This window comes from Mixophyes fleayi, chromosome 12 (genome assembly GCF_038048845.1).
Source record: "Mixophyes fleayi isolate aMixFle1 chromosome 12, aMixFle1.hap1, whole genome shotgun sequence".
In the NCBI taxonomy this organism is placed as follows: domain Eukaryota; kingdom Metazoa; phylum Chordata; class Amphibia; order Anura; family Limnodynastidae; genus Mixophyes; species Mixophyes fleayi.
The window spans coordinates 7,237,044-7,297,991 of NC_134413.1; the positions used below are offsets into that span (position 1 = coordinate 7,237,044).

A 60,948-nucleotide genomic window follows, 5' to 3' on the forward strand; every position below is an offset into this window, starting at 1 on the left:
ATTAACCACTCTGTAAGTGGTAGAGAGGGGACTATATCAGCAATCATGGACTCACTGTAGTGCACGCATCACTCTGAAAGCACCAGCTTTGCCAATTACAGATTTTATTGTCTATGGCAAATCCAACAACTGACCCTAGGACACTGCAGAACCCAACTGCGGAGTCTGGTCTCTGGCTGGAGGTCATAGTAGGGCTGGGAGAGCTGTATTAGACCATGCATAATACTGACTAAGGTCTCTATGGTAGACATATGCTGGGTATGATGACCATCCAAAGACAATGTCTTAGTATGTAAGTATGTACTTTCAACCCTGAAAAAATATTTTTAAACTGTCAATGTATTTTATTTTGTAGCTGGCAGTGAACAAAACCCCATAACTATTATAATTGCATCCATCTGGGTCTTGCACTATGGAAGACATTCCTAAATGAGCTCAAACAAAACAATATAATGTTATGACAATGTTCATCACTGTTTTGATACTTTTAATATATAAGTTAAAGCAAAAAATGAAGATATTAAAGAACAATGCAAGAGGTTCCAGAGAGCACAGTATTCCTTATAACACATAAGTGTTTTTTGTTTAGTTTATTTTTTTTACAAAGAAATTAAATATTTGGGTATTTTATTACCATTGTATTAAATTATATTTTTCAGGATATGGTGGATGCAGATCAGGCACAAATCGACAGATATTATACGAGCGGCACCGCCGCGGACGCTTATTTGACAGCGCCGCGGCTGCTGTATAGGACAGTGGCCACTTAGTTAGCGCAGGGGGGGTTTCTAGAGACTCAGAAACCCCCCCTGCGTGCGCCACTGAATACAGTAAACAAATAACACTACAACACTAAACACAGCTACTGGGGTGCAAGGGGTATATTAAGCACAAACTGAAACCTGAAACCATTGGTGTTGATGCAACCAACAGATAGAGAGCCACTTAAAGAGGTGCAGAGACAATGGAGGATATTGACTATACATTATTTTTACATTAGCTCATTAGCTAGTAGGGGTTACATCATCTCTTTTTAAATCACATTACAGAGACAGGCATACACATAATATATATATATATACATATATATATATATATATACATACACACCTGTCTAGTGTCCTATGGCAGCTGACTGAATGTAGCACTTCTTGTCTGATCATATAATAGTACAATTCCGGCAGCAAGGCTCTTTGTCCTTTAATAAATATGCTCCATAGTTATCATGCTTAGTAGGATGTGGACTATATAAACAAATACTGCCTGCTCAGAACTTGTTATCGGAACAGTCCAGAGGCTGTATTAGTGTTAGGAACTCCCAAGCCAGTACAGTGAAACTCGGGACTACTCTGAAGGCCCGGTGTTCGCTGGAGCCCCTAGTGGTGGGGACAGACTTGGCTGCGGGCCGACCGAGGGTCAAGTAACGTATACTGACTTAAAGGAGCACCCAGGAGTGGAATAGATTGGCGGACTGTAGTGAAGAACGAATCCGAGGTCAAAGGTCACTAGCACAGGTACAAAATCCAGGGACAAGCGAAGGGTCAGACACACAGGCAAAGAAGCAAAATCCGGAGTCCAGGCAAAAAGGTCAGGGTCAGAAGCGATGGTTCAAAGGTCCAGGAACAAGCAAAGGTCAAAACACGGGTAGTCAATCCAAGGTAGCAATAACCAACAGATAGTACAAGCAGGCAGCAGAACTGAGGACAGAACGCTATAACCGGCAGTGAGGCTGCAGACCTCACTGCCTTAAATACTAGTAGCGGCCAATCAGAGCCTAGCTCTGAAATCACATGGGCAGGCTCAAACCTACCACATAAATCAGCCCACAGGCTTGTGGGCGCTTCTGCGCATGCGCCCGGCTGTTCCCGGCTGCCGGGATGCAGCGCCCCTGTAGTTAGTGTCCGACCGTTGCCCTGGCAACGGTCGGGTAAAGGCAGGAAGTGACGTCCCGGTCGCCATAGCGACGACCGGGACGCCTACAGGAACCAGGTGAGAGTCGCGGCGGTGCCCGCGGCCGCCGCGACTGCTAACAATTAGCAATAGTAAACTAGCTGAGGAGGTGACATAAGCCAGCAAAAAACTTCCCAAATGCGTAAGGTATTGTTAGGGCAGGTAATATATACAGGTAAGTAGGGAACAATTTAAACAGAAACACAGAAATGAAAACAGACTTAAGGAGAAAAAAAGAATGATTAAGAAAAGCAGTAACTATAGTTCAGTGCCGAAAAATGTGAAATCATGCACTTCAGTCTAAAAAATCCAAAGGCAGAACATAGTATTACTGGCACAAAAATGGCAACTATTGAGGAGGAAATGGGTCTAGGAGTTACTATTTCAGTTGACTTAAAGACTGGCAATGCAATGTTGAGCACCGGTCAGTTTAAAGGTAGCATAGGAAGAGGAATTAGTAGCAGTAGCTCTGTGTTCCACTCTGGAGGACATAAATCAGTTAGAGAATATACGAAGAAGGACTACATCATAAAACTTATCATGAAAGACTAATAATCCTGATCATGCATAGCTTGAAGCAAAAGGCATTAGGTTTTGGGAAAATCATATGAAGAAGTACTTTACTGAAAGGGAGTAAAGTATAGTACAGTACAGTACGGGAATTAAAACATGCGTGGGTAGACACACGGCTCAGGAACAAAGACGGTCTGAGGTTTTTAGGTATAAAAATGAGCTGACTAAATGGTCTCTGTGGCTTTTATCTGCTGTCAAATTCTGTGTTCCTATAATATTAACAGGAATTTACTATTCATTATTTACAAGGATTTACATGAGCTTGTGTATTATTATAATAATATTACGCTGAAGTTGGATCCCCCTTTGTAGTTTTTGGGCAGTAATCTGTAGTTGGAAGGGATATGAAACATGGATGCATTATGAGTCAGTGTTTTGAAATTGTCCAGCGTGGGATGGTTGTATAACCCTCGTCTTAACAGTTATAGGAAAACCAAGCAATTCGTTTCCTTGGCGTGTAAACTCTTGGACCGATATCTGTTATCAATCGAGGATCTGCAGCTTTATTCAAATTAGGAACACACTGAAGTATTAATTTAGTCTGACACCGGCATGAAAATGTCAAGGACATGACAGTACAGCTATATGACATTTCGGAGGCGTCTGGTATGCGGCCAAGGCAAGCAATGGCTGATTATAGCGTTGATAAAGTCTTTCGCCAACAAATTTACTCGACTAAACATTTTTGATGCCACTAATAAATCCTTAGTGTTTTCCTTATTAAATGACGCGCACTAAAAGCATACTTAATTAGCTTCATTACATTTAATATGTATTAATATTTGTTTTGTATTAGCTGTGCAGTGAGAGACAGATTGCAAACAATAGGTTAAAGGTCTCTTGGAACGAAAATTTGTATTGGTTTTCACAAGGCACAAAGCTGAATAACAACAAGTCAATGGATGCATGGGCGGCACGGTGGCTTAGTGGTTAGCACGTCTGCCTCACAGCACTGGGGTGATGAGTTCAATTCCCGACCATGGCCTTATCTGTGAGGAGTTTGTATGTTCTCCTCGTTTTTGGATGGGTTTCCTCCGGGTGCTCCGGTTTCCTCCCACACTCCAAAAACATACTGGTAGGTTAATTGGCTGCTAACAAAATTGACCCTAGTCTCTCTCTCTCTCTATCTGTGTCTGTGTGTGTTAGGGAATTTAGACTGTAAGCTCCAATGGGGCAGGGACTGATGTGAGTGAGTTCTCTGTACAGCGCTGCGGAATTAGTGGCGCTATATAAATAAATGATGATGATGATGATGATGATAGGTACCTGTGCATTGCACAGTCATAAAAAAGTCAAAAACAAAATGTCAGAAGGCAAAGACAGGTTCTAAGCAGAGGGAATGAACCCATACATACAGAGTGAAGGGGATGACATAGAATGTGGCGAGGGGGGTTATTAAGACTGAATGTGAGAGCGGAGGAATGATGTCGTCGGCCAGCGAAGAGTCTAAAATGGGGTGAGAGTGGGTTAGGAGAGTTTAGTAATACTATAATTTCTTAGTGCAAAACAAAGTCTGTAGACTCCCTGAAACTCAGAAGTCTCTCCAAATAAGGTTATTTTCACCACCATTGTAATTCAGATTATATAGAGTATGATTTCTGAAAAAAATTAAAAAAATTCAATTTCATATCTAGAATTCACCCTGGCTACAGCATTAATCAAGGGAGAATATAAAAAGTTACAGATGGCTGCGTTTTGGTAAAAGAGTGTCACTCACTCATCTGCTTTTATTACACTTAGATAGCAAGTAAATAGATTTAATCTAATCAAGCAGTAGACACACACGGTGGTCCACATGTTACCCATCTGCTGTCATAGTCTTTAAATCTCTACTAAAGACCCTGAGTTGAGGATTTTAAACATTCCTCTTGCCTGAAACCAGACCATGAAATCTTCTGCTATTCCTACAAAAGCTAATGCTGTATAGACACATGACGTCAGAGGGCTAAACAGACCAAGAACCAAAATGTTATTGCAGATGAAATAAAGGCCAAATCGAAGGAAACTGCTTTTTCCATAGATAGAGATGTTGCTAAGGATTTACTGTCCAATCCAAAGAAAACAGATATGTCCGAATCTTTCGGTTTGTTCAGACATTCGCGCTGGAAAACAGAAAAAAATACATGAAAACATACGCGCTTTAGATATGTACTCGTCATACATTTGTTACCCCTTTCTCCATGCTCTTTTCAGGAGTTGCTCTTTTACCAACACAATCTATTGTACTAATAGTACGTGTTGGCACATTGGCCTCCTGCAGTCTAAAATTTTAAATGTAGAGCAAAAATTTTAGAAAGCAAAGGAGGGAGCAGGAACGCTGAATTTTACTTGTTTTATTTTCCATGCTCTTTTGAAGAACTAATATGGGAAAGAATTAAAATTTTTGAATATAGCATTTTTAACGTGTTAAAAAATGTAATTTAAATTGATATATTTTTTACACATTAGTGAAAGACCAAACCTTGGCTAGTGGACTCACACATACATACAGCTGCAGAGAGTGGCCCCACAAAGCAGAAAATATTGCCACCGATAAGAGGACATGGTCATGTCATGATAAGAGAGTAGAAACGTCATGTTGGGCACTTCCTTTCTGGAAGTGTCTTCTGAAGCAACCACCCTCCCTTAAACACAACTCTGCATCAGTGGTCACCCGCTCCGAAGGACACATCTCCTAACAGGTGAACCAACTGAGACCAAGGTTCTGAATGGTGCAACCTATATTTGGACAGTTCTGAGGGCACCATTATAATGATAGATATGAAATAGATGGATAGATGGATATAATACAGGGATTTTACAGCTTACCACAAGCACCTCAGGGTCACAACCTTCCCATAGTAAAAAAAAAGCTGCTGTTTCATGTTCCGAGACTTTACTGTCCAAACATCAGTCTTCCCATTGTCACAGCTGCTACACATCTGCTTATCTGTCATGTCCTTGTTTACAAACACATCTGCAGCTGGGATACAATACAGATGTAAATGTCTCCAAATACAACCAGATGTAATGCTAAATGTTCTCATCCTCAATATTCATTTCTGGTTTAGTTTTTGTATAGCTGGCAGTAGTGGAGTGAGGACCATTCTGTATGAGCGAGTCGAGAGGGCACAATGAACCCTGTTGCCCCATTATATGAAGGACGGTTTGTAGATAATGCATTGCTTGCATGAAAGCAAATCTGTGCTGGGATAGAAAGTCAGATGTTTCTGCAGCTTTAGTTTAGGTGAGGGGGTTTCCGGATGCACCTAGAAGGTCCTTCAGTTTAGTAAGTCCCAATTTTGGCCATCTAGTAAATGGTTGTTTTGCCTCCACCGCTTGATATTCTAGATTTTCCAGGAATGTGATGAATACAAAATGTGTGTGGTGTATCTAATTACTCTCATAACTAGAGATGCTCGGGCTCGGTTTTCTGAAAACCAAGCCCACCCGGACTTCGGGGATCTGAGTAGGCTCGCAAGCCGGCTCGGTACTTTCACGCATCTCCGGATCTGAATTGAGGCAAAACGTCATTGTTGCGTTGTCGGATCTTGCGGGTTTTGGATTCCATAAGTACCTCCCACCCCAGCAGATTCAGCCCCATTGCTCACACAGAAACAGGGGTAGCAGTGTTCTTGTCACTCTCCAGTCTCCAGTGACATTGCTCAGTGCCATTGCTCACACAGAAACAGGGGTAGCAGTGTGCTTGTCACTCTCCAGTCTCCAGTGCCATTGCTAACACAGAAACAGGGGCAGCAGTATTCTTGTCACTCTCCAGTCTCCAGTGACATTGCTAAGTGCCATTACTCACACAGAAACAGGGGTAGCAGTGTTCTTGTCACTCTCCAGTCTCCAGTGACATTGCTCAGTGCCATTGCTCACACAGAAACAGGGGTAGCAGTGTGCTTGTCACTCTCCAGTCTCCAGTGCCATTGCTCACACAGAAACAGGGGTAGCAGTGTGCTTGTCACTCTCCAGTCTCCAGTGCCATTGCTCACACAGAAACAGGGGCAGCAGTGTTCTTTTCACTCTCCAGTCTCCAGTGACATTGCTCAGTGCCATTACTCATACAGAAACAGGGGCAGCAGTGTTCTTGTCACTTAACAAAAATTGACTGAAAATGACTGGAAATTTATGTTATTGAGGTTAATAATAATGTAGAAACAAATAGACCAGCCAAATTATGTGATTTTAGAAAAAAAAAATAGGGATTTTATAAAGAAAAAAATAGGGATCCAAAACCAAAACATGAAGTTAATCCAGATCCAAACCAAAACAAAAACCAAAACACGGGGGTCAGTGAACATCTCTACTTATAACCAATGTCCAAAGTCTACATGTTGAGTCCATTATCAATGTTATAGTCTTTGAGTTTATTGAGTGATGCTTGTAATGTATGATTGAGGGATAGCCAAAAGTCGAAGTTTGTGTCCATACATGTTCTTTTGGGTCTAATCCAGTCTACCGCAAACCAAAGTTGGCAAGCTATATATAATATTTAGGGTTTGGCAGGATAACTTCTCCTCTTTGATCCAATTACTGCAAAATAATTATACGAATTATAGCTTTTTTTTCTTGTTCCATATGAAATCTGTGATGTGTTTGTGACGTCTTTTTGTAGATAAGTCCCTCGTAACAGGATGGAGATCATTTGCACGACAAATAACATTTCAGGAAAGCTAGATATTATGACCAATAAATGATGAATCTTATCTATAATTAAAGCTCTCCTGAGTGTTTGTGTTTTATCACACAGCTGCATACCTGGCTAGCAATACACAAAACACAAATACAGGTTCAGTATACAACAAAGGGTTTAATAGGAATTAAATTTAAATTTAAGGAAATCAATTTTCCAGTTTCTCTGATTTCTAAATTAAACAGAAATATCCCAGAAATCCAGACTGTAGGAAAAAACTGAACGTGAAATAAATTAGTAACGTCAGGATCAAAGTGTTTTGTTTTTTTGGGGGGAGAGGGGGGGATTAGGACCCATTCTCAGCAATCCTGGTACTGCATCCTTAAAATGTAATTTTGGTAATTGAGTCTAGTGTGTAATTTTGATCTCCGCAAATCTTAATTCCATTTCACTTTATTTTGGGATTGGTCTAATATTTTATTCTTCACTATTGAAAGATGATTAAACAGATTCTGAAAAACTTGTAACTTGTGTAACTCAAATTCATTCTCGGAAAAGCGATGGATTTCGGCGTGACTTGTTGCCGATTCATTAATCAGGCCGGATAAAAAGATACAAAAAAATGTGATTTGAAAGTATGTGTTTTATTAAAACAGTTTGGCTCTGGAAAAAGTAGAAAATTACAGGAGATCTTGGAAACCAAGATGCAAATGATCAGTTCATGTGGCAAACAAAGTTCATCAAAATATGGGGCTATTTATGAAAGGGCGACGAGCCCTATTGCTAGCAAACAAATTTTCAGTCCCGTTTGTAAGATTTTGAAAGCAGGCTGGTAGGGCATGCTTGGATTTGTAGTTCTACAACAGCTAGTGACCACAGGCTGCCAATCACGGTCTGCAACAGATAGCCTTAAACACATACCATTATATCATTTGAAATCAAGATCAGTATAAAGTAAGAGTCATAAAATGTCTCATTTTAGTCTTTTATTAAGTTTTATTTTTCTATAATCCCTGTGTGTAGAGTTATCCTGTCTATACTGCAGAATGTATCGCTAACACCCACCAGCTCAACAGTTATGTGCTGACTGCTGCTATCCCACTCAATCCAGCGACATCCTTTCATAGATTTATAATCACAGAGATTAACGCTGTCAGCATATTGGCACAATGAACCTTACAGCTGCCCTTCTTTCAGACCGAAATCCCTGTTTCCATTTCCTTCCAAAATGTTCCTTATTTTGTTAATAGATCTGCATGGATACGTCTGTCAGCTGGGTCCCAAGTGTCTTGCTCCTTATGTGTGATCATGGATGCAAGCAGGGGATGGATGGCAAATTTTAGCCCGGGTAAGCGAGGATCGGATCAGCAATTTATTAGGAACATGTTAAATGAAAAGAAAAATGCAGGTAGTCCAGTGACCCAGCCCAAGGTAGCCCACTATGGGATTGGCCCGGCGGGGCAGATGCCCTCCCCTTCCCCCAGCCCAGGCGGTCCCTGAATGCAAGTCATGCGTTGTATAGGAAAAAAAACACAAAAATACGAAAATTACACTTTCCAATTATTCTGGTGCAACCCAGGTATATATAATAATATTCAAATCAGCTATATCATGCGATTACGTGAAAAGTGTTTGTACATATATTTCAGTATTTCGTTTTATGGAGGACTGTGTTAAAGCAGGAGTTAGGTTGAAAAAAAAAGGTGGTCGGCCGGTGCCATTTTTATGACTTGCAGCATTGTCAATGTGCCCAACTTTACATGCAGGAGCAGAAGCAAGAGCAGTTATCATAGGGATCAATGATCCCTCTCACTGCCAAAATTTCTGAGCAGTTCATAAGCTGTTGGCCACTGACGTTTGATATGTAATACTGGCCACACACAGGCTGGTTATCCAGAATGCCAAGTAGAAGGCTCCGTGACCGGTCTTGCCTTGCCCAGGGATGGTCAAATTGGTTGAAAGCCAGTCATTCGGCACCAAATGTCCGGATCCCTTCTGGCTTCATTGAAGCTGCTATAGTCAGAGCTGTAAGTTAAAACTTTAGCACCTGGGGCGAGAGGGAAAATTGCCGTCAAACCTAGCCCTCAATTGTAACCAAATTAACCTAAAATATTCATAAACTGCACCCCCTTCAGCGTTGCGCCCTGGGCAATTGCACCGTATCGTTCAGCCCAAGTTACGGCCCTGGCTATAATGATCATAGATGATGGCACACATATAGGTTAAGAGCGGTCACCTACCGATCGCGTTTCTCAATATGTTTGATAATGATCCAATCAATTTCAATTGGATTATTTTTGGGCACGCTGTGAGGTCTTTTGCCCATTATCAATATTGCAGAACCTGTGGCCAGTTTAAGGAAAGTAAGACAATACAGTTCACCGTCCTCTACAATGCAGCTTTTAGGACACATTGGCCGATGATTTATTCAAAGAAGATTTATGATAAGTTCCCTAAACTATGTTATAGCCCTTGACATGCAGCTTTGCACCTTTAAATGGCTCTGGGATGACTTCCAAAGTCCTCACAATTTACAGCAGGGGTTACATTATCTGCTCTATTAATTCCACATTTTTTCTGCAGAAATTACACAATGACTTCCCTTGGCAACACTCGGAAGATAAATCCTGATGACCCTAATTATGGTGAGAAACATCTGGAGCACAGTGATAAACCTGCAAGTGGCGAGGATGGGGTTTGATTACAACAATGACTGAACTGAATTTACAAAACAATTAGACAGTTATTAGACAGATGGAATTAAAGATGATCCTTTGATACTGTCAGGTCAACTATTGAGGCTACTGGGAGTTATGTGATATAACTGAGTGAATGAACATAATTGTTCTACAAGATGCACTGACGGTGCCTTGGAGGTTGCAACATACAGTCCCTCGCTGGCCACTGAGACCTATAGTGCATTCCTCCAGCAGAGGGCGCTACAGTGCAGGAGACTCTGCAGAAGTCACTGACTTTGTTGAAATGATTACAAAGTTGTGTGTTAAACTGCTATAAAATAAACTGATCTCCCTTTATGTTATGACCAAAACAAAGCTGCCCATTAGTGAAAATCATTTAACAATATCAACTGTCTGAAATGATATTTAACTAATCTCTAAAATACATTGAATTGAAGTCAGTCCATTTTGCACAGTATCCTTTTAGCAACTTCATTTTACATGAAAATCTCTGAAAACAGAATATCCATTGTTGCAAAAAAGTATTTGTGTTAAAAAGAGACTCTGCACTAGAGAGGCTGCACTCTGTGAATTATACGGTCGGTTCTGAAATATAGGGGAAGACGCATTTTGCTGACGACACTGTCATGTGATCGTATGGTAGCGGGACTTAGTAGCAGTTCATTAGATTAAGAAAACAGAGAGAGAGAGAGGGAAAGAGAGAAAGAGAGAGAGAGAGAGACTGATTCAGATCGACAAGGAAGCAAGTAACGTATTTTTTTATTTCTGAACTTATTGCAGTTGCATTCATATCAGACAGTCTAGTCGTTTGCTGGCAATATCAGCATAGGCCGGCTAGGCTGCAGGGCAAGGGGGCATCTGCTCCCGGTTAGCCCATGGTGGGCTACCTTGGGCTGGGTCACTGGGCTACCCATATTTTTTTCCAATTAAAATGTTCTTAATGGGCCGAGTCTCAACCCCGGGCTAAAATTTACCAGCCAGACCCTGAATATCAGCAGCAGCAGCAGCTATTTATATAGCGCCACTAATTCCGCAGCGCTGTACAGAGAACTCACTCACATCAGTCCCTGCCCCCATTGGAGCTTACAGTCTAAATTCCCTAACACACATAGACTAGGGTCAAATTAATAGCAGCCAATTAACCTACTAGTATGTTTTTGGAGTGTGGGAAGAAAACCGGAGCACCCGGAGGAAACCCACGCAAACACAGGGAGAACATACAAACTCCTCACAGATAAGACCATGGTCGGGAATCAAACTCATGAACTCAGTGCTGTGAGGCAGAAGTGCTAACCACTGAGCCACCGTGCTGCCCCAGCCTAGACATGGTTTCCTTGGTTTCAGGCTTCCCATCACAAACAGCTGACATTTCAATAAGGGTGTGTAGATGTTTTATACCCACTGTACATAACACCTTCACTAACAGCCCAGGTGTTAATCCACCTTCTCGCAAACCTTGTGTTAAATAGGTTGTTATCATAACTTGCTATTTAGTGCCTACAGGTAATATGGGTGTAAGATCTGCTTCAGGGCAAACAAAACTTGTCTGTCCACAATACCTCCGCCCTTCTCTTATCCGGCTGTGCTCGAATACATTCTGCCTCGTATATAGTCCACAAGAGTCCATAGGCTTCAAGGAAGCAAACAAGTCCCTCAAACAATTGCTGTGCAGAAGCACTTAGGTCATATTATTGTAGATTAGGAGATATGAGGATCTATATATGTTATTGTACTAAAGCATCATCTGTGGTCCGTTAGTGACAAGACAGTGGGAGATGTAGTCAGGAGTGCGAGTAGACTTAACTGTTGGTTTTTGCAAACTTGACAGATATTCACTTCTCTAGAAATCTACAGAACTAGAAATGCTAGAAATTGTCAGAATGTGACTACACACAGATGTGGACTACATTTCTGACAATTTTACACCATGGGGCAGATTTACTAAAACTTCTAAAAAGGTTAAATGGAGGTGTTGCACACAGCAACCAATCAGATTCTAGCTATCATTTTCTAGATCATTCTACTAAATAAATGATAGTTAGGATCTGATTGGTTGCTGCGGGCAACACCTCCCCTTTTTCTTTTTCAGTCGTTCTAATAAATCTACCACTATGAAACCTTTACTTCCTGAACATGCGCAGTGTCCTGGATTTGGGGCCCAAGGGTGGCAGAGGCGGCAGGCTGCGCTCGTAACTTTTTATGTATTAGTAATCTATTATTTACATATTAGAATAATTCGATGAAGGGCTCATTTAGATTTAAATGATCAAAATGTATTGTTAAAAGTGTGATACTGTAAAGATTAGGATCATCATGATTTAGCAGCGATGGATGTGGTTGGTTGGGGATTAGTGAGCAGCACAGAAAGATGGCCCATGTGCGCAAAACATTTCAATCTGGGTCTCGTGCTTAAAAGGAAAATAACTGCCTAACAGGAACTCTCTGGAAGCTGTGGACATCCAATGATGGCTAGTCCCTATATTTTAATCTGAAATATGGGACCACCCTCAGTGAGTCGACAGGCCGTCTTCTTGTGAACATTGGATTTAGCCCACAAGAAGGCACCTCCACTCTGTGTATAACACAGGTCTATTTAAAACGTCTTTGTGCACCTTGACCTCTTGGTATTTGCACCTTCTGCTATACCCTGATCGAGCAACTTGCTTATGTAACTTCTGTAAGATTTTTAAACCCTCTTGAATGACAGTCGCTCTCCAAACATAAACAGAAATATTTTGCGCTCCAAGATGCCGATCCCCATGAGAAAAATTTGAAAGAAAAGGTGGACAGCCGGTTTGTGTCTATTGTGAGGAATAAAGCATGCGGAAAATGTGACACGTAGGCATCATTACATTTCAGAGCTGTGTTTGCATTGGTGTGTATTGTCATTCCCGGATAAATCTACAGTTACTCAATGGCATGCTGCCAGTGACTTCACTTATCTCACGCCTACTTTAACAAATTAATTCCTACTTTCCTCCTACATACTAAAGTCAGATACGTGAAAAACACAACTCACAAGGAGAAAATTACAGTAAGCAAAAGTATCCCAACTGGCTGCAAATTGCAACCAATGTGGAACAAGAAACTCTTCATCATGATCAAAGTCTGCTAGGAGATTATAATATATGGTGGTATGATGGCTACATCGGACATACATGCAGTCATTGCCCACCACCTATGGTGCCCTGTAGAATCTGGTCATTCAGACACGGCTAGATCTTTCACGATTAGCCACACACTTGGACGTGGTACAAGTTGGGTGTTTGTGCCAACAAATACCAGCTATGGTGCTGAGCACTCTGGTCCCTTACAAATCAATGACAATAATAATAATAATACTAACTATCAAGCACTATATAAATAAAGGTTAATAAACAGAATTATAACAATGAAAATACGTTCGAGGTAGAACATTCAACAAAACTCTTATCTATTCTTTCATCGACTACTGCTACCTGCTCCTCTCTAGAATTCCCCTCGATCCATATCCATATTTTAGTTCATCCTAAATGCTGCAGTAAGAGTGTTCTTCATGTCTTGCTGTTCCACATCTGCTGCAGTGGTAGTTATCATATCGATCATGGAAACTCTGACATTAGATACACCGATATGATTAGACCGAATGTCTAATCCCTGACAGAGTGCAAATAGACAGGAAAGCAGACATCAAACAGTTCGGACGAATGAAGATCCCGGAAGGCTCCAATGAGAAGGGCCACACTAAGATTCGTGATATTAAGCTGCTAATTTAAGGAGGCGCCATCTGTACAATGCTGTTTGCAAAGCCTAGTACATTGTACAGACGCCACCTCCTTAAATTAACAGCTTAACAGCACAAATCTTAGTGTGGCCCTTCAAAGGGACCTCATTGGAGACTGCCGGGATCTTCATTCGTCGGAACTGTTTGATATCTGCTTTCCAAGCTATTTGCACTCTGTCGGGGATTAGACGTTTGGTGTATTCATGTCAGTGTATCCGATGTCAGGGTTTCCATGATCGATTTAAGGTACCCAACCCATCTGCAAATCCCTACACTGGCTCCCTATGTCCTCCAGAATCTAATTCAAATAACTCACTCCTACCTACAAAATTCTCAACAACACTACCCCTTCATACATCTCAAATCTCATTTCAAAATACTCTCCCTTCCGCCCTCTTAGATCTACCTCTGACCTGCACCTTGCCTCTAGTAACCATTTCTCTCTCCTACAAGACTTTCCCTGTGCTGCTCCCCACTTATGGAATTCCCTACCAAGACCCAATAAGACTTTCCCACAGCCTGCAAATCTGTAGACACTCTTTCAAAACCCATGTGGTTATATTAATACTTACCCTACTCCCAACTATAGTACCCGCACTAAAGCACCCTCACAACTATTCCAATCTCCACTCTGAGCCACACTTGCTCCTCTTGTGTCAGCAGCATCCTCTTCTCACTAGATTGAACGCTCTATCAATAGTAGGGCCCCCTTTACCCTTTCTTTCCATGTCTGCATTTATTTATCTACCTTATTAGAGGCAAACACAGGATTTTTAGAGGGGGGGTTTCCAACAGCTGCAGGCAGACACCCCACATTGGGCCCGATTCATGTTCAGATATAAGCCTGTTTGCAGGCTGTACATTGTGTAAATTCGCTGTGCATGCTTTTAAACGGAACTTACACCAATGTATGCAATTGCATGTAATTCAAGTCAGAAAACAGATGACACTTAATCATCATTATCACCATTTATTTATATAGCGTCACTTATTCTGCAGCGCTGTACAGTGAACTTACTCACTTCAGTCCCTGCCCCATTGTAGCTTCCAGTCTAAATTCCCTTACACACACAGACAGAGAGAGACTAGGGTCAATTTGTTAGCAGCCAATTATTCTACCAGTATGTTTATGGAGTGTGGGAAGAAACCAGAGCACCCGGAGGAAACCCACGCAAATAAGGCCATGGTCGGGAATTGAATTCATGACCCCAATGCTGTAAGGCAGAAGTGCTAACCATTGAGCCACCATACCTTTAAGGCCATCCTAAACATTTTTGCACAGGTGTGTGGATGGGGCATACCATAGGAAGGGGGGGGGGTAAAACTGAAACTGGTGCTTTTCTTCTCCTTGAATAGAGCACATACATTCTGTATCAGAATACTGAGAAGAACTAACCAATATTCCGGTATACCTTCCAGAGACCGCACTAGCGATATTAAATTAATCTGTGGAATAATCATGGAAAACTGTATTTGTTTTCTGCTTTCCCCACGGTCATTAATAGAATTTAAATAAATACATAAAAGTAAAAGTTACATGATGTGTTTAATTGCACTGACTATATAACAAACAATGAGGCAGAGAGATTTGATGGAGAACCTGGCTGGTCTCCTAAAAAAAGCTGGCTGGTATTTTATCAGCCAGACAGGTCACGGTGCCAGTGTTATTAATAGGGCAGAAACATAACGGAGAAAGTAAATACTGATGTTCTTTCTAGAAAAAATTATCCCACAAAATACATTCACTGTCGCCCTCTTTTATCTGCTGCAGTCTTACATCTCCTCTTCTCTGGTAACCACCTGTCATTCCCGCCTTCAAGACTTCTCCTGTGCTGCTCCGCACACATGGAGCTCCATACCCTGCCCAACGAGACTGTTCCCCAACTTTCAATCGTTCTCTCTCCCTCTTCACTATAGCCCATCATACACCCACCTAATACTACTCCCTCTGCATTTTATGAAGACCCCTAGCTCATTTTGTCTTAACATAGCCCTCTACCATCTAGATTGAAAGCTCACATGGTCAGGACACTTTCTACCCTTAATCTCACGTCTGCACCTCCTGCGGTGACCACGTTCTACACTTGTCCTGTTTTTATGTGCACTTATATTTTGTATGATTTATAACTATAACCGTTCGCTGCTGCGGAATGATGTGGCACCTTACAAATAAACAATGATGATGATGCAGCGGCTGGACTACTAGCAGAATATACTTGGCCGAAGAGAACATTCTAGGGTAGGATATAAGCCAATGACGTGACGCTCACATGCACTCTTCGGACAGTCTCTTTGGCACTGGTGTCCAGTTCTCTGGCTTCTTCACAATAAATGTCATGCTGCTGGGAGATTCCTACTCATCTATTTATTTTTATTGAAAATAAATCAAATAGTAGATTTATTTGGTAGAGAGAAATATATAATTATATAGAGACTTAGAAACTGAAAATTCAAACAATTTGCTGTATATTGTCTCTATCCTTAAAAACAAATGAACAAATTTAAATGAAAGTAAGAGTTGTTATAAATGAAAACAAATACATAAAGGCTTATTTCTGATGCTTAAAACAAAAAAGCAGACTTTTTTCTTTCGCACATGTGCGCCAAGCTGTCCCCTCAGCGCGTTTCATGGTGCGCCCGCTTCTCTGTCCTTGGAAATAAACCAGTAAAAGGGGAAGTGTCTTATTTTTGCTGCAGGTTTCCAGATACGCCTGAAAATGTGCATTGTGTAAAGAACGCAATCAAAGCAAAGTCCAATTTACTATCACTTTATGACTACCTCTTTCACTAATTTGACATTTTACATTATTCTCCCAAAATCCTGTTCATTTTGTTCTATTTATGGCCTAAATTAATTATGAATATTGGGACTACATATGCCACACTTGTGTGTTTAAAGTGTTTTGTTGTATTGCTCTGGGGGTGCCTAGAAATGCGATCTGTGCAAAACGCGTGGGAAAATCAGGTCCTTTTGCAGGGATAATAATACCATGTGCTTGCTATAAAACTGGGAACATCTTGCAAAAAAAATATATCTTCACCCGCACCAGCTTGTCCAAATGATCCCATTACACAGAATGAAATCTCTTCGTTTTTTTCCATTTGGGTGCAAAAATAAAGTTGATTTGGGGGCCAAATCAGCACTGAGTAAGACACGCCCCAACCTGCTTAACCCCTCCCATCAGCGAGTGTCCTTATATCCAGTCAGATTTCTGTAAAGTTTAGAGCACTCGCGCTTCATGGCGATACCAGCAAACTTGGCTTGGAATTCCAGGATATGTCACCCCAAAATAAAAGATACCCATGAGTTATCTGATCTAAGTAAAACTTAACATTATTGGGCATGCAGTAAATGGGATCAGCAGATGAGGTTTAGGTCTGTGAGTGCAGCAATATTCCACCCACCCTAATAGGACCTGGCACCAAATGGCCAATTCTGTCCAATTTGGTCACCCGTGTGTGCCAGTTAATCCATTGTCTGGGTCAGCATATGTGTGGCCACTTTAGGATAAACGGTGTTCTAGAATGTAACAGGGGTTTGACAGCTCAGAGTATTAAGGGCTTGCTGTCTGCAAAGTTCTATTGTTATGGATGCTTCAAGAAAGGAGGCTGAGAAACCCATCATTATCATCACTTATTTATATAATGCCGCTAATTCCGCAGCGCTGTACAGAGAACTCACTCACATGACCCAATTATTAATTTTTATTTTTACTTGTTGCAGGAATTCAGTTATATTTTCCTGCAGACGTGCTGAAGACAGTTTTAGTAAGTGCTTTAGTTTAATCAGAGGGTGGCAGGAAACATGGATTTTTGCACTCATGTTAAATCCTTGCCTATGAATCATGACAGGAGGCCATTGATGACTGGTATAGAGGGTCCAAGCAGGAGTTTGGCTCTTTAAATTTTCTTCACTAAGTTTGAAACTCCTCTCCCTTCTATATCTCCTCCATACAGGGATTGTGCCCACGGGAGTAGGGTGCTGTTAGGATCTTACCTGTTCCCTGCTCCGCTGCGCTGTCGGGTCTGGCAGCTTGTCATCTTCAGCTGTGAGCGCTCTCCCTGATGGCGCTGCTGCACTTCCAGATTCTCGCAGCAGGGGTCATGTGACTCTGGGCGGGGAATTCAAAAACTACTTATTCCTGCTCTGACACGCTATCTCTGTCAGAGCAATGTGTTTCCTGTTCCTGGCTAACAGTTCCTGTGTTCCCGACTCCTGTGAACCTGCTCCCTGTGTACTCCTTTATTCCTCCTACTCCTGTGTACCAACCTGGCTGTGACCTGACTATTCTTTGGCTTATTCCTGGCACCACGTATTGGACTGTCTTCCCTGTGTACCGACCCGGCTGTGTTATCAACTACTCTCTGGATTTCCCTCTGGCACCGTATACCTGATATCTCCTGTGTACCGACCCGGCTGTGTTATAAACTACTCTCTGGATTTCCCTCTGGCACCGTATACCTGACATCTCCTGTGTACCGACCCGGCTGTGTTCCTGGACCCATCTCCTGCTATGCACTCATTAACTCCGTGCATCTACCGCTTACTGCTCCAGACCTTCAAACCCTGGAATTCACGGTTAGTGCCTGTACTTACATCACTTGTCATATTGCCTGTCTGACTATCCATCACTTAGAACCTTCTCCCTTACGTCAGTAGGCTAACCTGGGGGCCGCGACCTGCGGTTCTTCGGCAGCAAAGACCACACTACCTTGCGGTGGTTCTTGGTGAAGACCGGAAGGTCGTTAGACTCCGCTCCCCTGGGTAAGCCTGTGCAAATACTGACTGAGGCATTTAAATCGTAACAGGTGCTTTTCATCAAGGCTGCCTTTGGCAGTGAAGAATTTTATTTTATTTAACCATTTCACCATCGATGTGGCCAGCAGCATCCAGAAAGCCTCATGGCAAGTATCGGATGCCAGGAGTGGGCTGGAAAGGTAGCCTTTCGGTGAATCCTCCTGCAAATGGGGGGAGTGTTGGAAAAATTATGAAATTAAATCTCTTGAAGGTCATTAAAAGACCCTGAATCGTTCCATTTAAATATGACATCCAAGAAAAACGTGATGTGTTTAACTATGAAATCTTCTTTTGACTTTATACATTTATTGTCCAGAGAAAGGAGGAATCTTAAGCTGGGTGAACCTCTATATAGTTATCGTGCAGATCACACAATTCACAACGGTTCGTTCAGATATTTCAAGAGTGTGTACGCTCCCACAATCATGTATTACCCTACCAAAACACATCGCATCTGCTGATTTGGTTTTATAAACTTCCTAAAAATCGCAATAAACGATGAAATGATGTCAGGGAAATGTGGAAGTGTGTACGCACTCACGTCCAGCAGCGTAGGCAGATATCCGTAGTGTGTACAGGGTCACAATCTTTTCAGTAGATGGTTATGAGAGATGAAGATCACAGATCTGAAGGTCAACTGAGTTTCTTTATAGATTGAGGAAGGTTAAGATTTTAAAACTGATAAGGTTAAGTGTTAGAGTTGCAACATATCCTGTAGATGCAATAGACTGAATAGCACATTTACAAAACTGCATTTAGGTGCGAAATTGGCCCAGCAAACAAAACATAAATTAGCTTTCATCGGTCTGTTGCCAGTCACACAGTGAAAGCAAGTGTCTGATAGGTGGCTATAATTTAGGGCAAATGTTGCATCTTAATGCAATGTTAGTAAACTAGCCGCACAGATACATTGCTTTAACGATTCAAAAATTATTGTAATAACTGCTGCTCCTGGGCCCAGAGGTGTAGGGGAAAAAAAGCCATGTTATTGGCAATTTCTGCAGCCAAACAATCCCCTTGTAACAGACAGCCCCCCTCCCACATGCGTCCCCCTTCTCTTTTAGAACAGCCCTATCACACTCTGTTAGCTGCTCTGGTTCCTGTCCTACTATAAACTCTAACTAGCTGCCAATGTTCTGCTCAGCACAAATAATGATAGTAACATTTCTGCCTGAATCCCACTGTCCCTTCAATTTTCACCTTTGTTAGTTGTTATTCTGTTCATTTCACACAATTCTTGGGGCTTTTTACACCCCCCCCCCCCCCCATAATTTCCACTGGGAAATAACAAAGGCATAAAAATTCTTTTTTTTATCGCTAGTTTAAAAAACAAAAGGACTGTGCAGCTAAAGATGTATCGAGTTTTCATGCATGAAATATCATCAGGAGTAAAATTGGGGAACTGAATTGGCCCCCAAATGGGGGGATTGTACAGTAACATATAGCAACAACCCCCCCCCCCCCATTATGTTGCAAAATGTTTTCAGAATTTATCAAACAATTCCTTTATGACTTCAATCCCCCAATTTTTTTTCCAACAGTGAAAATAATATGCAGGGACTTGATTGCTTTATTTTCATTTCTATTTTTTGCTTCGTTTCAATATCCATTCTCGTTGGGGAGTTTTTTATTTTTCTCCATTTTTTTTAATTTCTACTATTCCTGGCTCTCCAAAAAGGCATTAAACACTGCTAAAACAATACTCATTACAGCCTTTTATCTATTTGGTAGCCAATATCCAAACTAACCGATTAATTGCAAATAGCAAACTAAAGCTGGCTACACACCTATACAATTATCGTGCAGATCACACAATTCACAACCATCTGGTCAGATATAGTAAGAGTGTGCACGCTCCCATGATCATGTTTTATAGTACCAAAGCACATCGCATCCGTTGTTTTGGTTTTACAAACTTCCTAAAAATCCCAATAAATGATGGACCGATGTCAGACAAATGTGGCAGTGTGTGTGCTCATAACCAGCAGCGTAGGCAGATATCTGTACAGTGTACAGAGTCACAATCTATTCATCCGATGGGTATAAGAGATACAGCACAGTGGCTCAGTGGTTAGCCCTTCTGCCTCACAGCACTGGGGTCATGAGTTCAATTCCCGACCATGGCCTTATCTGTGTGGAGTTTGTATGTTCTCCCCGTGTTTGCGTGGGTTTCCTCCGGGTGCTCCGGTTTCCTCCCACACTCCAAAAACATACTGGTAGGTTAATTGGCTGCTATCAAATTGACTCTAGTCTCTCTCTCTCTGTCTGTGTGTGTGTCCATCCCTCTGTGTGTGTGTGTGTGTGTGTGTGTGTATGTTAGGAAATTTAGACTGTAAGCTCCAATGGGGCAGGGACCGATGTGAATGAGTTCTCTGTACAGCCCTGCGGAATTAGTGGCATAATATAAATAAATGGTGATGATGATGATGATACAGATCGCAGATCTGACGGTAAATCATGTAGGTATGTATGCATCAGCATACTCATCTGGACTTTCAATTGTTGGTGGATTTGTTACAGATATTGCATCCAAAGTAAGATTGCAGAGGTGTGTACACAGCTTAAGGATGGGTACACACTACAGGGTTTTCAGCCATTCTTGCAATAAACAACCATTTGGCTTGCTACCGCATTAGTGTGTACGCTCCAACGATGAACAATTATCGCTCAAAAGAACATTGTATGGTTTAATTTGATTTTTAAACCAAACTAAAAATCTTGTTCAACGATGGACCAATGACGTTCCAATCCTGCAGTGTGTCTGCACTCACGACCGGCAGTGTCCATAGATCTCTATGGAGTGTGCAGAGTCACAATCGTTTCAGCTGATGGTTAAGACAGATGAAGACCAAAGACCTGAAGGTAAAACGTGTAGAATGTGCTTAGTGTGTACACAGGAATCAGTATGCTGATCGGGACTTTCGTTTCCGTCATTGGTAAAATAATTAATGATATCGCATCAGGAGAAATTTTCTATAGTGTGTATCCAGCCTAAGAGGTTAAAATGAATAATTTGCTGGTTTTGAAATTATTTGCCTATTGCATCTTCACTAAATAGGTGTCTGCAACTTGTTACATGATATCATGACACGTAATATCCTGCAAATAATTTAATTCAGCTAGAGCTGCCTACAGCTACAGATATCTTACAGCAATACTATTCAGCTGCAGCATTGGAGACTCACAAGATGTTAATTGGTACTAGCCCTACAGGCAGACAGCTTGCACAGGGAGAGGATAGAGGAGTGGCTGAGTGCAGCATGGAATTGTTTCTCGTTTAACTTCTGAAACACGCTTTCAGTCCGCTCAAAGAGGAACAGAAGAGCACGCTCCTGGCTAAAACAAAGCCAGCAGAGGTTAGCGGGGCACTGGAGATTTAGCCATGCTTACAAGAAACTTTTTATGACTTGTTAGATCACTTTACGTTTCATTTTTCTTTTTTTTATCCCTCCCTGTGTGCTTTGGGGAGGAGCGAAGGTTGTGAGTGATGTCAGAGGCTTCCCACGTTGTGCCTCTTTTTGCCAGGGCTGAGTGAAGTCACAACCTCCCAAGTACCGAGGGCTCACAGCCTCCCCTGCCATGTGCTTGGAGAGTCGGAAGAGTTGGACTAGCAGTGGCTGATCCTAGGAGCTGACTTTGCCGTCCGTGTCCTCTCAGGAGCATGAATGAGGGAAGTGGAAATCTCACCTCTGAATCATGCAGAGACATAAAACATCTAAGTCCCGATCTCAGTCCGGCCATCAGCGCTGTGATGTTCTCCGCAGGGGTGCTGGGGAACCTCATTGCGTTGGTGTTGCTGGAAAGGCGCAGGAGAGAAAGCAGGGGGCATATTTCTATGTTCTTCATCCTTGTGACTGGTCTGGTTATCACTGACTTGTTGGGCACCTGCATGATTAGCCCAGTGGTGTTGACATCTTATGCCAAGGGACTCACTCTGTTTGAGTTGAATCTTTGCAAATATTTTGCCTTTACTATGACGTTCTTCAGCTTGACCACCATGATGGTCCTCTTTGCCATGGCTTTGGAGCGTGCCATGGCCATTGGACATCCCTACTTTTATGAGAAGTTCATCAAGAAGCGGTGTGGGGTCATTACCTTCCCTGTGATCTATTGCTTCTGTATGTTTTTCTGCCTCCTACCAGTCATGGGACTTGGAGAATACATACAATACTGCCCTGGGACCTGGTGCTTTATAAACATGAGAGGTCAAAAAGTAGACGGATACATCAGCTACGTGTACTCCACGCTATATGCCACTCTTCTGCTAATTCTCATCATCGCTGTCCTGACCTGTAACCTCATTGTCATTGTAAGTCTCATCAGGATGCACAAGAGGCAAAAGACTCGGAGGGTGGGCTCCCTGACGACCAACAAACGAGAGAGGATTTCCATGTCCGAGGAAATAGACCATCTCATTCTCCTGTCCATCATGACCATCGCCTTCATTATCTGCTCAGTACCTTTTACAGTAAGTTATTGAAATGTATTCCAGATATTTCATGTTTTCAATGGTTGGGAAAGGTCAGGCTCTACCGGATAAGAAAAAGTAATCTCCAGTAAAGCAGTAAAGTGTAACATCAAGTTTCAGATATACTTCTCTTAAACTCTACAGAGACTTGGACCATTAATTTATCCCTTCGGCTATTCCTAGACCTCATTTTATTCTCAGCAAGATTCTCTCTGCAACTTTTAAACATCTACAATGTTAGACTTTCTGTCATTCCTCCTCCATCACAATGCACAGTTCTACTAAACCAGTGAAAGGCTGGCAATAATGATATAAAGATAGATAGATAGATAGATAAGATAGATAGATAGATAGATAAAATTCAATATGTTTTAAAATAAACATTTTATTAGAAGACACTAGCTTTTGCCTTTAAGTTTTCTTGCGGCCGGAGATGTTAGTATAAACACACATCTGGAAATATCAAACTTATAGCATACAATGGCAAATATGGAACGACCTGCCAAACCCATTTTTCCACTGGCTCCTGAATTGAGCTTTCTAAGCGGCTAATTCAGGGTACGATATTGCTGTATGCAGACAGAGGTGAGAAGGTTATCACTGTACAGGGTAATTGATTGCCGGTAGGGCATGGTAAAGGGCTGACTACTGAAAACAGAACATGGCTGAATTACGTATTTTCTGCTATATTTGTCAAGAAATAATTAACTTTTTGTAACTAACAATATAGGGAGTAGACCGTATTGCAAATTCCTGGCTAACCAAACTTAAAGTTGTTCTGTCTTTATTATTGGCTTGAAGCACTGAGAGACCTTTTACGTTCATAAATTGTTAGTAACGGGAATCAATATGGGGTTTCTAATGTCCGTCATTTGCAGTCATCAGTCTTAATCACTGAGCCACCAAAACGTTGTCAGAAAGTAAATATAATCAGATTTCATTTGGATTTGTCATACATGTCTAAATGGCATAAAAAAGGAACCAATAATGTAGTGTTACACATGTGGGTGCATGACAGACATATTCTACTTCTGATGACTAAGAATGAGTAGACGTTTTGCTTTCACTTTATTGCTTTTTGCCACAAGATTAAAATACCTAAGGGTGGGGGGGATTACATATGTTTCATGTATAGTCATACAAAATAATTATCTTGGATGTAGGACAAAGGTATATGATCATTTGTAGATAAGGGTCAACTTTTCTGTGTTTTCTTCCCTGAACCTTAGACCATCATTGTTTATTTAGGAAATTATTCATACGTTGGTTGCTACATGCTGCCATATTTATGTGAAATATCACTCCCCCATCCCAAAACACTGACTTAGATCAATAAACAAACTGCTCTGGTAGCCGAAATGTACGCTGCTACATCAAAAAATATAGTGATTAGTAAAAATGGCACCTCACAGACACTTAACGACGCATAGAATGCATTACACCGCTGTATAGTGTTGTGGATCCATTACTCCCAATGTTTTCTTCCTCTACATTGCTGGCAATTTTATTTTCTGTTCCAATACATGTTTATTTTACAGAAATAATAGTTCAGTTAAAAGTGGTTGCAAAGATGTGTTGCAACTGTATTAAAATAGGGAACACAAAACTGATTTTCAGTGGTTGGCATCTCTCCCTCTTAGATAGAATTTTAGAATAATATTTATATTTGTATTTAGATCTGCTTTCAAATAGATCTTTTTGGCTGTTAGAGCTTCTATATACAAGCTTTAGATTTGATTGACAATAGTTTTGAGCAATCCAGTGGATTTAAACAATACTTATATACTTCTCGATATAATGTATCATTATATGAGGCCAATCCCTAATTCCCTCCGTTATTCTATAGTGTCATTCTACATATCTAAGGACACCTTCACTGACTGCAGGAACTGTCTGACTTAACGTTAAACTTCCTTGTGCTGTTTAAGGCTGGGTACACACTACAGAAATTTGTTCGCGATGCGTTATAGTTAACGATTTTACCAAAGCCCCCCCCAAAAAAAAAAAAGTCCGATCAGCAGCCGATTCCTGTGTACACACTATACACATTTTATAAGATTTACCTTCAGATCTGTGCTCTTCATCTGTCATAACCATTGGCTGACAAGATTGTGACTTTGTACACTCAATAGAGATCTATGGACACTGCCGGTCCTGAGTGCGTACACACTGCAGAATTGGAACTACACCGTTCCATTGTTGAACGAGATTTTTAATCCGGTTTAAAAATCAAATGAAACGTCACGATGCGATGAGGAATGATAATTGTTCATCGTTGGCGCGTACGCTGAATGGTCGTTTATCGTGTGGTAGGTCTGATAATCACCTACAAATCCTGTAGTGTGTTCCCAGCCCAAGACTTTGTATAATACATACATACATACATACATACATCATGTCATTACATAGAACTCCCAAATCAGACCTCACTTAGAACACGGCTCCCGACGACCCATTCCAGTGCAAATGGTGTCAGAGCCAGGTCTTTGCAAGCCCTATTGGGGACTCTAATCAGTTAGATCCCATATGAATACCCATGACTATTTTTCCCACCAGAAAAAAATTAAGCAGGTGCTAATTCCTTTTATTGAAGTTTTTTTGTCTCTGCAAAAACTTTAATAAATTATATTTGAAGGGAAAAAAAACAACTATTTGGAATACTGTCTCCTCTGCTGGCAGCAACAGCAGTCTGACATCTTACAAACATTTAAACTGTCTGTGCTGAGTGTCAGCTGAAGACTCATTGAATAAGCTTCAACCCTACAAACTCTGGCTTCAAAAAAACCTAGTCTGATTCATAAATCTTGTTGGAGAAACTGCACTCAGCCTGTCACTTACTCTTATCCACACAAAACAAGGCAATTATTTTCTGCAGATATAGCAGCAAGGCAGCCGGGTATTGGAGATACATAATTACCAAACTTTACCTTGTGGCTGTTTCCTATAGCCAGATAATAGGTTTATTTAAACATTCGTCATATTGCTTAACCTCACGACATCATGAAATATGACATGTGTCTTCCGCTGTGTCACTGCTTACACAACCGGAGAATGTATTTTAGGTTAGCAAAGAGCAGACTTTGAAGCAGTCTTAATTCTGGCTGTAAATCTTACTACCTGTAAACTTCAGACTGTGTCTTTATTACACAGGTCATTACAGGGTTTTCTTAAAGACATATGCATCCATTCAACTCCAGGATCTCCGATTTACTTAGCCGACAGTCCTGAAAATCAAATTTATTGTTACGTTGGAGAGCAGAGAGTTGTCATTAGTCTACTGCTGACAAACTGCACAGTACATGAATACAAAATAACAAATACATGACTACACAGAAGTATAATGAATACAACTAAGCATTATAGCAGATATGTGGTACAAACCCCAAGTATGAGTTATGTTTGAGCAATAACAGTTGCGCAGAATCAAGTACAAATTCGGTGTGTGAGCAATCGGTATAGTGGTGACACAGTGTAGGACATCACAGGGGCATGTGAGGCAGACAGACATGAGGCATAGGGTAGAGAGGACCCTGCCCATTTTAGCTTACATTCTAGATAGGGGGCGTGGCTGTGTCACAATGGGGGCGTGGTCACATCATGGTGGTGGAGAGACTAACACTCGTGAGGCTTTAGACTGTCCCTTAGCCACCTCCCCTACGAACACCAGTTTAATGCTGCACGCACCAGTTCTGTAGCAGTGGTGGCAGGACATACCTTCTAACTTTCCAACCCACAGGACAAAAGTGTCCGTAGGTGGGACTGAGTCCTAAAATCGGGGCGGTTGGATGGTATAAATAATATATATCATCATCAACATTTATTTATATAGTGCCAGCAAATTCCGTAGCGCTTTACAATTGGGATATATAACATTAAAACCACTGACAAGTAAAGTGAATAACATTGATTATCTCGTTACAATGGCACCTGTCAAGGGGTGGGATATATTAGGCAGCAAGTGAACAGTCAGTTCTTGAAGTTGATGTGTTGGAAGCAGGAAAAATGGTTAAGCGCAAGGATCTGAGCAACACTGACAAGGGCCAAATTGTGATGGCTAGATGACTGGGTCAGAGCATCTCCAAAAGGGCAGGTCCTTTGGGGTGTTCCCGTTATACAGTGGTTAGTACCTACCAAAAGTGGTTCAAGGAAGGACAACCGGTGAACCAGCGACAGGGTCATGTGCGTCCAAAGCTCATTGTCGAGTGAAGGCTAGCCCCTCTGGACCTATCCTACAGAAGAGCTACTGTAGCACAAATTACGGAAAAAGTTAATACTGGGTATGATAGAAAGGGTCAGAAGCAGGCCCGGCGCTCCCATTAGACAACCTTAGGCAGTTGCCTAGGGCGCCGGGACCTGCAGGGCGCCGCTGACTAGATTTTGTAATCTAGTCAGCGGTGTTTGGGACATAGTACAGCGGCGGAATGGCGCCTGCTGTTTCCTATTTTTTTTTTATGGATGCCCCCGTCCGCGCAGCACTCACACATGACCACTGGCATCAGTCAGTGATCATGTGATATCAGTCTTCTTCGGCGGCGTCTTCCAGGTCCAGAGAAATGCTGTCCCCACCCTCCCGTGTTCTCACACTGTCTGTCTCTGACAGACAGTGTGAATAAAGTTATTTCCCAGAGTCCCCTCCCCTCCCAGCATGCACCGCTCCGCTCCACCCCCCTCCTCTGTGTTTTTGGAAGCCGAGGAGCGTTTTTGGCAGCCAGTGGAGAGAACAGAAAAAGTGTGAAGAGCCCCCTGCATCTGCTGACAAGAGAAAAAAAGTAAGTAAATAGAATATTATTATTTTTTTAAAATTGATTTATTTTTATTTGATTGTCAAAGTGTTCCTGCGGCACGGGGGGCGCCGATTTTGAGAAAGTGCCTAGGGCGCCATGGACCCTAGCACCGGCCCTGGTCAGAAGACAGAGTGCATCGTAGCTTGCTGCATATGGGACCATCACAGACTGGTCAAAGTGACCATGCTGACCCCTATCCACCGCCAGAAGCACCTACAATGGGCAAGTGAGCACCAGAACTGGACCATGGAGCAATGGAAGAAGGTGGCCTGGTCTGGCGAATCACACTTTCTTTCACATCGTATGAACGTCTGGCTGCGTGTGCGTCGTTCACCTGGGGAAGAGATGGCACCAGGGTGCAGACTCTACATATATATAATATGCACAGCGCCACTTCTTCTTGTTTTTTATGATAATTGCACATATCAGCATACATTTTTGGATTGCCAAATTATTTCAGTTATATATGAAGATCAATTGCCTTAACTTTCTAAACAGTTTATCTTGCATTAAACCCTAGGTTCTATTGAAATCAGATAAACATATCTCATAGTTTACTCTCACTCAAAGTTTCTCTTACGAAATTAATATGAAAGAGGCAGTATGAGCTATTTTGTTATTGTTAGCTCGTCTCTTACTTATACTAAGTTCTATTTTTGGTAACCCATTTCATTTTTTTTAAAATCTTTATTTATTTAGCTTTTTATTTTACTATGTAACCTATTTCCTGGGGACTACTCACATCCTAAACTGCAACAACATACCCCCCCCTCACAGTATGACATCAGGAGCAGATGAGCAGTGTGGGGGTTTTATTATACTTTCTATTGATTGAGTAGAGGCAGGTTCCTGACCGCATAGAACTCAATAAGAAAGGGTGGTGATTGTTATACATGAAGGTGGCAGCCGCAGTCAGTTCATACATTTCCACCCACCCTCTTATGTCTGTCAGTAACAGCTGGGTAGGGAGGCAGGATGGCCGGGGGGTCTCAGTGGCACTGTTATAAGCATCTCTCTACTAAGTAATAGACATGTATAATATAACAGTGATATGCAGGGGCAAACGCAGGATTTGTATTGGGGGGTTTCCACACCACGCTGCCAGTGGGCGTGACCAGCATGCATGGGGGCATGGCTATAATATTAGACAGTGATTGGCTGCTCTCCAACTCTTCCTATCCCTATAATATACATGGGCAATGTTCATTGCACTACTGTTAGGTGCACGCAGATCTCCATTTTCAAGCAGAGCCGTGTGAAGCGGGGGCAGGGTCCAGCCACCTCAATTATACAGTGCCCCAGGCTTGTAGGGGTTTTCCAGGCACTAGTAAACCCTCCTCGGTTTGCCTATGAACCTGTATTAACAGTTCTCTTTGAGAAAATCTAGAATTATTAGTTATATCATCTGCTTTGGTGATTATGTTAGAACATTCCTCATTCATATCGGAGAGTGACAAAGATAATATACTTCACATTTGCTCATACACTGTCTTTGAACAATACTAACAGCTTCCCTCCTTCATTCCTGTCTTTTTCTTATTATCGTTGCTGTACATAGCACCAATCATATTATGCAGCACAGAGGATATGTAGTCACTCACAATAGTCCCTTCCCCTTTGGAGCTTACAATCTAAATTCTCTAACACACATACACTAGGGTACAATAACCTAACAGTATGTTTTTTGGTGCATGGGAAGAAACCCACACAAACACGGGGAGAACATGAAAACTCCGCACAGATAAGGCCATGGTCAGAATCGAACGTGTGATCCCAGCGCTGTGAGGCAACAATACTGACCACTGTGCCGCTGTATTTCAAATGTCAAACATTACACTGCATATACACACAGCTTAACCCCGGAGCCACAAGACGCAGCTGGGCGGCAGACTAGCTCTCCTTTCTCTCATTAAAAACATAAAAATAAATGCACAATGGTAATTAAAAGTACTAAAATGGTTTACTTTCTTTGTTCTAAAACTACTCTTGGGCTATAAAGAATAATAGACCCCCTGCTGGGAAATAAAAGCCTCCTCAGGGTTCCATGAACTCTATAAAATCTTTTATGGTCACAAAGCTCCTCGTGGTTTCTTTTTTTCTCCTTATTAAGTGTGTGTGTGGGGAGGGGGGGGGGGGGGTCCCTGTACATTACACAGCAGAGAAGCTCTGATAACGCTGCCTCCTTACCTCCTCATAGTCAGCTTACACACAGAGGCTCATGTCACTTTACAAATATTGCTCTGCATATTACAGTGGGCACCAGGTAAGACTGCATATAAGAATGGGCACCATGTACGGCTCTGCATATTACAGTGGGCACTAGATAATACTCTGTATATTAGAGTGGGTCCCATGTATGTATTGGCATAATTCAGTTGGCAACATGTATGGCTCTGCATACTAGACTAGGCACCAAATGAAGGTTCTGCATATTAGTGTGAGCACAATGCACAGCAGACCAGACAGTCCCAAGGCTCTGCTACTAGTTCTCTAAAAAAACTAAACTAAAATTCACAGGTAACATGCTGTATTAGTAAATGTGTATGTTTGGAACTAATATATTTAATACAAGCCACTTGTTTAAAAGTGGAATTAGAACCTTTAAACAATGCGGAAGTATTTAGCCTCAGATGCAGCAATATCAATTGAATCTGTTATTTCATGCGATTCCCTCATCACTCTGCAGCTGAATGGCTCACACAGATATGCACAGCATTAAGTTATGTTATCTCACACGCGATAAACCAAAACAATTAGGAAAATACTGCCTTTTCCAGTTCATGTTATGTGTGGTTAGCTTGTCTCTACTTGTTCATGTCTTTTCTAGTTCCATCTGTAATGTATATTTTGTGACTTATTCCATACTCGCAAACCTTTTGAAGTTGGCATCCGGGGTAAGGTGAGCATGTGGGGGCGGGGCTCAGCGAAACAGGTATTTAGGCCCCGCCTCTACTATGAAATGCCGTAATTCACAGCATTGCATATATGGGGTGGGGCCTAATGGAATGATCATGTCATTAAGCTCCACCCCCATAAGGATCAGGGGAGTCCCATAAGGATCCGGGAGTCCCAGAGGACTCGCCGAAATTCGGGAGCTTCTTAACTTATTCCTCTTTTGGGCTAAAAACCACCTGTTCCTCTATCCTTTCTTGTTGTCTATTACACAGATGTTTATAAATACATACACTTTTTTACTTATTAATCTTTTCTACAACTTACCTCCGAAGGTTGCTAAATGGAAAATCGGGGCACTTTGGGTGACACTGACTCAGAAAGCTACGTACCCAATTTGTGTCTCAACCCAAATTCTTAGGCTATGCCTCTTTTCACAGCAAAAACATAACAACCCCATTGCACTTGTATTTCAATTTCTTTCAACACATTCCACATGTAACACCTAGATTCTTATGACACATAGAGCCACTTATGGCAACATGCAAATGTGTCACACTGGTGGAAAATCACAGCTGTACGGTTTACTACAACTACTGCACTGTCATTAAAGTAAATGTAAAACATACACTGGATATTGACAAGTGCTTCTGTTTCCAGCAAGGGGTTAACTCAGTGGTTCCCAAACTTTTTCATTTCGTAGCACCCTTAGAGTCTCCATCATTTTTTCAAGGCACCCCTCCAAAAAAATTACTGAGCAGTCCCGTTTTATAAGTAGTTGGGTTAAAATAACGTAATAAGTATTTAGGTCAGGACAGAAATACTTAGTAAGTTGTTTGCAAAAATAATACACATAAATCCAAGGGAAAAGAATATTTTTATATATTTTTTTCAATTATATTTCTGTCGAAGAATAGTTTACAGCTAATACTAAGAGGAATAAGATCAAACAATATAAAACAACAACATGTACAAAAATCTTCACGATCACACTGTGTCCCTCTTCATCCACGCACTCTGTGCCCTCCTTCATCCACACACTCTGTGCCCTCCTTCATCCACACACTCTGTGCCCTCCTTCGTCCACACACTCTGTGCCCTCCTTCATCCACACACTCTGTGTCCTCCTTCATCCACACACTCTGTGCCCTCCTTCATCCACACACTCTGTGCCCTCCTTCATCCACACACTCTGTGCCCTCCTTCATCCACACACTCTGTGCCCTCCTTCATCCACACACTCTGTGCCCTCCTTCATCCACACACTCTGTGCCCTCCTTCATCCACACACTCTGCGCCCTCCTTCATCCACAAACTCTGCGCCCTCCTTCATCCACGCACTCTGTGCCCTCCTTCATCCACACACTCTGTGCCCTCCTTCATCCACACACTCTGTGCCCTCCTTCATCCACACACTCTGTGCCCTCCTTCATCCACACACTCTGTGCCCTCCTTCATCCACACACTCTGTGCCCTCCTTCATCCACACACTCTGTGCCCTCCTTCATCCACACACTCTGTGCCCTCCTTCATCCACACACTATGCGCCCTCCTTCATCCACACTCTGTGCCCTCCTTCATCCACACACTCTGCGCCCTCCTACATCCACACACTCTGCACCCCCTTCATCCACACACTCTGCGCCCTCCTTCATCCACACACTATGCGCCCTCCTTCATCCACACTCTGTGCCCTCCTTCATCCACACACTCTGCGCCCTCCTTCATCCACACACTATGCGCCCTCCTTCATCCACACTCTGTGCCCTCCTACATCCACACACTCTGCACCCCCTTCATCCACACACTCTGCGCCCTCCTTCATCCACACACTATGCGCCCTCCTTCATCCACACTCTGTGCCCTCCTTCATCCACACACTCTGCGCCCTCCTTCATCCACACACTCTGCGCCCTCCTTCATCCACACACTCTGTGCCCTCCTTCATCCACACACTCTGCGCCCTCCTTCATCCACACACTCTGTGCCCTCCTTCATCCACACACTCTGTGCCCTCCTTCATCCACACACTCTGTGCCCTCCTTCATCCACACACTCTGTGCCCTCCTTCATCCACACACTATGCGCCCTCCTTCATCCACACTCTGTGCCCTCCTTCATCCACACACTCTGCGCCCTCCTTCATCCACACACTCTGCGCCCTCCTTCATCCACACACTATGCGCCCTCCTTCATCCACACTCTGTGCCCTCCTTCATCCACACACTCTGTGCCCTCCTTCATCCACACACTCTGTGCCCTCCTTCATCCACACACTCTGTGTCCTCCTTCATCCACACACTCTGTGCCCTCCTTCATCCACACACTCTGTGCCCTCCTTCATCCACACACTCTGTGCCCTCCTTCATCCACACACTCTGTGCCCTCCTTCATCCACACACTCTGTGCCCTCCTTCATCCACACACTCTGTGCCCTCCTTCATCCACACACTCTGTGCCCGCCTTCATCCACACACTCTGTGCCCTCCTTCATCCACACTCTGCGCCCTCCTTCATCCACACACTCTGTGCCCTCCTTCATCCACACACTCTGTGCCCGCCTTCATCCACACTCTGTGCCCTCCTTCATCCACACACTCTGTGCCCTCCTTCATCCACACACTCTGTGCCCTCCTTCATCCACACACTCTGTGCCCTCCTTCATCCACACTCTGTGCCCTCCTTCATCCACACACTCTGCGCCCTCCTTCATCCACACACTCTGTGCCCTCCTTCATCCACACTCTGTGCCCTCCTTCATCCACACACTCTGCGCCCTCCTTCATCCACACACTCTGTGCCCTCCTTCATCCACACACTCTGTGCCCGCCTTCATCCACACTCTGTGCCCTCCTTCATCCACACACTCTGTGCCCTCCTTCATCCACACACTCTGTGCCCTCCTTCATCCACACACTCTGTGCCCTCCTTCATCCACACACTCTGCGCCCCCCTTCATCCACACTCTGTGCCCTCCTTCATCCACACACTCTGCGCCCTCCTTCATCCACACTCTGTGCCCTCCTTCATCCACACACTCTGCGCCCTCCTTCATCCACACACTCTGTGCCCTCCTTCATCCACACACTCTGTGCCCGCCTTCATCCACACTCTGTGCCCTCCTTCATCCACACACTCTGTGCCCTCCTTCATCCACACACTCTGTGCCCTCCTTCATCCACACACTCTGTGCCCTCCTTCATCCACACTCTGTGCCCTCCTTCATCCACACACTCTGCGCCCTCCTTCATCCACACACTCTGCGCCCTCCTTCATCCACACACTCTGCGCCCTCCTTCATCCACACACTCTGTGCCCTCCTTCATCCACACACTCTGTGCCCTCCTTCATCCACACACTCTGTGCCCCCCTTCATCCACACACTCTGTGCCCTCCTTCATCCACACACTCTGTGCCCTCCTTCATCCACACACTCTGTGCCCTCCTTCATCCACACACTCTGTGCCCTCCTTCATCCACACACTCTGCGCCCTCCTTCATCCACACACTCTGTGCCCTCCTTCATCCACACACTCTGTGCCCCCCTTCATCCACACACTCTGTGCCCTCCTTCATCCACACACTCTGTGCCCTCCTTCATCCACACACTCTGTGCCCTCCTTCATCCACACACTATGCACCCTCCTTCATCCACACTCTGTGCCCTCCTTCATCCACACACTATGCGCCCTCCTTCATCCACACACTCTGTGCCCTCCTTCATCCACACACTCTGTGCCCCCCTTCATCCACACACTCTGTGCCCTCCTTCATCCACACACTCTGTGCCCTCCTTCATCCACACACTCTGTGCCCTCCTTCATCCACACACTATGCACCCTCCTTCATCCACACTCTGTGCCCTCCTTCATCCACACACTATGCGCCCTCCTTCATCCACACACTCTGTGCCCTCCTTCATCCACACACTATGCGCCCTCCTTCATCCACACTCTGTGCCCTCCTTCATCCACACACTCTGCGCCCTCCTTCATCCACACACTCTGTGCCCTCCTTCATCCACACACTCTGTGCCCGCCTTCATCCACACTCTGTGCCCTCCTTCATCCACACACTCTGTGCCCTCCTTCATCCACACACTCTGTGCCCTCCTTCATCCACACTCTGTGCCCTCCTTCATCCACACACTCTGTGCCCTCCTTCATCCACACTCTGTGCCCTCCTTCATCCACACACTCTGCGCCCTCCTTCATCCACACACTCTGCGCCCTCCTTCATCCACACACTCTGTGCCCTCCTTCATCCACACACTCTGCGCCCTCCTTCATCCACACACTCTGTGCCCTCCTTCATCCACACACTCTGTGCCCTCCTTCATCCACACACTCTGCGCCCTCCTTCATCCACACACTCTGTGCCCTCCTTCATCCACACACTCTGTGCCCTCCTTCATCCACACACTCTGTGCCCTCCTTCATCCACACACTCTGCGCCCTCCTTCATCCACACTCTGTGCCCTCCTTCATCCACACACTCTGTGCCCTCCTTCATCCACACTCTGTGCCCTCCTTCATCCACACACTCTGCGCCCTCCTTCATCCACACACTCTGCGCCCTCCTTCATCCACACACTCTGTGCCCTCCTTCATCCACACACTCTGCGCCCTCCTTCATCCACACACTCTGTGCCCTCCTTCATCCACACACTCTGTGCCCTCCTTCATCCACACACTCTGCGCCCTCCTTCATCCACACACTCTGTGCCCTCCTTCATCCACACACTCTGCGCCCTCCTTCATCCACACACTCTGTGCCCTCCTTCATCCACACACTCTGTGCCCTCCTTCATCCACACTCTGTGCCCTCCTTCATCCACACACTCTGTGCCCTCCTTCATCCACACTCTGTGCCCTCCTTCATCCACACACTCTGTGCCCTCCTTCATCCACACACTCTGTGCCCTCCTACATCCACACACTCTGCACCCCCTTCATCCACACACTCTGTGCCCTCCTACATCCACACACTCTGCACCCCCTTCATCCACACACTCTGTGCCCTCCTTCATCCACACACTCTGTGCCCTCCTTCATCCACACTCTGTGCCCTCCTTCATCCACACACTCTGTGCCCTCCTTCACCCACACACTCTGTGCCCTCTTTATCCACACACTCTGTGCCTTCCTTCATCCACACACTCTGTGCCCTCCTTCATCCACACACTCTGTGCCCTCCTTCATCCACAAACTCTGTGCCCTCCTTCATCCACACTCTGTGCCCTCCTTCATCCACACACTCTGTGCCCTCCTTCATCCACACTCTGCGGCCTCCTTCATCCACACACTCTGTTCCCTCCTTCATCCACACACTCTGCGCCCTCCTTCATCCACACACTCTGTGCCCTCCTTCATCCACACACTCTGTGCCCTCCTTCATCCACACACTCTGTTCCCTCCTTCATCCACACACTCTGTGCCCTCTTTATCCACACACTCTGTGCCTTCCTTCATCCACACACTCTGTGCCCTCCTTCATCCACACACTCTGTGCCCTCCTTCATCCACACACTCTGTGCCCTCCTTCATCCACACACTCTGTGCCCTCCTTCATCCACACACTCTGTGCCCTCCTTCATCCACACACTCTGTGCCCTCCTTCATCCACACACTCTGTGCCCTCCTTCATCCACACACTCTGCGCCCTCCTTCATCCACACACTCTGCGCCCCCTTCATCCACACACTCTGTGCCCTCCTTCATCCACACACTCTGCGCCCTCCTTCATCCACACACTCTGTGCCCTTCTACATCCACACACTCTGCACCCCCTTCATCCACACACTCTGCGCCCTCCTTCATCCACACACTCTGTGCCCTCCTTCATCCACACACTCTGCGCCCTCCTTCATCCACACACTCTGCGCCCCCTTCATCCACACACTCTGCGCCCTCCTTCATCCACACACTCTGCGCCCTCCTTCATCCACACACTCTGTGCCCTCCTACATCCACACACTCTGCACCCCCTTCATCCACACACTCTGCGCCCTCCTTCATCCACACACTCTGCGCCCTCCTTCATCCACACACTCTGCGCCCTCCTTCATCCACACACTCTGCGCCCTCCTTCATCCACACACTCTGCGCCCTCCTTCATCCGCACACTCTGCGCCCTCCTTCATCCGCACACTCTGCGCCCTCCTTCATCCACACACTCTGTGTCCTCCTTCATCCACAAACTCTGTGCCCTCCTTCATCCACAAACTCTGTGCCCTCTTCATCCACAAACTCTGCGCCCTCCTTCATCCACACTCTGTGCCCTCTTTATCCACACACTCTGCGCCCTCCTTCATCCACAAACTCTGTGCCCTCTTCATCCACACACTCTGCGCCCTCCTTCATCCACACTCTGTGCCCTCTTTATCCACACACTCTGCGCCCTCCTTCATCCACACACTCTGCGCCCTCCTTCATCCACACACTCTGTGCCCTCCTACATCCACACACTCTGCACCCCCTTCATCCACACACTCTGCACCCCCTTCATCCACACACTCTGCGCCCTCCTTCATCCACACACTCTGCGCCCTCCTTCATCCACACACTCTGCGCCCTCCTTCATCCACACACTCTGCGCCCTCCTTCATCCACACACTCTGCGCCCTCCTTCATCCACACACTCTGCGCCCTCCTTCATCCACACACTCTGCGCCCTCCTTCATCCACACACTCTGCGCCCTCCTTCATCCACACACTCTGCGCCCTCCTTCATCCACACACTCTGCGCCCTCCTTCATCCACACACTCTGCGCCCTCCTTCATCCACACACTCTGCGCCCTCCTTCATCCACACACTCTGCGCCCTCCTTCATCCACACACTCTGCGCCCTCCTTCATCCACACACTCTGCGCCCTCCTTCATCCACACACTCTGCGCCCTCCTTCATCCACACACTCTGTGCCCGCCTTCATCCACACTCTGTGCCCGCCTTCATCCACACTCTGTGCCCCCTTCATCCACACACTCTGCGCCCTCCTTCATCCACACTCTGCCCCTCTTCCATCCACACTCTGCCCCTCTTCATCCTCACTTTGCTCCTCTTCATCCTCACTCTACCCCCTCCTTCATTCTTTTGCCCCTGCATTGCTGTCTCCTATCACCATTTCCCCTCCCCTTTCTTTACTTACCATACTTGGCCTTCTTTCTTCTATTTCTTCTGTCTTCTTACCAATCCGGCACCGCCCGGGACCCATCATCCTCCTCTCTACCGATGGTTCTCACTGAATATGTCGGATGTGATGACAACACACCCAACATTCAGTGAGAAGCAAGGAGGGAGGAGGATGCTAGGTCCCAGGTGCCGCCGGATTGGTAAGTTTGTTTTTTGTTTTTTCTTCCTGGCCACGGCACCCCTGTGACAGCGCCGCAGCACCCCTGGGAGCCGCGGCCCACACTTTGGGAACCACTGGGTTAACTAATCATATATACACATCAACCAGTCTATAGCAAGTTCTTTGAACTCGAAGATCTTTTCAATCCCGATCCCATGTGATTTTACTTACTAGAAATCAAACTTCTAAGAGCCAAATAGATTCCAAATGAAATCAATGCTTTCCGCCACACTTCTAAGCACATAGGTGACGCTGTATCCACCTTGCAGCCGGCTTCTGAATGAATAAACACTCTCCCTGCTGCCTCTATGATGTACGTCCTCGCAGACGGCGACCAAATAGATAAGCACTCCTACCGCTGCCTCTGTATACTATATACGTCCTCTCATTGGTCCAAAGCCCGATCACATGTGAAGAAATATAGAAAGACCGCAAATAGCATAATACCATCTGGTGGATTACGTATTAAATTTATTAGTATTAACTCACATCAAAAACAAAAGTGGATGGACCCGTACCGTGGTTAAGAAATCATAAGCATATCGTACACACTGCTCATACCCAGGATCGAGCGGTATACACAAGTAAAGACAACTGTGTACGGGAAAAGTCCACAAATTTTAAACCACAGTTCTAAGTTCTCACCTTCCACATCAACGCGTTTCAGCTCTCTCTTAGCCTTTTTCAAAATGATCATCTTGAGAAAGACTTATCGCCCGGGGTAGCTACTTGCAGCATCTGAGTGGAGTGCATGTTGATTCTGTATTCTACTTTTAATAATACATTGGATATTGAATATAATTTTAGCAATATGTACCGATCCATTCATCGTGCAGAAAATGCACAGCGCTAATCTCCATGCTCGCAGCCTGCACGCTAAAGGATTTGATTGGTTTGTAGAGCCGTGTTCCCATGCTGCTCTCCTCCCTCTCTGATACATCGTAATATGCTTTATTTCATAGCACAATGTTATACAGCACATTATAAAATCATAGACAGGCTGGAGAGACCCATAAAATGCTTTACCTTACAGGATGGGGGCAGTGAGCAATTAGCACTGGAGCTCAGGCTTAGTAAACACATATAAAATAAATTAACCGCTGTGGTCACAGAATGGTGATCTATGATTCATAGATCTCACTTGCTTGGTCTGACTGGGAAAGTCTCATAACTCCAACTCCTTCCTCGGTATATGGTGATAGTGCTTCAAGGAATATCAGGGCATTGGGAGGCCGGGAATGTGGCACATACAACATATATCCCTTTGGTCCCTCTCAGCTATTGATACAGACAAACAATTATTGTACCATTTTCCAAGACAAACTGGCGACAGGTAGCGTTGTTGCATTAGAGTCTACAGATGATGTTTTATTGTAACCAATATGGCAGTCTTCACTGATATTTACAGAATATACAGAGAAATGGGACTACCTGTGTGCAATTGTAATAATAATTAAAGAAACAAGTTGCATGTATGTACTCATACAGAAGTGAGTTTAACACCACAATCTTCCTGCAAGAGTGTGACAGGAGTCACTAAACTGCTGTATGCTGTTGGGGACCCTGCTTCTCCCACTATATAACTCTCAGTCTGTGGCTTCCTGCTGCCTCCATTCCCCTCCTCACATCAAGTCACTGCCCATGTCACATGCAGCCCTGTCCTCACCAACACATCACTCATCTCCTGATATACTCTGTGCTGCTGGAGGACCCTGCTCCTTCCACTATATAACTCTCAGTCTGTGGCTTCCTGCTGCCTCCATTCCCCTCCTCACATCATGTCCCTGCCCCTGTCACATGCAGCCCTGTCCCACTAACAAATCACTCATCTCCTGATTTACTCTGTACTGTTGGGGACCCTGCTCCTTCCACTATATAACTTTCAGTCTGTGGCTTCCTGCTGCCTCCATTCCCCTCCTCACATCATGTCACTGTCCCTGTCACATGCAGCCCTGTACTCACTAACCCATCACTTATCTCCTGATATACTATGTGCTGCTGTGGACCCTGCTCCTTCCAAATGCACACTAAAAGAATATATTTTCCCTTAATTTCATAAATACACAAACGTTACATATTAGAGCACATGCGCACTCCCAGCATAGTATGATAATCCTTGTTGTAGGAATCGAAAATAGCTTTGAGCTCTCTGTAAATGGCTATAAGTACAGAAGCTATTTGCTATTTCAGTCTGTTACTGATTTTTTAAGACAAATTAATTCCCCCCCCCAATCTCAGTAAAGAAGAATAAATATAAAATCAAACATTCCACGAAAGAATACATGATCTCTACATGCATGCTTGCCAACGTTACAAATGCGGGAACAAGGCCAAAATGAGGCCCCATCTCTCGCCCACTTCACTATGAAGAAATGCCTGCTGTCCCGGGGGTCTGGGAGAACCACCCGAAATTCGGCAGTGTCTCGGACATTCTGAAATAGTGGGAAATTATGTCTGCGTGTAAACGTTATATATTTTATCCAGCTAGTGTAAAAAGGCTATAATGTTCATTTAAAGGGCCGCTGTACTGTTCTCATTTGCTGGTGGTCAGGGGTGTAAGTAGCAGATGATGATGATGATGATGATGATGATGATGATGAAAACCTGAACTAGTGAACCACTTGTAAATGAGAGGTTTGTAAATGATTTGCAGACACTTACTGAGACTTTAGTAATCGCTCGGCCATAGATTAGAATTTCCAGAGTTTGTTGTAGCAAAAAAAGAGTTCAAGACATCATATTCTCTACAGAAAGTGCTAAACTTTTCTCCAGAAAAAAGTCTCATTTTCAGTTCAGTAGAACAAACAGTTTGGAAATGAGTGCGCTGGATAAGCCTTTTCTGTAAACTTTTCTCCTTGTGTTGGAAGACATTGTTTACACAGGACAAAGTACAAGTTTAACAACATAGAGCTTCTTCTGCAAGTTGGGGCATAATAAGAAAGTCACTGAGCGAAAAGCAAAGAGATAAATTAACGTTAAACTGCATTACTTTACCAAATACTTTAAATCTTTAATACCACCTTCTACGCACAATACAATTAGGATTGCCGTATTTGTAAGTGTTAGTTTCAGAAAACTTTATTCCACTTATAGTTAAATTATCTTCCAGCCATTTTATGGGATGAACCAATGTGCACAGTAAAACTTCCGTTTTCCCATGAACACTATGGTGCACACTGCCTGGGAAACAAGTCTAGTATTCATGTTAGGAATATTACTCTGCTTTGTATAAAGATCTGTATCAATAATGTATTGCAGGAGTATTAAGTACAGTAACTGCACACTGACGGCTATTTATAGCAATCCATCTTCATGCCAACATATGTTTTACGGCTTGTATGATTAAAGCCTCAGAAGTTGGCACGCTGCTCCAAATTCCTCCTCTCTGGTAGTGATTCCTCCATACATAACGTCTGTCTGACGACAGCAAATAACAAAAATGTGCTATAGTGTGATACACTACTAGCTGCAATTTAACCCAATAAATCCGTGTTGGATTGGGAACACTACATTGCTGGGCCTCCTAGCGCAACTTGTGCTGGGGGCTGGGAGTTTGTGGATGCAGCAGGTAAACCAGCTGCAGCTTCACTTGCGATGTCATAAGTGCAGGCTGTGGCGGAACTAATGCTGTTAAACAGAGTGCGGGGGCTACGGGCCCCTTTTCATCTCCGGGTCCTGTAGATGCTGCACCCCTGCAATGGAGATAGTTCCACCACTGATTGGGATTAAAAAGCAACTTTGGCCTCCAAAGTACACCACCCCACACTCATATATATGGGTACTAAGCCAATCATTTATAACCTTAAAGGTGTCACAGAGGGGACCAATGTCTCTGGAAGCCTTGCAGTTGTGTCTATCTATTATCAACTAACCAAGTAAAGCAGAAAGTGAAATGCAGAGCACACAGTAGTCTGCAAGGTTTTCATATATATATATATATAATATATATATATATATATATATATATATATATATATTTATTCTAACTTCTTTTTTTCTACGGACACAATTAACAGCTACAATTGTTTCAATAATAAAGTAATGAAGGTCCACTTTTTTTTTTTAGAAGCAGCCCGCTTTAGAATAGGCTTGGGAGCCCAGGGGGGAGTGAGAGTTGGGGTAGGGGAGAGAAGAGGAGGATGGGAAAATAAAGGATCACGGATAGTTAGTTAGTTGCAAGCGGAGAGGGACATCATGACAAGGAGAGACCTGTTCTCTAAATCAATGGAATTAAGTTGTATATAAAAAAAAAAAAAAAAGAGAGGGGGAAAGGGACTGCTCAAGGGGAGGGGGGTATTGGTCATTTTCGGACCAATACCCTTTCATATTGGGCCAGTCAGCTGCGATACAGCTGGTATTATGTATATATCCTTAATTCTGTGTTTAATTATTGTTAATTTATATACCACCACCATATTCCGCAGCGATGTACAGAGAATATTGAGCTTACAGTCTAAATTCCCTAACACACACACAGACACACATAGAATAGGGTAACTTTTTGTCAGCAGCCAATTGACCAACTGGTATGCTTTTATAGTGTGGAAGGAAACCAGAGCACCCTGCGTAAACCTACACGGACACAGGAATCAAACCCATGGCAGCCATGCTAACCACTGTGCCACTCTGCTGACCATCCATAAATTACAGAACTCTTTAGAAATGTTTCCTAATTAGCTTAGGTAATTTATTTGTCAAGCCATTATACATGATTCATGTACAGCCTGAATGACAACAAACACTAACTAATGAGAGATAACATCATCCTGTAGCTGTGTAGACATTTTAAAGATTAACCAGAATTAGATTTATGATTATTTTCCAGTCTGTTAATGGGCTACAAAGCGGTTCCTCTGTGAATGCAGAAATGTAGCAAGAATGAATTATCTTCTTTATTTATTCATGATAAAGTGAAGCCAGAGTGTAAACTCTTTAACTACCGATCTTCCAAGAATATCTGCCGCAATATGGAAGGATAGGCCGGTAATTTATGGGGGTAATATATCACCTGTCAGATAAAGGGCAGATAACTAGAGCAGAAGGCAAACTATTTACTATAAACTGAACCTCTGCTAGCAAATTATAAGCTGGGAGTAAGAGAACATGTTACATAGTTACACAGTCATTCAGCTGAAAGAAGATATAAGACGTGATTTATTAATGGACAAAAAGCCATATTGGCAGCAAAAATGGAAAGTTCCACAACAGCAAATGAGTCAACGTGAGACTCTAGCGCAATTTCAGGAGCCATTTTTGTTTAAAGGGACTCTAGCCCCGATTTTCTTTTATTTTCCCTGTTCCTGTTGAATATTTTACTAAGGGATAAATGTCTAAAAATATTCTAGTTATACGACTTTAACTAGTTCCTATGATGGTATTAATAAGCCTGATTGCAGAGTTCCCTGTAAAGTACACTTCCATTTTTTGTCTTCACTTCTCTTTAATCTCTACAATGCATGGGGCAAATGCAGGATTTCTAGAGGGGTTCCAAATATTCGATTTTGAAACAAAGCAAAAACAAAACAAAAACAAATTTACTGCAATAAATCGGCAACAGTCATTCATTTGTAGTGAAATTGTTTGACTGTAAATAAGAAGTTTGGTTGAGTCACAGAGTGTGAGACGTAATCTAATAACAACTGCGGCAGAAGCAGCTACTGAGAGCTGTTTGCTCCAATGTTTCCACTTGCCGGTTCTATTCCCAGGTTTTCTGGAAATTTTTGTGAAACCCGGATAATTCTAATTTCTTTTAATATTTTAAATCATACTTGCCAACTCTCCCGGAATGTCCAGGAGACTCCCGAAATCCAGGTCGGTCTCCCTGACTCACGGGAGAGCAGGCAAGTCTCCCGCATCCCGCAATTCCCAAAATAATGGGATTTGCGGTAAATCGCGTCATTTTGTACCCGCCAAAGGGCAACTAGAGGGTGGGAGGGGGGCGGGGCACGATCAATTGCGGCGTTTTGGCCACGCCTCACAACAGAAATTACGATTTGTCGCGGGGCGTGACCAAAACGACGCAATTGACCGCGCCCGCCCCCTCCCGCCCTCTAGTCACGCCCCTCTCCCGGACTGCACTGCCTGAAAGTAGGCAATTATGTTTTAAGTTTAACTTTCATTTAAAAAACAAAAAAAACATGGCCACCGCTGGGCTTCTGAGACTTTTGGCGGTGCGTCGTCGGGGGAGATTTTCCCAAGTGTACAGCATGAACATGACATAAAGAGAAGTGGTACTGTGCAGTGTAAATATCTATAGCATGGCAATATGCAGTGCCCATACATTCAGCAATTTAGAGCTGCATACAAAACAGAAATTAGGCAGCAGTGCTGTATTCAGATATTAAAACAAGAATTAGAACATTAAAAGTACATAAATGTAATAAAATATTATATGTCAAAGAATGAGGCATAAAGTAAGCTGTACATTAATGTGAAAACCGCTTTAAAAAAATCTGACCAAATTATTATTAATCTACAACACTAGTATTAACCTCCCCTCACACCATATTAAAATAAAAACGATTAATTACAATTAGTACTTACCCAGTGCCGCACATCAGATTGCAGAGGATAACGGATCATTTACTTTCTGTATTTTCTATGTCAGGAAATTACTGTAAAAATAATACACTAGAGACAAAAGTGACGGTGGACATTTTGTTGAGGCCAGTGTTCATGAAAACACATGCAGATGCTCATGGAAATGTTTCCTAGGCTGCAGATAATGTGCTATAGTTTTGTTAATATACCTACTAACTGGGAGGTTCTATGATTAGAGAAAGGGGGGTTTCTGGGTAACTGTACACCCCCCTTAGTGCGCCCCTGCAATGCCTCGCAGAACTCTTCTTGGAATCTAAATGAGGTGTGAAAATCCGCTCACAAAACAATATCTTGGGGACATGTTCAAGTGATACAGGATTTGGTTGAGCCCATGAGTTTGGGTGTAACATCATTGGGGGCATCTGATAATATGTCAGAAAGTAGATTTGGCAGCTTAAACTCCCTATGTTTGCTCTTAGCCTGCACAGAGGGAAAGGTAAAGTCTAATGTATATATTCCCTTGTGCTATGTACAATTATGAAAACATTTTAGAGTTTAGTCTCCTTTTAACATTCCTATAATATCAGCAAATTGGAAGATTTAACATCCAGTCTATTAGTGCTATCCTTATTTTGTTTTTTGTTTTCCCAATAATGTGAAGTGTAGTAACCCTCTAATTTATTTAACTAATTTGGGTGTATCAGGAGAATACATTTTTGATATTCTGTAGTAAGGATTTTCAGTGCGGATAAACACCCGCAAAAAAACTGGGGTGCATTGAAACCCTACGTAGTATTGTATCACTCTGTCCAAATAAAAGCCAAAATGACCCAATTTGCAGCAAATCACATCATTAAGACTTTTGTCCTGCCCACTTCACTACAATGTGGGAAGGATGCTAGAAGAGTTCGGGGGAACTACCCGAAACTTTTGAGTCTCCAGGACATCTCGGAAGAGTAGGCAAGTATGAAAGAAAGACACTTGTCTACCCTACTCCAGACAAAGCACCACTAGCTACGCATCTTCATGCAGCATCGACAAGAGAAATGGGCAAATCTAAGACCTTCTAGTAGATGTTCCCAAGAAGCTTTGGTTCATCTAATCTCGAGCCTTCATCTGAAGAATTTATAACTTTGGGGGGATCTTACTTAGAAGCAGTGGGTCCACCAATTGTCTGTTACTCGAGAGGAAGGTTGTAAAATATTTTGTTGATGTGATACATTATAAAAGATTGTCGCCTTCATGATGTAATTGGCCACCACAAATTTTCATTTGTTGGATTTGATTTTAGATAATTTCTTGCCTATTTGTTGACCGATTGACCATGATAAACATAACTTGTGATGAGACTTTATATTTGTTTCCTTGTGTTGCAGGTACAGGCCTATCTAAACCAGGTTAAAGGTGACAGAGGAGAAGACAAAATGGACCTTTTAGCGCTAAGATTTCTGTCTGTGAATTCCATCATTGACCCGTGGATTTTCACCATACTTCGGCCTTCAGTCCTCAGGTTGATGCGCTCGGTTTTGTGCTGTTATAACTCTTTCAACTTAAAGAATATCAGCTCCTCTCCTTCCCTTAGCAGCCGACTATCAACCACTAACAAGCTAAACTGCAATGACACTACGTATGGGATTTCCCAGAAAAAAAATTTCTCCGATGGAGACAAAATCGCATGGGGAGACAAAACAGAAACCTAGAATTAGTTGTCCAAGTGGAAATTTAGAGTTGGCGATATGAAAAATGTAATGGGTATGTAAGTGAAACGAATATGATAGTTTTATAATGAAGGCAGTAGGAGAAGTGGCATTACGTTATACCACCATCTACACCCACCCTTCCACCAGTGCCTAGAATTATAAGCTATTATGAACAATGGTTGCAAATAAATTACATTAGTAAGGCATTAGGAGAATGAAGTAACCTGTCAAAAGCAATTTAACACATTTGCATTCAATCCTGGAACAGAGTAATGTGATGGACTTAGGTGGGTTTTACACATGGGCAGATGTGCGGGACGAATGAGCACAATAGGTTTTGCATCCTTATGTCAAAACACATCAAAATATTATGCCCTGTCCTTGTGGAAGATGTTTTTAATCTCTGCATTTACTGATTAAGTCACCTGACAAGTGTGATTTTCTTGGGCTGAATTCCCTGTATTCTTCTTATCCCGCTTGGGGTAAGATCTTGCTATTGGAATTGTGATTTAAAGTGATAATGCAACGTCAACTGATAATTTGCTGTTTAGCGGCACAGAAATTACAGGAGATAATATGACTTCTACCATTATGTTGCTATTCCTCTAACACATTCAGTACTCCAGTTTCACAGCTGATATGTGAAATTAGTCAAAGTGCTTTCTTCGAGTCTTGCATTAACTAGCTGGTAAACATCATCGGGAACAAACACATTATTAATCTTAAAGGAGGACACAGATACTTTTAAACCAAGAGCAAAAGTCTCCAGATTTTACAAAACTTTTTTGTGTGTTATATATTTCCTTTAAATATAACTTACTATTGAAAGAATTGACTTAAGGTTGTATTCGGTTGTTGTTAAATACCTTTAAGTAGACAAAAATATTTGTTGAAACACTGGTGCTTAAACGGTCTTTTTATCAGACAAAAAGAGTAAAACAATTGAAACTTCAACAATCTGTAATTTGGTTGAAACACTAAATCACTGCTTAAGATGATGGATTAAGCATGTATAATTTGATTATAAACCATATACTATGTGTTATCCACTATAGGAAATAAGTGAGTAGAAATAATGGTGTTTTTATAAAAACAAAACTCAGTAACTTCTATGACTGTACAGCACATATATTTAGTACAGCCAATGTCATCTATAGATCGCATCTTCTTTCTGCTTCTGAAAACAGAACAATGTTCATATTTCAACCAATAGGAATGTAGCATGGCTGTGGATATATGTGAGGTCCATTGCGTGTTAGTCAAACCTACCGAAAGACTTTTTCACCTGAGTTATGGCTCCTCAGTGCAGGATATGATTTTCTGATCAGCATGTAAATTTCTTAAGCGATATCCTCACTGAAACAAGAAGAATTACGGAGACCTTTAAGTTACTTCTCAGGGAAAAAATGCAACTCTCGAACCCGCCAAAATCATCATCATTTTGGATATACCCTGTTCATTTTGAAATTTACAATTCTACTGAAATTACATATTTAGCCAGAATATTTTATACAGTAATGGCAAAGTCCTAAGGAGACCTAGGCATAACTTCTATAATGATAGTAACATCTGGGAAATAAACTATTTAATTTAATGTTAAAAACACATTAAATGTGTAAATATTATTTAATATGTAAAGAAATAAAATAATTAAAAATAAATTTTGTCATCATGCGAGAACAAAAATGTTTTCTTAACGCAAATTATTATTTTTTGAATGTTTCAAAATGTCGGTTCACCCTCTAGGAATGCATCTGTTTATTTCAGGATGTATGGTCACAACTTTTTTTTTATTCATATTCAGTTATTTATGAAAGAAAAATAGAGACACAAACCTGTGTCTGTTTACTTCATTACAGAAAAAATTAAGTGTTTACAATTCTTGTTTGAGAACCGACCAAAGTCACTTATATTGGATGTATCTACAAATATACTTATCTTGTACCTTCCATAGGCAGCGAATGTTTTATTGATAATATGTACCGCGTGGATGTTATTTAATTACACATGTCTATGTGTTTTGTAATAAAATTATTATAAACCAATCATTACGTGAATTATTTTTCAGCAATATTGCCAACAATAATGAATTATATGAACAAAAAGTATTCTGTCATAGACAACTAGTTGTGTCTACTATCATATTATTATTGCTTACTTATATAGTGTCTTAATATTACGCAGCATGTTAAAGTATACTTGCCAACTCTTCTGGTATGTGGTCACCAGAATCCAAGACCGCAGGACAAAAGATCGTCCCATCATCGGATGCTCTTGAACTAGCCAACATTTCAGAGGTTGACAAGTCTCCCTAGAGAGTCTGATTCGTTGGGTCTCCAGATGAAAATACATATATATATATATATATATATATACACATACAGTGTTCTCTATATTACCACAAGGAGCCTCAGTAACTAGTTACCCCCCAGTGAGGTACTTACTGCTGAGGACGGGGTCACACTGAGCACTAACGGCCCCCGGTCTCTGTACCCCACAGATAATCTGACAGAACATTGTGATCAGGTATAAAATTCTGCAGAAGAATTCTTGTTCTTATCAGACATTGTGTTTCTTTTTTACTTTTTTTTTAAAGAAATACAGATTAGGCGACTTTCACAGAGAACAATACAGTAAAATAATTACTAGTTCTGACTCTGGCTAATAGCCTCAAAACAGCAATACAAATATATGTGGTAATAATAATGTAAAAGTGGAAGATATTGTGAAAATTCAGCTAAGTGCAGATAGAGTCTAGTTATAACCCTATAAGCCTGTTGTAAACATATAACATATATAAACAAACATTATATATATATATATATACAAAACTCTGCTGACTTATATCATAAACAACTGGGGCACTTAGTGCTACTGACAATGTAGTGAAGCAGCAGCAGATGATTCTCCATTATATCAGTCAGGATCCTCTGAGGTAACTGAAGCTGCATTTTCCCGCCTTTAGAGTGTACCAATCAGCAGGAGGGGGGGGGGGGTGTCTCCTTTACACTCCCAGCAGTGCTGTTTTTCTTTTTTTTTTCTCTAATATATATCCCCTATGGGGTACTCAGCTGACACAGGGAGGAATTGTGAGGAGCAGCCAGCAGCAGTGGAACTCTCTGAGGTACCTCTGAAGTCCGAATATCTCTTTCCACCGACAGCAGGGGAATCTCTCACTCACTCCGCGCTGTCTGATGGTTCAAACACCCAGAGGAAGCCTCCATCAGCCCAGGCTGCCACACTGCGTTGTATCAATGCCCATTCGGAATCCTTCTTAGGGCTCTATGACATCCAAGTCCCCCCCCCCCCCTGCCTCAGCAGGGGACTTGGTATCTCCCAATATCAACATGGCGGATTCTCAACCGAGTTCTGCGCTCTCTGCCCGTGGCAGCGCCGGTCCCGTTGGGACAGTGCAGTGACAGCCGCATAGCGCTGTCACTGCCCCCAGTCTAAAGATTCTTCTGTTGGTCTTTTTATTTTATTTATTTCTATTTTTTTACAAAACTAAACAGCAGGTACTACAGGGCAGTACTAACCGCAGCCCAACTCCTTGGGCACTTAAACAAAACTGAGGTCTGTGGGGCTGCAGAGAGGAGGAGTCAGCAGCAAACTTAGTTGTTAACTATTTAAGTGCCAACTCCAAGCGCCCTCATACAACTCCCATGGTAGTAGCGTCCCCCAGAGCGGATGAAGGAGACATATCCTATAAACCAGAAAGCTGGTAGAGAATATAGCAGACACTCCCAGCCAAAATTGTTATACTGTAATTTGATAGAAAATATTAATGTTACTGGGGACGCAGATGAAATTATTTCTGTAATAGTTATATAGAGAAAAACATTTTGTTCCAAAATCGTGTTTTCTGTTACAATCAATTCTGTGGTATAACATTTTCAAATTTGTAGACAAAATCTATTTTTCTAGTACATTAAATATTCTGCAACATAAAAACTTACTTATGTGACCCAAGCAAGTTGGGATGAATATGAAATTGTATTTGTAGGCAGCAAAACAAATTAGAACAGTAAAAAGCTTCATTGTTTGCAATTGAATTCCTATATTATCATATAATCTAATTAACTCATTAAATAAGTAGTTTTATTTTGTGGCATGGCAACAAATATTATTGTAAAGGATTATAGCAATTTATGTACACAAAAATGCTGCTAAAGAGCAACCCACACATTCATACCTCCCACCAGAGCTTATTTTGGGGGGACTGTCCTGATTTGCATGCCCTGGAAGGGTGTGGTCTTGCAATAATCAGGGGTAAGGTGTGTCCAATATGGGAGTGGCTCGGGTGGATTGTGGGAGGGGCATATATGTGTCCCAATCTTGCTTTTTAAATGTTATGAAGTATGCTCATTATGCATAGCAAGCATTCCTGGAAAATTGTTTTATAACCAGTGGTTCTGTCGCCGTACAAGTGGGTGCGTACAGCCAGACTGCAATGATCCCCACAAAAAAAAACAGATCTGGAAAGCATTTGGATTTCTATGTAAATAAATGCTATGCAAATTAAATTATAACACCACTAAGTTAGCCTTTCTGAACAAAGTGTTCAGTCCAAAATATATTTCTGTACTTGTTGGAAAATTAAATTATCTGAGTCATACTCTAATAAACTAATTATTTCATTATTTGATTGATTCAGAACACTGTGAACAAGTCTATTTTGGGTAAGTTTTTAAAGGGAAGATTCCATCTGAAGCGAAGAAACAGTATCAGGCGATAAAATAAAAACGTAAGTTATTCGTGCAAGACCTGATATGCGCCATTCGCTGGATATACTGGGACCACAGATGCCCGCATCAGTCCCGTGCCAGTGTGTTCTGTGCTCTAACTGTGAATAGGAGGGATGGGGCATCTCCGCTGACCCAGCCTGGCGAGCAATTACAGTACAGAGTAAAGAGTCATGAACTATTATATGTATTTGGAGCAGAAATGTGGCGTTTACGAGGAAGGGGCAAAATCATTGAACATTTACAGGGGAGGGGCATCGACAACTTGCTCTGTAGATTGGTTAGAGCATACAATGATACATTTCAGGGGCCACATCGGGGAAGATAAAACAATACATTTAACAAAGAATGAGACACCTATCTGTAATAAAATATCAGCAGGCATTTTAAACAAGTGTTACACACTAAAGGCAAAACACACTATAGGCTTTCAAGGCAAAACTTGCCTTGAAAGCCATTTCCGTTTTAAATTTCCTCTGCAAAGTCGCCGATATCCGGCAACCGCTACTTAATACATTTACCCCTAGGAGTGAATTTCTAAGTCCGAGCCAGGTGAATTGGGTCTTGTCTCAGCTGGGGTGCCCAATCTCTCCCTGCAATGGGGTAGGAGATGCTCTCTTTCCTCAAACCAGGAAGCGCTTGCACAGGAGTGCCCGACCAGAAGTTTAACAAAACTGAAAAAACACTATTACGTCAATGTGTTGGGAGAGAGAGAAAAACAGTTACAACTAGAGGAAATGTCAGGCAGGGACACTGCTATATAATACCTGAATAGCTCTTTTGTTTAAGCTGCGGAACTTCCTTTGTCTATGTGAAAAGTCCACAACAGATGTCGTTTTGTGACGTTGTCAAAACACCAATAACGTGCAATTGTTACTGCGTAATACTACATACAGGTGTGTGCCAGCATTGTACGAGGGTAAATCATTCTTAAAGGGAGAATATGTCAAACCCCAAATGATTGTATAAAGTGCACCTGTTGCCTACAGAGTGCAGACAAACAATCTATGTGCTGAACCAATATTCAGGAGGACGCAGCCAAACAATTCACTAGGGACCGGTGACATCACGGAAGATTAACATGCCTGAGTGATGTCACTGGTTCCCAGCAAACTGATAGGCTGTCTCCTCTTACATATTGATTCAGCCCACAGGATGGCTGGCTGCACTGTAAGTAGGGAATAGGCACAATTTAAGGTCCAGGCACTGCCTGGTCTCAATGACATGGAATGACCGCTCTGTTGCCAACCACAAAAATGGGCCTGGGGACTAAACATTAAACTCTGTATGAGGAGTGACAGGCAATAGTATAATATTCTTCAACAGCCACAGTTGACTATAAATGATTCTAGTGCTCAGTCACTGCCCAAGATCCATGTACCATGTATCATGCCAAATGCCCATTACCAATGGGGCCAGTCTGTGTCAATAATATAGTGTTGCCCCCAAAAGTAAGTGTTAGAAAACAAGCAATAATGTATTGTGTATATTAGCTGGTGGGCTTATTGTGTGACTGTGGTCCGATCCTGCATCTCTATCAGCCCCCTTAATAACCTAACCCTGGCTAAAACCAGACCAGAGAGATCAGATGGTGCGAAAGCTACTGTCATTGGCTAATCTTTAGCCACAACCCAGCTTTCCAATAGGCTGGGTCTGCTGATGACATCATCGACACTTTGCAGCAGTCACTTTTCTGAAGGCGCTTATCCAAAGCCACCGAAACCACCAATAGGGGACACCCAAGAAATCTTGCAGATAATGACATCACCCAGTAAACTGGACCCAACCGTGCACACTTAGAAATGTCCCCTCTGTTTACATTTATGCTATATAGCATGTTACTGAAAAGGTGTAAGGTCTGGAATATCTTTCCGATAATGTAGATGTTAACTGGTGTGTTCCACTAACAATAGTCTCAGTACTTTTTATGTATATTGTTTTCTAGAATGGAGAGTTGGAACACAGTCAATATAATGGTCCAAAGGATAGCCAAGGATCAAGTGCCAGAGGGGTAGTCATCTAAAGCCAATTGGTGAAAGAGACACAGAGTTGGTCAAAACACAGGTAACAATCAGCATGGCACAGGAGCACTGGTCCCTAGTGTGCAAAATAGACGCGCAGGAAACCTTACGCCTATAGGCAGGATTGTGGAACCTTCACATACGTAGACATCAGGCAGATATAGAATGCGTGTCGTTTGCTTATGATATGGGTGGGAAGATCGTGTCGGAATAACTTGCCACTGTGGCACCAAAGTGGCAGCATCATTTTGGAAAAGAACTAGGACATTGGGCTGTGTGCATACATAGCTTTTTGAACGTACAAATCTCCTGGATAGCCGGGTAAGGCCTTCGGAAAACCTTTAGCCAAGGACTGTATCAGCCAGGGTCCTGAATGCAAACTTTTTGTAAGCCTTTGGCTCTCCAGCAGCTGTAGAACTACAAGTCTCAGCAGGGTATGCCGGACAGATCGAGAGTCACAGTCTACATCTGTTATAGCAACTGCACCATAGATGACCTGCTGCTTGCCTCACATATGGGAAAATACAGAAAACAAGTCTAAGCATGACTTAGTTCCTTAAACTCACTGAACCATCAAAGATTACACTGTTTTCTTTATTCTCCGATGCACACACAATTTGTCAATCAGCAGCATACCCTGTGCTTTTTGGCTGGGTCCCAATATACTTCCCCATATAAAGATGATGTATAGGCCAAAGAGCACAATTTCTGCTCAATGCACAAACTTTTCACATACATGAGCAGTAAAGAGATGAGACACATGCTCAAGGGTCAGCCCGCAATCTTAAGAGTAGCGGTACTACGTGTCATCAATTCTTCTGGCTGCTTATATATCTTAGCATTTATTTATGCATTAATAATATAATATTATGCTTTACAAAGAATATACAACCAAAAACAGCAAAATAACAAGAATATATCCAAACACAGAGATAACATTCACTGCTCAGTCATATTATCCTCTTACTGTATCCTTGTAGAATAAAGTATTAAAACAGATTGTAGCTAATTGGTTCCTAATATAGGTCAAAAAGCAAAGTGACAGTTATTTCCTTCACGCTGTGTGATAGATAGATAGATAGATAGATAGATAGATAGATAGATAGATAGATAGATAGATATGAGATAGATAGATAGATAGATAGATAGATGGATAGATATGAGATAGATAGATACATAGATGGATAGATATGAGGTAGATAGATAGATAGATAGATAGATAGATAGATATAAGATAGATAGATATGAGATAGATAGATACATAGATGGATAGATATGAGATAGATAGATAGATAGATAGATAGATAGATAGATATGAGATAGATAGATACATAGATAGATAGATAGATAGATAGATAGATAGATAGATAGATAGATAGATATGAGATAGATATATAGATAGATAGATAGATAGATAGATAGATAGATAGATATGAGATAGATAGATACATAGATAGATAAATAGATATGAGATAGATAGATAGATAGATATGAGATAGATAGATACATAGATGGATAGATATGAGATAGATAGATAGATATAAGATAGATAGATAGATATGAGATAGATAGATAGATACATAGATGGATAGATATGAGATAGATAGATAGATATGAGATAGATAGATAGATACATAGATAGATAGATATGAGATAGATAGATAGATAGATATGAGATAGATAGATACATAGATGGATAGATATGAGATAGATAGATAGATAGATAGATATGAGATAGATAGATACATAGATAGATAGATAGATAGATAGATATGAGATAGATAGATAGATAGATATGAGATAGATAGATACATAGATAGATAGATAGATAGATAGATAGATAGATAGATAGATAGATATGAGATAGATAGATAGATAGATAGATAGATATGAGATAGATAGATACATAGATGGATAGATATGAGATAGATAGATACATAGATGGATAGATAGATATATAGATAGATAGATACATAGATGGATAGATATGAGATAGATAGATAGATACATAGATGGATAGATATGAGATAGATAGATACAAAGATGGATAGATATGAGATAGATAGATAGATACATAGATAGATAGATAGATAGATACATAGATACATAGATAGATACATAGATGGATAGATATGAGATAGATAGATAGATACATAGATGGATAGATATGAGATAGATAGATACATAGATGGATAGATATGAGATAGATAGATACATAGATGGATACATAGATAGATAGATAGATAGATAGATAGATAGATAGAGACAGGGCCATCTTTTCCATTGGGCACGATGGGCAGCTGCCCGGGGGCCCCACGGGCAAGGGGGCCCCATAGGCACGGCTCTTAATGAGAATAAATAATCCTGCAAAAGAAAAAAACCTGCAAAAAAAACCTTCAAGGGTCACTGAGCAAGTACATCTATCTATCTCTATCTCTTTATATCTGTATCTGTATACATCTATATATCTATATCTAGGGGCCCCGGTGCACTGCTTTGCCCGGGGGCCCATAATGTTGTTAAGATGGCCCTGGATAGAGAGATAGATAGATAGATACATAGATGGATAGATATGAGATAGATAGATACATAGATAGATAGATAGATAGATAGATAGATATAGAGTGTATACTTGAAATATATAAAATAATTTCTTATTATAAATAGCAGACGCTGGAAAGTATTAAAGATGAATAATATAAACCAGTAATCCAAAGCAGTAAATAATGACGGAGAATTGCTGTTCCAAAGATGAATATATTACAAGGATAGCCCCAATAAATCCAAAAGAACAACTTATGACATCTCGGGCATTGTTAATATTGCTGTTGTATAAAAGGAACAGCAATATAACCAGACATAGGTTGGTAATAAAGAGATAAAGGGTTGCTCAAATAAATTCTGACAAGCTCCAAACAAACAAAACATATCATAATGAATGTTCACATTTAATGCAATATCTCATAAATGGAAATTAAATCTTCCAGTCAACTGGCCAGTTAAATACAGCTGTGCTCCCAAATAACCAGAGATCCACATAGATGGGTGCAAAACTGTCCCCACCGTTGGCAGCTGATTGTATAAAGTATGTTGCGTCTATATCATATCATATGTATATATTATTATATATAAAAGGCTTAGACAATTCACAATTCTCTAGTTGTTGTAGAACAACAAGTACCAGCACGCCTCCTATATCTAAACAATAATAAATCTTGTAGAAGGCTCGTAGCACCATTACCATCTACAATAAACCTAACACAGTGAAATACATAATATCACAATATGCTGAACAATAACCAGAGAATGTGAGTTGCCATGTAACTTTAAAATTTAAGCTGGATGGGATTTAATCATTCAAACACAAACAACATCTTGATTTAATATAATGTGTAACTTGCACAGAGTTCTACAGAAGATCAGACATCATTAAACACAGAACGATATACAAAGGAATATTTGCAACAACCGCCAATTTTAGACTCACTGGGGCCTATTTACCAAGCCCCAAAAAGCTGGCGCACACATGTTAAGGGGAACGGAAAGCCTGGACTTTCATCGTAAAAAAAAACAAAAAACAGTAAAATATTTAAAAAATGTTTAAAACATATATAAAAAAATATGTAAAATAAATAAAGCATGTTCTCTATGCGTAGACCACAATTTTGCCATCTCAGGAGATCACAATAAGAGGACAGACTTGTACCTCCTCTGTCCATGTTAAACAGGCCTCCTTTGATATATTGGGAGAAGCCCAAAACGTGCATTCTTATCCGAGAAAGCTTCTCCTCCCCAATAATAAATAGACCCTTAGGTGCTGAAAGCCTGTCCAATAACAAGAGTCCTAAGTAAGTTTACTTATTGTGGCATAAAGAGAACAATATAAGGTCACCGGAAGCAGATCATACTACTAAGTGGTTAGCACTTCTTCCTCACAGCGCTGGGGTCATGAGTTCAATTCTTGACCATGGCCTTATCTGTGTGGAGTTTGTACATTCTCCCCGTGTTTACGTGGGTCTCCTCCAGGTGCTCCGGTTTCCTCCCACACTTCAAAAACATACTAGTAGGTTAATTGGTTGCTATCAAAATTGACCCTAGTCTCTGTCTGTCTGTGTGTGTGTGTGTGTGTGTGTGTGTGTGTGTGTTAGGGAATTTAGACTGTAAGCTCCAATGGGGCAGGGACTGATGTGAGTGAGTTCTCTGTACAGCGCTGCGGAATAAGTGGCGCTATATAAATAAATGGTGATGATGACGATTAGCTTAGTAAGGACGTCCCCCGGATTTATGACAGTCACTCCTTTTGTGCAAAGCTAAACCCAGCTGGTGAATAGTGACACAGAGATGGAATTTAGAGTGTAACATTACCCCAATATTCTGCAGCCACCGAGCTTCGAAGTAAAGTGTTTTGCGTGTGGAGGTGTTGCTCATAGCAACCAATCAGATTCTAGCTATCATATTCTAGTGTATTAAATAGTAGAATCTGATTGGTTGCTATGGGCAACAACTCCACATTTCCTTTTTAGAAGGTTAAATAAATCTACCCTTAAAGACACAAGTATTTTTGGTATAAGACAGACATAAGCAACTGCATTGCAGGACCTGTCACTCATCAATGTAAGGCAGTGCGGATAAGAGAAAGAGTTTAGGGAATTTGCCCATTTCAATGTGTAAAGATATGACCGAGAGAGTTGCCATGAAAATAGCTTTCTGAAAAGATACATGTCCTGGTATGGAGAGGCTGATTTCCGCACAGCTACATCAGTAATCAGAACACATCTAATGTAGCAGAAATGCGGCATGAACCTGTTTTGTTCTCTTCAACCAAAGCAATCTACTCTATGCAATGATTTACAAATTTTATGCTGACATTTGTAGAGTATACTTTTACCAAAAATCTGAAAAGATTGATAAAAACTAAAGATGCACCCCACCCCCATCCCAATATGAAAATCCTGTGCATGGTTCTGAAGCAGATGCACTGAAGTGCTTTATTTCATCCATAATGCAACAGAAAACTGAATAACTGTGACTTGAAATTCATATACAAAATTCAAATATTTTTCAACTTCAACATCTACAATATGAAAAAAGAAAACCTGACAAACTTTTTAGTAGATTGTACGGGCGGCACTGTGACACAGTGGTTAGCATTACTTCCTCACAGCACTGGGGTCATGAGTTCAATTCAAGACTAGGGACTTATCTGTGTGCAGTTTGTATGTTTACCCCGTGTTTGCGTGGGTTTCCTCCAGGTGCTCCAGTTTCCTCCCACACTCCAAAAACATACTGTAGGTTAATTGGGTACTGACAAAGATTAACCCTAGTCTGTGTGTTAGGAAATTTAGACTGTAAGCTCCAATGGGGCAGGGACTGATGTGAATGGCAAATATTCTCTGTACAGAACTACGTGATATGATGGTGCTATATAAAGAAACGATAACAAAATGCAGTAGTATCATATTATTGTTTATTAATAAAGAACAGCTGGTATAGAAGAATTCAGCAAACCGCCAGCTACAATAAACTTTAATATGGGACTTACACAATAACATAAGGGGTTAACAGATACGGCAAAGCATATGGGGATTGGGACACAGCCACGTTGTCCCTGAAAAGGGTGCGTAGCCGAATAATGTTGGGGATTTGTTTTTGTCACTTTTGGGCGTACCAAATGATTTTGAAGAACTAGGCCGACCCCCCCCCCCCCCCTTCCTTAATACTCCATTGCACGGCCGAGCGCACCACACTTGCCGAACTTTTCTCCCAAAATTTGTCCCGAATGGAGGCCAGCCTATTAGAATTGACGGTTCCGCCTAAGTCAACATTGCAGGCTTAATAATAACCAGAGGATGTGAGCTGTGAAACATCCGACATAAAAATTCAATCAGAATGGAATTTAATAATTCAAACACAAACAGCATCTTGATTTAATATAACGTGTAGCTTGTCCTTCAGGAGAATAGACGTCATTAGACAGCACAATATACAGAGGACTATTTGAAGCAGCGCCAATTTTAGAACCACTGAAAACAACGCCCCAAATCAAAATCTTTGCAGCTTGAAATGAAAAAACGCAGGATTTACATGGGGTACCCCATATGCACATACATGACAAGTGGGGAACATTTTGGGTACCATTAACTTTTTACCCTAATGCTATTCTCTCCTGACAACTCCTATCTGTACAAATGCCCCGACGGATTACTCAGTGGTACTAGACATGGGAAAATGCAGCAGGGTACTGGGGGCAATTGATTCCCCACTTACCACAATCATGAATGCTAGTCTGCAATTCTCATTACGGGGCAGGTTTACCATAGGGCACAAATAATCGCTATTTCTTTTTCGCATTATACTGCGCAAATTATGCCCCTCCTGTGAAAACAGGGGGAACAGCAGATATTATATATACTACTATATTTTTAAGTATCAAAATATAATAATAGCAGTGGAACTGGTAGCTTTAATCTAGTTTCCCATCCCATATCTGAAAAGTAACTTTTATCTCTGGACAGCTGTTGCCATGACAACTTCATGACGATTAATAACATTCTCATAGATCACATAAGATGTGATTGTCTTTTTTATTTCCTTTGAATAAATAACCCTTAACAATGGTAAAAGGTTTACTGCACAAAACAAATGTAGCGCGACCGCTTAGACGTTTCCCGTCACTTCTGTTTGGCCCCCTGTAGCGGGAGTCCGCTCAGGCTTTAGATCTTGCCCCCCCCCCCAAACCTAAAAAAATGACTGATGAAATATATTGGTTTACTCAATATATGAATACTCAATGAATTGCCCCAGCCCCATAAAATAAATATTAGTTCTCAGGGAAAGGAGGAGTAAGGGTAGCTGTGCTAGAACATATCTCTACCATAAATTTTTATATATTAAAGTTTTGTGGTTTCTTTAAAGCTTTTTTTTTTTTTTTAAACTAAATGGGAACTTAAAGCTCAAACCAGTTCCACGCATGTGATGAGCCTCCTCGCATTATCAGTCGAGCAGTAACACTTATTCTGGATAGTTTTGGGCTTTCAGTTCCACTAATTTGAAAAAAAAATGTTAAAAGTAGATTTAAATTTATTAAAAAAGTTTAAAAAATGAAAAAAACATTTATACCCCATTCATACTGCATCAAAAACCCGAGTTTTCAAGCCCAGACGACCCGGGTCGAGGTGCAGTATGAATGGTCCCAGGTCATCAGACCCAGGAATTAAACCTGGGTCTATTGGTGGGGTAATTCCCGGGTCTACCCCGGGAAGCCTGCAATAGTGCGAATGGTTTCAACCCGGGTCTCACCAGACACAATGTTAAAGTTAAAAAAAAGACATCACAAGAGGAGCCAATCAGAGCTCCTCTTGTGATGTTGCCACGGAGACCCCAGGCAGACAACACGACGCACACCTCTTCTACTACTTAAATATTGACAGGATACACCAATTGCTAACATTACAGGAAATTTCACTGAGAAAATCCGTAAACTACTGCCAAGTAAATGACTCTTAGGATGGAGAGCAGCTGTTCATCCCAATTCCGACGTTTCAGACACGTCCCAGCATGCACTTGAGTTGAAGAGAATGTAATTTCCACAGAATGCTGGTTCTCGGAGAGATTTACAGTCTGTGAGAATTCCCATACAATTAAAGGGGAAGAGTATATAAACATCACACTCATATGTCGCAGGGCTCATCCTGTGCGTTAAAAATAGGAACATGCTTCTTACTGGTAAATACAGTATTTATACATTAAAATGCAATCCCTCTCACCCAACCCATAATCCTGGTATCAGAATGGGAGAAATATCCGAGAGCACTCCATTAAGGACAAAAAAAATTAAAACACTATATTAAACATTTAGTGATATTATTATATTATTATTTAGGGATGATTGATGCAATAAAGTGGAAAATTTAAGAGCAAATAAAGCCCCTATTGGACATCATACCTCTCAAAATTGACCCACTGTAAATTGCACACAAAAATGGTTCATAGTCGCTGTGACATCACGAAGCACAGTGACCATTCCATCCTTCTGTCTTTTCACCAGC

At 42.2% G+C, this 60,948-nt stretch overlaps 1 protein-coding gene across 1 annotated transcript; it reads left to right on the forward strand.

Annotated features, from left to right (window-relative positions):
• Positions 1-21,586: 21,586 nt before the first annotated feature.
• On the forward strand, positions 21,587-48,182 carry PTGER2 (prostaglandin E receptor 2). Its single transcript, XM_075193285.1, has 2 exons — positions 21,587-22,869; positions 45,814-48,182. Exons 1-2 carry the CDS (start codon positions 22,063-22,065, stop codon positions 46,135-46,137), a joined length of 1,131 nt encoding a protein of 376 aa, XP_075049386.1. The 5' UTR covers positions 21,587-22,062; the 3' UTR covers positions 46,138-48,182.
• Positions 48,183-60,948: the final 12,766 nt, after the last annotated feature.

What these genes read in the sequence shown, in the direction of transcription:
- PTGER2 (XM_075193285.1), top strand. Translation starts at nt 22,063, where the DNA reads ATGAATGAGGGAAGTGGAAATCTCACCTCTGAATCATGCAGAGACATA. An exon ending in TCTGCTCAGTACCTTTTACA is followed by an intron (nt 22,870 to 45,813) that starts GTAAGTTATTGA and finishes CTTGTGTTGCAG; the next exon opens with GTACAGGCCTATCTAAACCA.